Source organism: Mauremys mutica, chromosome 18, assembly GCF_020497125.1.
Source record: "Mauremys mutica isolate MM-2020 ecotype Southern chromosome 18, ASM2049712v1, whole genome shotgun sequence".
Lineage (NCBI taxonomy): Eukaryota > Metazoa > Chordata > Testudines > Geoemydidae > Mauremys > Mauremys mutica.
In genome coordinates, this window is record NC_059089.1 from 12,134,670 (window position 1) to 12,206,758 (window position 72,089).

Sequence of the window (72,089 nt, forward strand, 5' to 3'; positions counted from 1 at the left end):
TCAAGCTCAATGGGTTTGCTACAGGGTGAAATTCACTCCAGGCCGGCACAAAGACTATGTACCACTTAAGGCCCACTTCAGATGTAGGTTAGGATTTTCAAAAGTACCTGTGTGACATAGTGAACTGTTGCAAGGGGGAAAAATCAAAAAGAACCCCCGCCCCAAACAGCTGATTCCGATTGACCAATGCTCTTAGAGGCTGCTGGGAGTGGGCAGTGCCTGGGCCTATATTAGCCAGACCCAGCTCATTCCAAGGGTATGAGGAGATGGGACAAGGCTGAAGAAGACTGAAGGGCTTCTAAGGCAAAAACATCTCTAGGAAGGCGCCAGAGGAGCAGTAAATATTTTGGGGAAAAGGTACTGAGTGCGGGACATCCACTGGGCCCCTTTTCCTTGGGACACTCTGGAATTGCCTGAAAGGTTATAGAACTTATGGGGAAATAAGAGTAAAGCCTTCAGGTGTAGGGGGTGAACTGGAAATGAATAGACCCTGTAATAAGTACTCCTTGATTCTCTCTGGCCCCCTTTTTTTCTTCTCCCCCCTATTTTTTGTGGGGGTCAGGTCATCCTGGCCCACCAGGTAGTAGCTTAGTGACAGCCTAACTGTCTTCCAATGGGACTTGCTCTCTGAAGTCAATGATAGGCTTTGGAAAAGCCCACCCAGAGACTTAAGCAAAAGCAATATCAGGTGCCCTTAAACTGAGTTAGGAACATCCTCACAAGAGAGTTGCCCTGATTAAACCAGTTTAAAAAAGACAAAATGTGGCCATGTACTTCAGGAAATGTATTTACTGTTGTGAAGTGTTTCATTCATGGCAAGAGTTAACCTTCTGTTTTCAACAAAGTATGTTCTGTAAGGCTACCCTTGTGGGGGTTTTTTACTTGCAGCTCCAACCTTATCTATGGATGCTTCCTCCACACCAGCACAAAAGCTGTCCCAGGTTAGAAATCACATGTTCTGTGATTCCTCCGAGACTGACAGGGCCCAGCTGAATGCATGGAGGCTTACGCTGTTGGAGTGTATGCGCACCGACCAAGAGGGCAGGAAAGCATGCAGGAAACAACCACATAACACGCAAGAGGAGATGTTGCAGCCTATGCGGGAGCAAATAGACATGTCAAGGCATCTGGCTGAGGTGCAGGAAAGGCAGCTAGACCTTACAGTCCTGCTTGAACCAGCTGCCCTCCTCACCAAGTTCCAGATCCTTCTCTCCCAGACATCCTAGAATGTGTTGTGTGTGTGTGTGTGTGTTGGGGGGGCGGGAAGTTCCATTCTCCCTTGAACTCAACTCCAGGGGATGGTTCATGGAGCAGAAGACTCTCATTCCCACAGCTCTGATTGCTAGACAGTGCAATTGTAGTGAGCTACATGTCCTTGCCTCTCCCACCCTGTGTTATCAGGCGCTTAGACCTGGCTTATCTTTGCTATTCATTGCTGTCTCTGTTCAGTGTTTGTTAGCATAATACAAATGCATGGATTGAGGACAAGAGGCTCTTTATTCACTGTGCACGCTGCGTTTGGTGGAGGTTTAGTTGACAGGGCAGTACATGCAAAAAAGGGGGCAGCTTGGTATGGAACCACACACAGAACATCACATCAGTGTTGGGTCATTCATGAAACTGGTTTTCAAAGCCTCTTGGAGACGCAGTGCTCCTCGATATGCTCTTGTTGCCCTGGTGTCTGGCTGCTCATAATTGGCAGCCAGGTGATCTGCCTCAACCCCCCACTCTGCCAGAAACTTTTGCCCACTTACTTGCACAGACATTATGGCGCACACAGCAAGCAGCATCAACAATGGGAATATTGGTTTCGCTGAGGTCTAACCTAGTGAGTAAACTGCGCCAGCTCCCCTTTAAATGTCCAAAGGCACCTTCCACCACCATTCTGCACTTGCTCAGCCTATGGTTAAACTGCTCCTTACTGCTGTCCAGGCTGCCTCTGTATGGCTTCATGAGCCATGGGAGCAAGGGGTAGGCTGGGTCTCCAGGGACAACTATTGGCATTTCAGCATCACCAACAGTAATTTTCTGGTCTGGGAAGAAAGTTCCTTGCAGCTTTCTGAAGAGACTGGAGTTCCTAAAGATGCGCGCATCATGTACCTTTCCCGACCATCCCATATTGATGTCAGTGAAACAGTCCTTGTGATCCACTAGCGCTTGCACCACCATTGAGAAGTACCCCTTGTGGTTTATGTACTCTTTGGCAAGGTGGTCTGGTACCAAGATAGGTGTTGTGTATTTGGTTGTCATGAGTTTTGTTACTATGGCAACTGAGTTAGACTATTAAGGGATAGCTCAGCCGGTTTCAACCGGCTGAGTGAGCTCTCTGTTTCTGTAAATAAAATGGAGGTTTTGGTTAGCTGTCTGCTCTCTGGCCTCAAGTGATTGCTTCCTACACCGGCTGCCCCTAGGACATAACAATAGGGAGGTGTGTTCTGTCTTTCGCCCCACCACAGTTAGGGAACCCCATCGGCGAAAAGCCACCCACTATGTCTTGGACGTTTCCCAGAGTCACTACTCTTCTTAGCAGAAGTGAATTGATTGCCCTGGCTACTTGGATCACAGCAGCCCCCACAGTAGATTTACCCACTCCAAAGTGATTCCCGACTGACCGGTAGCAATCTGGCATTGCAAGCTTCCACAGGGCTATTGCCACTCACTTCTCAACTGTCAGAGCAGGTGTAATTTGGGTATTTCTGCGCTTCAGGGCTGGGGAAGGCAATTCACAACATTCCATGAAAGTGGTCTTACACATTTGAAAGTTATGCAGCCACTGCTCCTCATCCCATACCTGCATAACTATGCAGTCCCACCAGTCTGTGCTTGTTTGCCGAGCCCAGAAGTGGCGTTCCACCATGTTAACAAGCCCAGCTGCCGCCACCAGCATGTGCGAATTGCTCTATTTCATGGCTTCCAGCACAGCTTTTTGCGTGACATCACATTCCTCCATGCGGCGGCTCCTGGCTAGGTTCTGCAAATACCACAGGACAATGTGCGAGGTGTTTGCGATGCTCACAACAGTGTGCAGCTGAGCGGGGTCCATGCTTGCTGTGCTATGGTGTCTGCACAGGTAACCCAGGCTTAGGCACAAAAATGATTGTTTGCCGTGGCTTTTAGGGATGGAGGGAGGAGGCAAATGCATCATGGGAGGCTGACAACATGTACCCAAAACAACTCGCGAAAATGTTTTTGTCCCATTAGGCACTGGGAGCCTAACCCAGAATTCCAATCCGCAGCAGGAACTGTGGAATAGCGGCCCACAGTGCATCGCTCTGTGAGTCGATGCTAGCCATGGTAGTGAGGATGCATGCTGCCAATGGAATGTGCATAGTGGAGACATGCAGCATCAACTTCGTTAAATTGGAGGCTAAATGTTGACTTAAATAAATTCAACCTAATTTCATAGTGTAGACATACCCTTAGTTAAATCTGCCTTAAAAAGGGTGTGCAATGTCCTAAACTGCTGGGGTCAGGTCTGGTTCTAAAAGCACCAGGTCCCCAGTCATGCAGAGATGATCAATGGCATTTTGTGCCAGAGACATCACCTCAGATTCCAGAGGTGACAAAGATGTAGTTATTTGCACTTCTGGTTCCTTGCTAAAGGCAAGGAAGTCTGTTTTTACAAGATATTGTGCCTAATCAGAATCAGGAAGAGCAGGAAATGTAACAAAATCTCATTCTCATGACATTTCCAATTAGTTCTGATAACCCTTAGATACACATTTAAAATGTGTGGGAAGGGGGAGCTGAATCACCATTGTCCTGTGCTTTGCTTAATCATTTTGGCCTGACTACAAGAGATTTGGGTGCTTAACTCGGTTAGATGGATAGTGCCTAGGACACATCCCTCTCCTCAGCATCTCCTGTTGCATAGCTTAGGTATCTCCCTGCCTAGAGTGCTGAGTTTGTGGATCGCACTCGAAGGTGTTGATCTCTCCTAGTGCCTTGTACAAGGAGCCTGTCAGGTTTTGTGGATCCCATTTAGGTCTTGCAAGGCTGAGCATTGCAACGCTTAAGTCCCGTTGTGGATCTAGGCCTTTGACCTGTGTGAAATGAGTGCAACAGCCTGTCAGGTGGGAATGTTAACCAATTAGTCTGCACTAGTAGTGGTGACTACATAAGTTGCAAGGAAGCGGAGAATTGGGCCTTGGGTGCTTCTCTGAACCCAAATGCTTTGAGGACCACCCATTCCCCAAAGAGCTCCGGCTGCCACAACAGGCGAGGTTGAGTTGAAGTAAATGGGATGCTGTAGCGGGGCGGTCACCCTGCTGCGGCCCTGAAAGGGTTAAAAGGAAGCCCTTGGAGAGGGCTGAGGCTGAGAACCAATAAGAAAAGGCTGGGAGGCAGCCAATCAGGGCCAGGCTGGGCCCTATAAAAGAGCTGCAGGGCCAGAGGGCAGTCAGTCTCTCTCTAGCTTTGGAGAGAGATGGACCTAGCTGCCTGAGGGAGTACAGGGTACCAGAAGCAGAGCTGTGCTGGGGAAGGGCAAGAGGAGCTGGGGAGTTCTAGCCTGGCAAATCCTCAGGCTGAGGCCTTGTTTAAGGCCTAAGCAGGTCCTGGGGCTACAGAGGTGCTGGCTGGGGATAGGCAGAGGCAGCTGGTCCAACCCCTTTGCCAATGATGAGTGGCCATTACACACTGCAGTCTGCCCCAGGGAAAGGGGGCTAGATGATGACTGGCAGAGCCACTGAGGCAAGGGGGGCATAGAGGGTTGGGGGTTCCCCTGGGAGGGGAGACCAGAGTTGGGGGGTACTGTGGTGGGCAGAACACCAAGGAAAAGGGCACTGGGGTCTGGGGCCTGAGGCAGGCGAGACACCGGACAGCAGGAGGTGCTCTGGGGCTGGACAAGAGCTAATTCCTGGATGACCAGCAGGAGGTGCCGCACCAGTGAGTCTGTGGGCTGCCACAGATGCTGTGATCTTCATTAGGCAACCAGGTCAAGCGGATACTGCAAGGGGAGCAAACGAGGCTTAACTGAAATATAAAGGTACGTGTGTCCTCAGGGTATAGAAGAATATTTAGCCGCTATTATGTTGCTGAATAAAATCATGGGAAGGCGGCATATAAATCAAGAATGACAAAAGGCCAGGTTCTGAGCCCGGTGGGGGGGAGGGGTCCTGTCAGAATTGATTGTGGATTGATATGTGGCATGATGCCCTGCGGGGGTGGAGATCAGACATGGGTCCCGGTCTCTGAATACCAGGTTGCTGCCAGTGACCTGCAGTAACCTTCCTCTGTGGCCTCTCCAGGCAGGGAGGTGCATCCCCACTGGGGTCTGCTTTGGAGGGCAGCCTGGCTGGAGAGAATTGCATCCACCAGGTCAACCAATTGAATGTAATGGGCCCAGTTCACCCACAAGCATGGGGAGGGAGCTGGTGGTGGCCACCTTGCCTGGCCCCAAGTCCCTGTGGGCTTTCAGGCTCCTCCAGGAGACAGGAGGAGAGGAGGTGGCTGGACCCTCGTGATGCTACGGTCACCCCGTCCTGCCCCAGGGAGCCACAGGAGGGAACCAACCTCCATCGTGCACTGAGGGCATCTTTGCCGTCGTGCTGAAGAGGCCCCCTGGAGCAGAGCTGTTGGGGAAAGTCTTTGGTCAAGGGCTGACTTTCAATAGGTGGCAGCGCGGTAGCTGCTCTGCTACACACACAACCCTGCTCTAGAAGCAAGTCTCCGAAGGCCTTAGCACCAGCTTCCCCATGGACACGAAGTGTGTTCTGGGTGAGATGACTCCTTTCCAGCCACGCTCTGCTCCTGACACACAGGGCTCTCCCCACCAGGCCTGGCCCAATGCATGGCGGGCGCAGCACCCGCCCTTGCTCTGTGGCATTTTTAAACCTTATTGCAAAGGGGTGTGGAGCCAGACCCAAGCACTATTTTCTCCTGGCTTTAAATCTCCTGCAAAGTCAATCTTCCTTTGCCAGCTTCCCTGTTAAATACGCCCCTATTAAGAACTATAGTCTCAAAGTTTCTTCATTATTAGAGTTCATAGAAATCACTGTAGTTACCCAAACTTTTTTGGTTTCCCGCCTTTTGTTGTTTTTAGTGGATTCTTGCAAAGAAGGAATAACATTTTTTAAAATAGGATTTAAAAAAAGACAGCGCTAAAAAGAGAAATGGTCATTCTCGGTTTTTTTGCTCCCTTTGTATCAGGCCATTTGTAGTATGGAGAAGTTGCCATGTTAATCCAGAAAGCTTCAGAAATCTGTATCTCACAGTAACAAGAAGTTGCTATTACATGTGCAATAGGCAAATAAACCCTTCACTGTGGCTTCCCACAGTAGCAGTTCAATGCCGGGGGTGAGGGCAGAAGAGGGAGGCGAGGTTAGAGTCTGGTTTTGTCACTGGCTTCCTCTGGACTTGGACAAATCACTTAGTTGCCATGTCAAGGGTTTAGCCCCTACAACTGGGGCAGTGTCTTCAAAAGATCCCCTCACCCAATGTGCTGGACCCTTGTGACAATCCCACCATGTATTTTGGTGCTTAAATGGGAGCTGAGTGGTTTCTTTAGTGGACCTCTGACCCCAATTGTGGGTGCGGTGCTCCCTTGAAAATAGGGCCCATAACTTCTATGCCTCAGTTTTCCATCTGTGAAATGGGGATGAGGAATACTGCCTCCCCCCCCAATTTGTCTATTTGTAATATAAGCTCTTCAGGGGCGGGACTCCCTCTCTGACCACATGTCTGTACAGCACCTAGCACAATGGGGTCCTGGCCTCTGTTGTTGCAGCTGCAAGGTGCTACCACTGACCAAATACAAGCAGTGTTAATTGTGGTGTCTGCTGGTGCATGGGGCTACTTCTGGTGGGTCTCTTCCCCACTAGAAATCTTGCATGTTACACCCCGGGTGGGGTAGGGGTAGGGAGGTTCAGAGTAGAGTTTTAAATAAAAGCAACCAATTAAATAGCACAAATAAAGTCCTAATTCAAAGTGGAAGTTAATAGTTCAACCCTGTACTCTGCATTGCATTCCATTGCAATAAGATGTACTGTCTTAATCATCTAGGGACAAATTCCAGCCTGGTATAAGAACTCGACCAAGCCCCATGGGAATGCACACAGCATATCAAAGGGCAGGTTAGCCCCAGATAAGGCTATCAAAACTTAGAGAGAAAATTCTTCCTTCTTGTTTACATGTATCTGTTGCCAATGCTATAGATTCCTGTTTGCCACAGGAAGGCAGTGTAGTTTAGAGGATCCTGCAGCAAATCCTGAGTTCCATTCCCAGCTCTAGCTCTGACATGTGCAATGACTGTGAGCAAGTCATTGTGGATACAATTTTCAAAAGTGACTTAGATTCCGAGGTATCCACTTTTGAAAATTTTACCTGATCTCATGGAAAATCTTGTCAGCCTGGATTCCAAGCTCTCTCAAAGAAAGGCATTGTACATATACAAAATTCTATCACTAGAGGCTCCTGATCTTGGCTGGGGTCCTCCAGGATCTGCCGTAACATATGCTCCTCGTTGCTTTTGCTGCTAAAACTATAGTGTGCATGTGGAAACTTTACTAGTCATCAGAAGCTTTATATGCTGAATACATATAGATAAAAGGTGGGTGAGGCAATATCAGGGGGAGGGGTAGCTCAGTGGTTTGAGCATTGGCCTGCTAAACCCTAGGTGGCAAGTTCAATCCTTGAAGGGGCCATTAGGCATCTGGGGTAATAATCTGTCTGGGGCTTGGTCCTGGGGTGGACTAGGTGACCTCCTGAGGTCCCTTCCAACCCTGATATTCTATGAATATCTTTTATTGGAGCAACTTCTGTTGATGGAAGGGTTGCAAAGCTTCTTTCACCAGCAGAAGCTGGTCCAATAAAAGATCTTCTTTCTCATGTCCTGGAGCCAACACTGCTACCCCAATATGGCAAACAGTAAGTATAGATTAGGTGTAACCCCACTGTTGTGGATAAGAGACCCAGGAGAGGTTAATAAGGAGCAGAATTGAACTGAACGAAGAACACTAGCCCTTATTCCACCCAAGCGTGAGCGGATGAAGTGCTGGCTTCCCTAGGCTCCAGCCCGAAACAGTTGTGAGCTGCTCCACCCACCCAGCCTGATGACACATAAAGTCGGAAGTGTCCCGAGAGCCCTGTGAATTATGTGACTGCACTGCTCACTTAAATGGATGTATGCAGTTAATCTGCAACAATGGGTGGGGCTTGATTGGAGTGCCACTGTTTATGGACAAGTATCAGAGGGGCAGCCGTGCGTCTGACGAAGTGGGTATTCGCCCACGAAAACTCATGCTCCAATATATCTGTTAGTCTATAAGGTGCCCCAGGACTCTTTGTTGCTGTTTATGGACAGGGAATGACCAGTGTACCAGCACAACTTTTCCGCCAATCTAATCCATTGGTTTGGAGAACGTTGCCCTTAATATTTTGAGTTACTTGGGATGGCATGCGACAAACACTAATTTGATAGCCTGAGTGACAGTCTTTGACCCAAAATTGTGGGGCACCAATATTGGCAGGACACAACCCACCTCCGGCTGTCTCTGCAGTTTGGGGTCACATAGCCACACGAATGCCCGATTTGCAGGTGCCATCAGCTACGTAGATGGCTCTGCACCCTAACCTGTACCACAGTTATTTATATCGGCAGAACAGCCCCCAAGAAAAGCACAGTGGAAGCTGGGCTGAAAGTTTATCTTCACAACCTTACCCTTAGAAAATCTGTTCCCACAGAAGAGACACTCTCTCTCAGGGAGCTGCAAAACAACACACACCGGGCAAGTGCTGCCTTATGAAGAACAATAAGGGTGTGATGGGGTTCCCCTGGACTGTGGGAGCACTGACCCCTGCCAAACCCACCAACTTGGGTTGCCTCTCACACTATGATGCTGATGTCAAGCTATAACCCCCTGACAGGCACTGAACTTACTTCATCCACAGGCAGGGACACGGCCCAGTGTGTGACATGAATGATCTCCCAGTCACTCATGAGCCATCAATAGAGCGGCTCCAGCCACTTCCCCTCAGCTCACCAGCCTTGCACCCCAGAACTGTATCATCTGGCACTGGTCAGACGCCTGACCTGTGTAAGCGCATTACCTAGTTTGCCATTCCGACAAAAGGAAAGTGGACATGCCACAGCCCTTGTTACCCGGAGCTGAGATTCCCCCCCGGCACTTCAACCAAAACACAGTTTTAGGCAAAACATAAAACAGATTTATTAACGATGGAAAGATGGATTTTAAGCATAGAGATCAAAGTTGGTTACTTAAGAAATAAATAAATAAAAAATCCTCAGTCTAAATTCTACCAACTAAACAGGATTTGAATCAAGCAGCGTTTCATCCCAACAGAGGGCACAAGCCGGTTACAGTTCCTCAATACACGGACTGGGACTCTTTTCCAGCATGGGACCACACTTCCCCAGTTCAAAGTCTCCCCACCCAGGCCCCAGATGTGTTTCCAGGTGTTGAGATGGAGGTGGGGGGAGTGAGGTCAAGTGATGATGTCACTCCCCCCCCTTTTATATTTTCCTCCAGCTTGCTGGAAAAGATCTTTGTTGTGATGTGGGGATCAGGCAGGCCCCCTTGGTCAAGCAGTTTCCATTGCATCCGTGCTGTCTCTGAGAAGTCTCTGGGATTCCGTTTAATGGGCCATCAGTACGTGTCTGGCTGAGGTCCTTTGTTGCAACTGAAAGATTGGGAAATGCTCACAGCCGATCTCACAACATATTTCAGTAACACACACAGCAATGCTTCATGACTTCCCATATACCGATAGCACATACAATCCAACCAGTCATTATTGTTCAGCAGATCTAGACTTTTAAAATGATACCTCACACGGTACACTTTGTACAAAACCTATAATCCCAGTGGTGAATATGGGGGTTCCAGGGTGCTACTTTGAGGTACAGAGTGTCACACCTCCGCCTTTAGTTTACTGCAGGAGGGTTAGTCACTGACTGATGCGGAGGCAGTGTGCCTAAGATCCTCTCGGTTTTGACCATACAACTCCCAAGGGTTGCTAAACATTGTAGTGTTACCCCACATGTGCCTTCGCAACGTTCCGTGAACCTTTCAACACTCTGTGGATCAGTCTGGTGAGCTCAAAAGTTAGAAAGCATCTCTTTGGATCTCTGCAGCATTGTTAACTCTTCTGTTTTCACAGATCGTGTTAATGCAGATATGAATGTTTTCTAGCGTGTCCCCTTCTAACGTCCCACAGCTTTTGTGCTAAGGCACTTCTCTGGTGCGTTGTTCTTCCCCGCCCCGAGAGCTTTGCAGCATACTTGGCTCCAGATTGTAGTAATGCAGAAAGTAGTATTACAACTGCTTCACTTAAATGGAACTGATCCGGATTAGTTTCCCCTGCAAATTAACTACAACACAGAACACAACCTTTTAGCCGAAGCAACCACAAGCCACCACTGGGCCAAGCTCTCTTTCTGCATTGTACCTACCCCTTGGGGCAGGGCCGCCCGCGGGGGGAGGCAAGTGGGGCAATTTGCCCTAGGCCCCCACAAGAGTTTTTCAGGGCCCCTGGAGCGGAGTCCTTCACGCACTCCAGGGGCCCCGGAAAACTCTTGCGGGGCCCGGGCCCCCAGAGCTTCTTCCGCTCTGGGTCTTCGGCAGCAATTCGGTGGTGGGGGGTGTCCTTCTGCGCCGGGACCCGCCGCCGAAGTGCCAAGTCTTCGGCGGCAATTTGGTGGCGGGGGCCCCCTGCCACCGAAGACCCCAGGCCCCCTGAATCCTCTGGGTGGCCCTGCCTTGGGTTTGCTATTGCCACCAGTAGGGTTGCATAGAAGTAGCTCACAGCAGAATTTGGACCATTAGCTGAGTTACTCCAATGGGCTTTGTGCCTAGTTAGGAATGTGCAGATGTTGGTTATCACTTGATTAATCCTGACGTTCAGCTTGTGCTCTGCTTTATTTATCTCCAGTGCGTTGATTATGCTTCGGTTCTTTATATCAGCCAAGAGGTTGCCACACTGAAGATTAGTTTAATCTGCCTGTTCTATTTTTTCTGGCTGAGGCATTCACTTGCTCATATTGAACTTGTCTTCCTCCTTATGCCAGGAAGCAACAACAATCATTCTTCCTTTCTGTACAGCCTTGGTCCTGTCTCCCACCATAGGCAGGGATTGTTTGTTTGCACCCTGAAGCTGTCAAGGGTTGATTTCAATTTCATTGATTTAATGTGGTGATTCCAGCCCAGAGAGCTAATTATAAGACTTCAGTTTTACGGGGACTTTCATTTGAGGCTCTCAACCTGCTTTACCTGCATCACTTCTGGCCATTCACAACATCCCTGTGGCAAAGTTGAGGAGGACCCAGAGTTCCTTGGCAGTACTTGTGAGGATTTTTCCACACGGCAGGTGTTACAGTAGCAGAGCACCTCCTCCAGCGATGGAAAGGGTTTTTTTTCCCCCATTGCTGTAGTTAATCTGAGGTCGGGTGACCTAACCTCTAGTGTAGCTGCAACTAGATTAACAGAAGAATTCTTCCATTGACCCAACTGTGGTGTTCAGGGGTGTGAACCAGTCTCACCAGGGCTGGCTCTAGGGGTGGGCAATCAGGGTGGTCACCCTCCATGTCAAAGTGCCAGGGGGCCTGAACTGCAGTGATGCTTGGCCTCCCCCTGCTCCCGCTCCCGCTTGGCTGTCCAGCCTTTTATTTTTATTTTTGCTCAGCCACTTCAGCATGGGAGAGCCCAAAATGTTTTCTGTCCTGGCTGGCAAAATGGTGAGGGCCTCTCCTGGCTCTCATGAAGGGTTGCCAATTTTGGTTGGACTTATTCCTGGAGGTTTCATCACACAACATCATCTTTAATTCCTGGAGAATTCAGGACAAGCCCGGAGGGTTGGCAACAAAGTGGAACAGCATCAACAGGAAAGATTTGAGAGACCCACACTCCAGAATAGCCTATAGTCTGGTGGTTAGGATCCTCACTTGAGAGGGGTGAGATCTAGTTAAAATCCATGCTCCAGAGTGGAGCTTCAGATATGGCTCTCTGACAACCTGGGTAAGTGCCCCTACCCGTGGGTGTACAGTTATAAGGGCACACAGATAGTTTGCTGGTGCAAAACAAATTTTTCTGATTATCAACACATTCCAAATATTTCTGGAACCAAACCAACTGTCTTTGATGGTATGGGGTTTTCTCTTCTGGCTGAATTGACAAAACAATCACCCAACTCCACTCCTCTGAGTTGGATTCATGCCTTGCCACTAGCTGGAATGAAGGCCATAGGCAGAAGTTTGGAGTGTCAAGCTAAAACTGGCTTACTTTAATGAGTTGTTGGGCTCATACCACTTCTGTCTAAGATCTCCAGATGGGCCAGACAAGTTCTCCCACGATGCACTGCAAAAGTGTTTAGAGTAGTGAAGCTTATGCAGCACGAGGAACCATGGGATGTGCCCTTACAGAAGTTGTTGCAAAAATATGAGGTAGTGGCTGGGTGAGGTTCTGTGGCCTGCAATGTGCAGGTCAGACTAGATGATCATAGGTTCACTGAAGATTAGGGTTGGAAGAGACCTCAGGAGGTCATCTAGTCCAACCCCCCGCTCAAAGCAGAACTAACACCATCTAAATCATCCCAGCCAGGGCTTTGTCAAGCCTGACCTTAAAAACCTCTAAGGATGGAGATTCCATCACCTCCCTAGGTAACCCATTCCAATGCTTCACCACCCTCCTAGTGAAATAGTTTTTCCTAATATCCAATCTAAACCTCCCCCACACTGAGACCATTACTCCTTGTTCTGTCATCTGCCACCACTGAGAACAGCTGAGCTCCATCCTCTTTGGAACCCCCCTTCAGGTAGTTGAAGGCTGCTATCAAATCCCCCCTCACTCTTCTCTTCTGTAGACTAAACAAGCCCAGTTCCCTCAGCCTCTGCTTGTAAGTCATGTGCCCCAGCCCCCTAATCATTTTTGTTGCCTTCCGCGGGACTCTCTCCAATTTGTCCACATCCTTTCTGTAGTGGGGGACCCAAGCTGGACACAATACTTCAGATGTGGCCTCACCCGTGCCAAATAGAGGGAAATAATCACTTCCCTCGATCTGCTGGCAATGCTCCTACTAATGCAGCTCAAAATGCCGTTGGCCTTCTTGGCAACAAGGGCACACTACTGACTCATATCCAGCTTCTTGTCCACTGTCATCCCCAGGTTCCTTTCTGCAGAACTGCTGCTTGGCAAAATGGTTCCTTCTGACCTAAAAGTCTATGAGTCAAGTAGAGTGCCAGGGTAGATGCAGGGCTTTATAACTGCTGGCCACTTGCCCTCATGGTAGCCTAACAGGAATGAAGTAACTCAAAAGTAGATCACTTGACCTAACTCTATAGTCAAGACATTTGTAAAAAGGTTGTAAAGAATGGTAGTGCTGACCCACAACTCTCATCAACCAGGAAATAGGTCAGGAAAAGAGAATTCTTCCTCTGACTTGACATGAACTTTGGAGCTGGGTCCAAAGACCATTGAATGCAATAGGGGAATTTTCCCGTCTGCTTTGATAGTCATTGGATCATGCTATTGCTTTACCTTAATGCCACTCATCAGTTCTTCAGACCTTTTGGCATGGGCAAGAAAAAGTGTTTTGTAATATTATGATGAAGGCTAGATCAACAAGCCTTCAATGCCACCTAAATCAGTCCTTTAAGCTCTGCTAGCTTGTGCTGCCTTGTAGCCTCTTGGGTCAGGACAGCCATCCAAGCATGCTTCGTAATTCTTTTTCTTAAAAAAGAAAAGAAAAGAAATGCAGCAGAATAACTTGCAGCAGGTTGTCTTAATGTGCTTCCTATAAAAGGAGAGGCACTTGCATTTGCAGATCACTTGCATTAAGATAATTTACATCTTTATCTCATTGTATCACTGTTCAGCACTTATCTGGCTTTGCCAACAAAGAGAAGGCAGCATTTTAGAACAGTATATTTTATAAATACATCCCACTGGATGATCCTGTTTCTGGAGAGGGGTGATGTAAGTGGGATGGAAGAGTGACTTCTAGGTGAAAACCTTCCAGACTTCTCTGGGCCTCATTCTTTTTTTAAATAGCATTGCTCAGATATTCAAAAGTGGCTAGTGATTTAGGATGCCTCATTTGGGTGTGTGTGTCAAACTTGAGACACCTTTAAATGGTCTTATTTTCAGAAGGTAGGAGCTAAACTTTCTAAAAATCCGGTCCCTTTAAGGTGTCTCAAGCTGGGCACTGGAAAAATTACAATAGACTTCTCCAAAAAAACTTTCCAGATAAAATCTTTGTTGAAACAGATATGTCACCACAAAACCATTTCTAGCGTCTACAAAACAGCATATTTCAACCACCTCTAGTCTATGTACAGATTTAGTACTGTTATAACCAGTTCAGTTGTTTTTTCACCAAAATAGCTATGCTGATACCACCATTAGTGTGGGCACAGTTATACCAGTATAAGGCATCTTTACCTGTATAATTTATCCATTTATGGGAAGCGTAATAAGCTATGCCAGTATACTTTTGTGCTGGTATAACTGCATCCATATTAGGAGGCTTGTTAATTATAGTGGTATAGTTAAAGCAGCACAACCTTTGTGTCAACAAGACCTTAGGTTCATATCCTCAGCTGGTATGAACTGGTTCAACAGAGCTGTGCCTCTTTGGGCCAGATGTTTAGCTTGGGTAAAGATTTGGATTCTGGAGCACTAGATGGCCCCCACATGCCAGATCGGCCCCACAGAGAATGAAAGCTCAAGACAACGGTGTTGAACGCTGGGGTCATGGGAAAATCTGGCTGTGTTAAATGTAAAAATAGCCTGTGCTAAATAAAACTGGTGCTTCTTGGATCGAGGAACAGTTTGACCAAGGGCTTATTGTGAGCACACTCCTTCTGTTTGTACATCCTAAAACGGAAACCTGGGACGTGAGGCATATTGATTACTTTGGAAAATAATCAAAATTAATGTTCAAATTTAGTCTGACCTTTTAGAGAAAGTCCAAACTTAGCTCTTTAGATACCGGAAAGTGACAACACTATAATCATATTTCAAATATTTCCCATCTATTACCTGAATAGACTTCTTTGAAGAAACATTCAGGGCAGTTTAAAAACCTCTCTGACCTGGCTTTGATTGCGGATAAATGTTTGCTTTTCCTGATGTTGAATATTGAACAAACTTACATGACCTGAAAAAAGATTCAGCCATGTCTACCAGATCTTCTCTTTAGAGACAGAGGACCAGATTCAGGTGGAGTTACATTGGTGTAAATCCAAATTGAGTGAGAGCAGCGTTTGGCCCAGATATTGCAGTTTTCTTATGTTGGACCTTGTAGGAAGGCAGGGAATCGTGGAAGATGTTGTTATGGCCTAGCTTAGGCAGCTCCGCTTTCTCAGCGCCCGGTTACTGTAGGGCACGGCGCGCTAGCTTCAACCGGCCATGACCGGTTGGAACCGCTGTGTGGAAAGCCCCTGGCCCTGGGTCATGGGGGGCAGCCCCGGAGGGTGGAAAGCCCCTTTTTCATTATGCATGAGCTGTTTTGCCACTGTTGATATAAAGAGAGCTGTGCTTTGTGTGCGCTTTTGGACTCCGTACCAGGCCGAGCTCCAGGGCGCTGGGTTCCCCGCCTCTGTGACGGCAACGCTTGGAGTCCCCGTTGCGGGTGTGTCACTTTACCTTCATTAAAGCCAATTACTCACAGTGTGGGTGTCGGCCTCGTTCTTGCAGAGCACCTTGGGTAGGCCTGAGGCCTCCTTAGAACCTGATCCCAAGCCCATTTAAGTCAATGGGATGTTTTGAATCAGGCCCCATAGGCAGACCAGCTGGGCTCAGATCTGTTAAACAGGAACAGATTCTGATCTCAGCTACACTAGTAGAAATCCAGAATCTTGAACTGAATAATTCCAGGATTTATACCTATGCCACTGAGATGAGAATCTGGCACCCACACTGGTTAATGTAAGTCAGTGACTCTTCTCCGGCCAAGTTTCTTAAGGTTAAAACTGTTCATGTGAAGGGCAGTGTATTTAGTGTCACTTAATACGTTTGTTGTATGTGTCCCCCCCCTCTCTTTCCTCCTCACACAATAGCAAATAGACACTTTGCTGTAGTCTAGTAACTGAACAATCATTCAGCCTTGGAGGCTAATCCCGGATTCACAATATGCATCACTGTACGTTGTACACAGTGACAATCTTTTTGAACTCCGCAGTGGTGCGAGTGCCCTGCATTGGAAATGAGAAGCCTGCTGCTTAGAATTCTGAGAGCAAAACCATCTCTGGTAAAGTACTTTGAAAAAGCCGCATGGCCCTGGGGGATGAACTAAACAGAAAAGTAGCTCTGAGGAGAAGCAATGCTTCACCAGATGCACTGCTCAGGGATGCTTTGATCCAGTGAGGATGAAGCTTTATAAAGATCCCAAAGTGGCCATGAGGAGTCCCTCCGGAGGGGCTGATCCACGTCAGTGATGGTGAGTGATGAGCTGAGGACTCACAGCTGGCAAAGGCAGGATCTGTTGGGATCTATGGATTTACAAGGAAAGAAGTGGGTGAGAAGCGTTTAAAGGGAGAGGCAGGCAGGAAGAGCTACGCCATAGGCCTCCGCCTCACTGGAGAGACTGTATGGAATTGTGGCTAAGGCACTAGAGTGGGCCTCAGGAGATCTAGCCTGAATACCAGACTCTAGGGTTGCCAATTGTGGGCGGACATATTCCTGGAGGTTTCATCACATGACATAATCTCAAATGACAGATTAATCTTTAATCCCTGGAGACTCCAGGGCAATCCTGGAGGGCTGGTAACCCTACCGGACTCTACCACAGATTCGCTTAGGCCCAGATCCTCCAAGGTACATAGGGCCTAACTCCCATAGATTTCAATCGGATTCAGGTGCCTCAATGGTCTTGCGGATTTGGCTTCTCTGTGCCTCGGTTCCCCATTTGTAAAATTGCTAATAATCTAAACAGACAAGACGTCTCTTATTAGGCACCTGCCCGATGCCTAACGCACCGGGGAGCCCTTTCTCTGCTAGGTGCTTGTAAACAATAATACCGCAAACAACAATTGATAAGCTGCCCTATCAGGAAGCCTCAGAGACACAGACCACCTGGGCAATCTGCCTCAGAATCAGCAGAGTTTGAGGATGGATCCATCTGCTCATCTTGTTGGGGCCAAATACCTGCTGACAGAATGATCTGATGGGAAAGTCTGTGTATTTTTTCCTTCTGCGGACCCCCTTACTGCGTTGGGCTGGTTCAGTACTAAGGAAAGACTTCAGGACTTGGTCTGCATGAATGACAAGGGAATTGCAGCGTCCAATCCCAATGTACCTAAGGGATTTAGGTTTAGGAGCCCAAGTCCCATTGATTTGAGCTCCTAAATCCTGTATGCATTTTGGAAAATCCCCCTCAGTAGGATACAGTGGCCGGTGACTTAGTGGCCAAGGTTTTAGGGCACTTGCTGGCCAGGCATGTTACAAAGTGACTTTCCGGGCTTAAGGGTGGGCTGCAAAGGAGTGGGGGGATAGTGTGCTTGTGCCCGTTTTTGCATAAAAGAGGCCTGAAAGGGGGTCTTGCCGGTGCATTGACTGGAGCAGCAGTGAAATGATTTCCCAAGAGCTGGTGAGAGAAGGAAGGGATTTTTAGGTGAACTATTTAAAACGTCAGCACTGAGAGATCCCAAAGTCTCTCCAGGGAAACCAGAAAAAAACAGACTTGACATTTCCGCTATTTCTAGGGCTAAATCCCCTCTGCTCAAAAGCCTCTTTCTTGCCTTTCTTTATACACCAGAATGAAACGAAGGGCACAAGCCCAATTTGTAATAAGCCTTTGCCGGTAACAGTTAAGGGTGTTACCGAACATTATGGACCGGATTGTAGGGCTAGAGGGTTACAGATAAGAGCAGAGTTAAGAACCAGCGGCTCCACAGTGTGTGGGGGTTGGTGTAAATATCTCAGTTATCTGCTAACCACTCTCCAGTTGTGGGGCTTAGAGCAGTGTTTAATTTGGGCCAGGGATGAGCCCTAGCACCTCTGGGCTCGGCAGTACATAACCCTAGCACCTCTGGGTTTGCCGTGTCAGTTATGAAAGTAAAAAAAAAATTGCTTGAGCCCTGGTACCTCATTGCTTGAGTCCGGCACCTCTTTCGTTAGAAATTAAGCACTGGCTCAGAGTACGTGTCCTGTACTTGAATGAGCGTAGAGGTGCCAAGAAATAGCGTTTTCAAAGGGACCACTCGGTGCAATCAAAGCCCCAAGAGTGACCTGTTGCATCTTTACAATCCACTGGGGACAGTTTTCCAAGCCGGGAAATGGCTTTGGTTGTAAAGCCATGGCAGAGCAGCTATTTTTCAGATGTCCTGGCACTTCTCCAAGCACCAGTCAAGGCTGACTTGTGCTTTTTTGCTGCAGAGCCAGCCAGCAGAGGGGGCACAAGATAGCGTCCGATCTGGGATGTGTTAGCTGAAGCTGGCAGATGCACTGGTAGGCTCCTAGCAATTGCAAAGCACCCTGCACTAGAAGAGAGGTTCTGCAGTCTGCCCTCTGCTGGGCTATCTGCCAGGGCAGGGCAGCTTTACCACCCACCTTGTGATAGCTGCAGAGGGGGAACGGGCTCAAACAAATCTGCCCACAGCTTGGCTTGTGGTGGCCGGGAGGTTGCAGTTGCTTTTGGCCACTGTGAACTCCTCCCTGAGGGAACATTCTGCCTCTGGGAGCCTCCAGGTTTTGGGAGCGGAGCAGTGGAAACCCTGTGGATAACTTAGTCCCAAGCTGTGTATATATTTTATTAGCATCTAGAGTTCCCAGATCAGGGCCCCGTTGTGCTGGGTGCTCTACATACATGTATTAAGAGTCTGTGCCCCAAAGGTTTTATCTAAAGAAGATGCAGAGAAGCTGGGAGAAAGGCCAAGTCACTATCCCCATTTTACAGATGGGGAACTGAGGCATAAAATAAGTGATTTGCTCCAAGTCACACAGGTAAATCTGTAGCAAAGGCAGGATTTGTACCCAGATCTCCTGAGTCCCAGCCCAGTATATTAACCGCAAGACCATCCTTTCTCTCTATGTGAAAAGGCTAATGTACAGAAGGAGGCAAAGAAGCCATGGCTTTAGGTTGCCTTGTGTTCCATATAGAACAAGGGGGAAGCACTCCAGTATATAGAACTGGGAAAACATCAAAACTGATAGCAAAGGAACTGCAATTTTTTGTTTTCCTAAAACATCGCAAATAGCGGGCAGCAAAACCAAGCTACCCGGCTCTGATCTCCTCGAGGGCAAAACCAGAGCCCAAAACCTCTGCAGTGTTGTGCTTGCTGAGCGATGTCTCCCATTAGCATGTACGATGCATTGAATTTATATTAGCATCTAATTGGTGTTAACAAGGAAGTTATTTAGGAGAATTATTAGCATAATTCATCAGACTGCTGTCACCATTGTACATAATAAGCTTAGAATTATGTCAGCACACACTCATTATTCCACTTGTACATTGCTTATATACGGAGTTTTTATTATTTATCATCCAGCCAAATAGCTTAGTGCTAATATTCAGATATCAGTGAATTATGGAAAAGCCGGCAGCTTCTAAACTGGATAGGACACCTAAATCACTAAAAAAGCAGCAAACGTTCTAGCTCTTGAGCAATACAAAGCTCCGTAAAATAGGGGGAACCTTGAAATGAATGGAGCAGATTTGGGTCCCCTTGCACTAATACCACTGTCCCACCACCAGTGAACTCCACCAACGTCAATGGAGTCGCACCAGCACGTGTGAGACGAGCACGAGGCCAACAGCGTCTACGGCTACTGATCGGAACCAGGGGCCAGATTCTGTGCTGATGGTCATTCCAGTCAGCACCTCTGAAAGCCTTGCAATGGCACAGCAAGGGATTGCACTCAGGTCTAAGTCCCAGGTGGCCAGCTAACTTCTGGTGCAACCTTTCTCTCTTTTCCTAGCCACTGCTCAACAGGCAGCTAGTCAGGTTTACCCAGTCAGTGGGGACATCCTTGAGCTGATGAGACTGCACGGGGCATGGACAGCAGCTCCTGACAGGAGGTGGCCTGGCTAAGCCCTGCCCCCGCCCCTCAGGATGACTTTTTCCAATCAGCCATTACAGGGGTGGTGTGGGGATGTACATGGGAGCAGAGAACATACTCTTGTTAGGACACACAGAAGCATCCGAGCCTGGAGACACAGCCTTGTTACAACTGAGAATAAAGGCCGGAAAGCTGGAACCCAAAGGTCGTGGGTTGCCGGGAGTGTTTCATATAAATGTCCCCTTCTCCTGGGGTCTCTTGTTTAGGGATTATAACGAACAGTTTAAGTATCAAAAAGTCACCAGCAGGAACTGATGTGGTTGAAACGTTGCTGGGGAGAAGAAAGATGACGGCTGGCGGGACAAGCTTCCCAGAGAGCAGAACAGAGGAGTAAGAATCAAGTTCCCGAGAGAAGGGGATGGATCCTTCCCTGGGTGGTTTGCCATTGGAGTCAAGGGCGCGACATTCATGTACAGTAGATGAGGATCTGGAAGAGTTGCCACCTGGCCAGGTAGTCCCAGGATCATCGCTATTTTGAGGTAACTGTCCTGGGAAATCTGTCGAGGTGCTCAGCGCATACCTGCCAGCCGTGCAGTTCGATGGGTTCAGGATCATCCCACATGTCTCACCTTTTTTTCCTTTTGTACCTCAGATGTGGCACCCCTAGGGTCTGGCCCAGTGTATACTAAATAAGTGTCACGCACAAAGCTATGCTAAAAAGACTAAGGTTGGAAAGTCAAGTACTCAAATGCTAGGGGATGCCAGCATGAAGGCTGTTATCTGTAACCTGCCAGGCACAGTCAACTCATTACTAAGAGCTGTGAGAGGATGGAACATGTGCAGTTTGCTCAGCACTAGGTTCTGTGAAGGGATGGACCATGCACATGTGCAGTGTAGTCACGCCTAACTTGTGAAAGTCTGGAGCATGCTCACTGAGGATGGACTCTCTGGAGATTTTACTGAAGTCTCTACTGAGCAGTGCAAACTGCAGTTTTTCAAAGGCTCATAACTTGGCCAAATGTGGGTAGATTTTCATAGGATGGCAAAAATCCACATCCCTGATGCAAAGGTCTCTGCCCCGCCAAATTTCAACCCCCTGCTTTGCAGCAAAGAGGTGCAAAAGATTTTAAAGTCCATAATTTTTTAACATGGGCAAAACAACATATTTCCCCCCTGAGACTTACTCTTGGAAATGGTTGAACCATTTTGGCTGAAACGTTGCAGAGCAGTTCAGTCCAAGGGGGATGCCCAGCATGGAAAATGTCAGCCCAAGTGGTTGGTTTGGCAAAGTGAATAAACAACTGAAAACAGGCTTTTACAATGGAAAGTGTCAGGTGACTTATCTTTAATAGGTGGTGTTACCAGGCCGGCTCAGATCTGCTGCTTGGACCATTTTTTAAACGGATTCTCTCCCGCCCCCCCCCTTTCCCCTCAGGATACTCTGAATACTTCTTTTGGGCCAGATCCTCAGCTGGTGTAATTCAATATGGAAGGTAACTTCAGTAGAGCAAAACCAATTTACAATGGCTGGATCTGGCTCCTTGTTTTCAATTAGGAAATCTGAGTCTGCTTGAAAAGAAGTCGCTGTGGTGCATCCTCACATTGCAGTGAAAATGGGAATATATCAGGAATTTAAGTGCCTAAATATGGATTTTAGGTACCCAAATTTGAACCTATGGGCCTTAAAACCATAGGAACTGCTAGATCAGATCCAAGCAGGCATCCATATAGTTCATTATGTCTCCAGCCATGGTCAGCACCAGCTACTTCATTGGAAAGTGCAAAAGACCCAGCAATAGGTTGTTCTGGACTCACCTGCTCCTAGGGAAAGTCTCCTCTTAACCCTCAGTAGTCAGACTGGCTCATGCCGTGAAGCATAGGTCTCCTATACACTAGGAAACCGATGCAAAGATTGCTTTACCGATGCAGAGATTGCTTTTCTCCTTCATCTTGTTCTGCAGTGTGTCTGAAGGGTGCAACTTCTATGTCGTCAGATCAAAATCCAAACTTTCCTAAAGCCTGGGGATTTAGTTCAGTCTATAGAGACAAGGCTGCCATTGGCATTCATAGCAGGCACAGATCAGGATCTAAACTTGCCCTGCAATTGGGCTGTTCAGGTGCATGATTTTGAAATTTTGCTGCGGCTCCAGGGTTTGGCCTCATGGTTAAGGAACGAGACTGGGACTCAGGAGTTCTTGATTCAATTGCCTGTTCTACCATTGACTTCCTTGGGCAATCACTTAATCTCCCTGATCCTATTGCCTTTCTCTAACATGGGGAGAACCGTGTTTCACGGGGGAGTAGGGAGCGTAACTCCATGTTGGTGACACATGCAGTGATACAGTGAGCTGTCACCCTTACTTGAAAGCATGAGCAATAAGTGCTGTTGTGGACAGTAAGGAAAAGGAAACATCTTTGCAAAAATCCCCTGCCTGTGCAAACAAAAGGGGGAAAACAAGAAAATCTCCCTACACCTTGGCACAGCACTAGGATCTCATTCCTGACCAGGACCAAGGGACCTCAACTCTCGCTAAACTCAATGGGGCTTGAGGGAGCTGAACACCTGCCAGAATCAGACTGCCGATGGCGCTTCCAGTGTGACCATATTTACAGAACAAAAAAGAAGAGAAACCAGAACAATGTGATAACAAGTGACTAATTTGCCCAGGGAAATGGTGCCTGAGTAAGCAGTCAGTCATTTCAGGATTCAGAAGTATGAAAAGCCCTTTATCACGTGGTTACCTTGAAGGTCATGGTGCCCTGAAATGCTGGGAAGGAGTCCCAAGGCTCAGCTATTAATCTAACCTCAGCGGTGGTGGTGGTGGTGATGATGATGATGATGATGATGCTTTAATTTCCACCCTACCTATTTTTTCTTGTTGGTTTAGTTAGCTTAGTCGCCGTACCTGCTCTCCATGACGCTGACCGCAGTTGATGCCACCTGATAGCAGAGCGATGGGAGAGAGAAGGGACTTTACGGGGAAATCAGATGTGGCTGGCATCATTACTCATTTTTTGAATTTTAAAAGAAATGTAACTGACATGGAAAGATGGGGTGGAATTTTTTTGAGTAATATTTCCATGCACTTCCTGAAATTTAATGGGTGGTTACTGAAGTCATTTACGGTAACCGTGTAAGATGTTCCAATTCATTTAAACCACACTGTTATGGAGGGCTTTTGAGGGGCTCATTATCATTTCTGGGGTCCATGAAATATAAATCCAGTGGCCCTACACATTTAGGTCTAATGTGCCACGTAAGTTCTGAGCGCTTTGTATTGTAGTCAAGGCTTCATCAGTTGTGTGTGTATTCAGATGAAATGATCAGCTGTGAGATACACCGCTGCTCTATTGGACTGGGACTTGACAATCTCTGCTTTCTAATCTTCTGACATCATTCCCTCTATTGATTTGGGCCAATTGTTTAGGATTTAATTCTGCCAATGCTGAGATCAATGGTAAAATGTCCATTGAGTTCAGTGGTGTAGGAACTCTGTGACAGGTATAACACTTACTTGCCTCACAGGTGTGGTGTGAGGATGAACTCGTCAGTGTCTGTAAGACAAAAAGCTCTAGGTAAGATATATCATCACTCATTTCTGGGGCTCGGATTCTGTAAATGTTTCTCCCATATTGCTACACACAATAAGTTTCTTCCCCAGCTCTAAATTAGACTAAATAAATGTTTGAATGGCTGAGTTAGAGTGTCAATCAGTCCTGCCACCAGTCACTACACCTGTATGTCACGTTTCGGCGAAATCTACAACTTAACACGTGCCTGGCCTGTGATGCAATTAGATCATGCAGGGGGAATTTTTATGACCTCAAAATAACCTTTGTAATGATTCAACTTTATAACAGAAGTCAGGTGATCAGCTGCGTGATGACAGGGGTAGCATCATGTGATAGGTTGCATCATTACAGAAGTTATTACGGGGTCATAAAACATCCACCTTCTTGTGAAATCCAGCTAGAGAACCTGACCCTAATGACTACTGTGGCAGTGCATTCCAGTGCAGCTGACGACAAGCTCTGGGTAGTTATGTTTCCCTTAGTTTTAAATTTATTTGACACTTAGTCAAGTCACTTCTTGCTCTCCTTTTACAACATGCATAATAACTAACCCCCTCATAGTCAAACATAAGCCACTCGGCAGAGGCCAAGAACTTGATTCTTGTTTACTCTAATGCCTCTTTCATTGCTGTGGTAAAGTAAAGGAGGATGTAGAGTAGATATAAATATATTTACAGCCAATGCACGTAATGCACTTCAGTAATGCACAGGGGCCTTAAAACTAGCATTCGTGTAAGTGAGAATCAGGCTTCAATCGCTACACCTAAAAGAGATTTACAGTAATATCTTGTATCAGAGGGGGGAGCCGTGTTAGTCTGGATCTGTAAAAGCAGCAAAGAGTCCTGTGGCACCTTATAGACTAACAGACGTTTGGGAGCATGAGTTTCGTGGGTGAATACCCACTTCATCGGATGCATGACAAGTAATATCTTGCTAACACATTAAAATCTTTGAACTGTTGATTAGTTGGGCTGAGCCCAGTGCACCTAAAACCTTTGTGGTTGCCCCTCAAAGTAGGGTGACCAGATGTCCTGATTGTATAGGGACTGTCCTGATTTTTAGGTCTTTTTCTTATATAGGCTCCTATTACCCCCCCCACCCCCGTCCCAATTTTTCACACTTGCTGTCTGGTCACCCTACCTCAAAGTGGGCCGTAGGCTAAGTCCAGAGACAGTCTAAATTTAAACTGTCTGAGATCCCCAGCTGCTGGAACTCAGCTTAGCTCTAATGATTTCACTTTGCAACAGGTAAGGCTCTAGCCCGAAGTCACTAAACATCTTCCCATATCTGTAGTGTTCGCTGACCTGCTGATGGGCAGGTACAGGTGGAGGGAATTAGAAACAATCCAAACATACTGCATGCCATGGAACTGGTGTCTCCCCGTATGCCCCGTTCTAAGCCATATCATGTCATCCTGGAGTGGAACCGACCCCACAGGGAGGGTTGCTGCAAAGTTTCCATTTTGATGGGAGTGCTAAAGAGTAAGTCGAACAGCACTGGACACGTGACGGTGAACGTCTCCCAGGCACTAGAACTGACATGACATTTGGATGTTTCACGGGGGTTTGGTGCAGATTCGGCCTGAGACACACAGAATAATCAGACTTCAGAAAGGACTCCTTTTATACGGCTGTGGGAGCAAGGGGGCTGCGGTGAGGCTCATCAGAAAAGCGGAGATGGGAACGGGACTGAGAAAAGGGAGCTGTTTTTGGTGGAGAGGTTGCAGAGAGCCCAGGGTGGTAGCCCTGTCCCCGAACTCCTGTTCAGAGGCAGACAGGAGGACAGCAGCTGCTGCTGGAAGATTCAGCCATTCCTGGCACACATCCCACCTGGTGGGAGAAGAGCAGGAAAACTTATGGGGGCAAGAAGGTTGTGCCTCTAGCCTCAATCTCTGCTCCTAGCCTTACATAAGTGACACAACCTGGGTACTCTTGCTGTTGGTTTGTTCTTGGCTCCTACCACCAACTTCAACCTTCCCCTTTCAGCACATCTGCCCTGTCCCATCTGCCCCAGAAAGAAACAGGAAAACACCAAAAGTAAAAATGTAGTTACAGGGCAGTTAAGGTTGCCCAAGGGCATGGTTCCAATACCTTAAACCAGGAAATGCCCATTAAGGGGAAGGTTTACCTTATATCTTGTGACACCCATCTCAAACCATCCACTGTCAAGGGGACATTGTATCTCAACACAGAGAAGTACCTTCTGCTTCAGGTCAGAGAGCCTCTGTGCTCCCCACGTTCATTTGACTCATGCTGTAGCATGTGTGGACAGTAGAAAGTTGGGGGTGAGGTTGATAGAAAGCGGAAATGCTTTGGGGGGGAAAGAATGGTGGGGTGGGGGAATCCATTTGCATTACAGAGCAGGTCAGAAGAATGTGAGGAGTGGGTGATTCACTCTTTACAGCCTGCTCAGGCCTTGGCTTCTCTACAGACTGTCTAACAGACGTGTTGACCAGTGGCAGCTGAAGTGGTGGTAGACTTTGTGATGTGGACACCAACCACCAGGAATAAGAATGAGACCCCTCAACAAATTTAACATCGTCAGCTGTACAGTCTACCCATAATTTTTTCATTTCCTCATTCTGGCCATTCCTGGAAGCAGAATTGCTGAAATGCTAAATGGCCATGATCCCCTGGCGTAAGTCTGTTGACATCAGTCGTGTTACAGCAGGGATGACTGTGGCCCAAAGTATTACACTATTTTTAGCTTAACTGGAAATAGCAAGCACAAGAAATCTTGTAAGTAAGTTTGGAAGGATTAGATTTTTGTCAGTAAATGTTGATTTCGTTGACAGTACACACAGAAACCAATTAAAAAAATATTTCCATCGATAAGTGAAATTCACAGATAGGCAAAGTAAGAAAAATGCTACTTGAGAGACTCAATGTTAAAGGTTTGTAACTGTTAACACATGAATTGTCCACATCACTTGTCAAAATATACAGCTAAATATTCCTAAATCAAACTCTAACATTCTCAACACCTACTGTTATTAAATAATTGTCTAACTTCCCTGCAATTACCCACAACTATGAAAATGTTTATCAAGATAAAATTTAAAACTGCTTAAAACCTTAATTTTGCACAACTGTGAATTTAAATGGATGGAAATAAAAAAAATTGCTTAAAAATAAACAGTGATAGCTCTTGAAATTATTTTAGAAATTTTCATCCCAGTTTTGAAGACCTTAGAGGATCCTACATCTCAGATAAGCACCTAAACTTTTGACTGAACCACTTGAGGTTTTCTCTTCAGTGATGTCCAACCATGTCCACAACAAATGGAGAAGGATTTTCCAGTAGTTAGGGCATTAGCCTAGGACTTAGGAGACATAGGTTCAAATCTCTGCCTTGCCATACACTTCCTGGGATACCTTAGGCAAATCACTGCTCAGGAAGATTAGCAAGGTTATAAAAATAAAAAGCTCAGTAATAATGGGGGATTTCAAGTATCCCCATATTGACTGGGTACCTATCACCTCAGGGTGGGATTGCAGAGATAAAATTTCTTGGAATCTTAAATGACTGCTTCTTGGAGCACCTAGTCCTTGAACCCAGATGAGGAGACGCAATTCTCGATTTAGTCCTAAGCTGAGCACAGGATCTGGTCCAAGAGGTGAAGATAGCTGGCCCGCTTGGTAATAGTAACCATAATATAATTAAATTTAACATCCCTGTGGCGGGGAAAACACCACAGCGGCCCAACACTGTAGCATTTAATTTCAGAAAGGGGACCTACTGTATACAAAACTGAGGAAGTTAGTTAAACAAAAATTAAAGGGTACGGCGCCAAAAGTGAAATCCCTGCAAGCTGCGTGGAAACTTTTTAACCCAAATTAAAAAACATAGAAAACCAAAAAAAAGACCCACTGTGGCTAAACAACAAAGTAAAAGAAGCAGTGAGAGGCAAAAAGGCATCCTTTAAAAAGTGGAAGTTAAATCCTAGTGAGGAAAATAGAAAGGAGCATAAACTCTGTAAACTCTGGGAAATGAAGTGTAAAAATATAATGAGGAAGACCAAAAACGAATGGGAAGAACAACTAGCCAAAGACTCAAAAAGTAATACCAATTTTTTTTTAAGTAGTGCAGAAGCAGGAAGCCTGCTAAAGTGGGGCCACTGGACAATCATGATGCTAAAGGAGCACTCAAGGATGATAAGGCCATTGCGTAGAAACTAAATTAATTCTTTTAATCGGTTTTCACGGCTCACGATGTGAGGGAGATTCCCAAACCTGAGCCATTCTTTTTAGGTGACAAATCTGAGGAACTGTCCAAGATTAAGGTGTCATTAGAGGAGGTTTTGGAACAAATTGATAAACTAAACAGTAATAAGTCACCAGGACCAGATGGTATTCACCCAAGAGTTCTAAAGGAACTCAAATGTGAAATTGCAGAGCCAGTAACTGTAGTCTGTAACTTATCATTTAAATCAACTTCTGTACATATGACTGGAGGATAGCTAATGTGACGCCAATTTTTAAAAAGGGCTCCAGAGGTAATCCCAGCAGTTACAGGCCGGTAAGCCTGACTTCAGTACCAGGCAAGCTGGTTGACTATAGTAAAGAACAAAATTGTCAGACACATCGATGAACATAATTTGTTGAGGAAAAGTCAACATGGTTTTTGTAAAGGGAAATCATGCCTCACCAATCTACTAGAATTCTTTGAGGGGTCAACAAGCATGTGGACAAGGGGGATCCAGTGGGTATAGTGTATTTAGATTTTCAGAAAGCTTCTGACAAGGTCCCTCACCAAAGGCTCTTCAGCAAAGTAAGCTGTCATGGGATAAGAGGAAAGGTTCTCTCATGGATCGGTAACAGGTTAAAAGATAGACAACAAAGAGTAGGAATAAATTATCAGTTTTCAGAATGGAGGGAGGTAAATAGTGGTGTCCCCCAGGAGTCTGTACTGGGACCAGTTCTATTCCACATATTCATAAATGATTTGGAAAAGCAGGTAAACAGTGAAGAGGCAAAATTTGCAGATGATACAAACTACTCAAGATAGTTAAGTCCCAAGCAGATTGTGAAGACTACAAAAGGATCATTCAAAACTGGGTGACTGGGCAACAAAATGGCAGATGAAATTCAATGTTGATAAATGCAAAGTAATGCACATTGGAAAACATAATCCTAACTATACATATAAAATGATGGGGTCTAAATTAGCTGTTACCACTCAAGAAAGAGATCTCGGAGTCATTGTGGATAGTTCTCTGAAAACATCCACACAATGTGCAGCAGCAGTCAAAAAAGCAAACAGAATGTTGGGTGTCATTAAGAAAGGAATAGATAATAAGACAGAAAATGTCATATTACCACTCTATAAATCCATGGCATGCCCACATCTTGAATACTGTGTGCAGATGTGGTCGCCCCATCTCAAAAAAGATATATTGGAATTGGAAAAGGTTCAGAAAAGGGCAACAAAAATGATTAGGGGTATTGAACGGCTGCCATATGAGGAGAGATTAATAAGACTGGGACTTTTCAGCTTGGAAAAAAGATGACTAAGGGGGGATATGATAGAGATCTATAAAATCATGACTGGTGCGGACAAAGTAAATAAGACAGTGTTATTTACTCCTTCTCATAACATAAGAACTAGGGGTCACCAAATGAAATTAATAGCCAGCAGGTTTAAAAAAAACAAAAGGAAGTATTTTTTCACACAATGCGCAGTCAACCTGTGGAACTCTTTGCCAGAGGATGTTGTGAAGGCCAAGACTATAACAGGGTTCAAAAAAGAACTAGATAAGTTCATGGAGGATAGATCCACCCAATGGGTATTAGGCAGGATGGGCAGGGATGGTGTCCCTAGCCTCTGTTTCCCAGAAGGTGAGAATGAGCGACAGGGGATGGATCACTTGATGATTCCCTGTTCTGTTCATTCCCTCTGGGGCACCTGGCATTGGCCACTGTTGGAAGACAGGACACTGGGCTAGATGGGCCTTTGGTCTGACCCAGTATGGCCGTCCTTATGTTCTCTCTGTGTCTCAGTTCCCCATGTGTAAAAGAGGGATAATAGGGGTGATGTGAGGAATAATACATTAAAGATTTGGAGGTGCTCAAACCACAGTAGTAGGGGCTGCACCTGTACTTATCTATAAATAGACTAGACATAGCAGGCGTGAGATGGGTTTGAGGCTTTATGGTAAGCAAGTGGCTGCCTTTCTGAGAGTGGCTTGACAGTACAGCTGACATGTTGGGAAGTCTTTCTGCAACTCGGAAATTGTCACTGTTGGAGAAATATCAGCTGAACCCTGGACAAATTGCACCCTCCAGCTTGACTCAGCACTGCCAAATCTTAGCGATGGTAGCAAGTGCTTCTCAAGGAAGGTTTGGTTTTTTTGAAATCAAAGCCACTAGAGGTATTCAATAATAAAACTGAAAGGAAAGCTGCTGGCTTGCAGAGGCAAAGCTGTTGCACCCCAATGCTAACGTGCTTTTTCACCGAGTGCAGCAGTGACTGGCTGATCTTTCGTTGTCTCAGATAGGCTCACAGGCAGTACCAGGCAGTATTAATAGCTGCATCTGTTGCTAAGGCAATATATTTGGGACTACTTCATGCTGGAGAAAAATAATCTTAATATGACTGGAAGCATGCAAATGATTCCTGAACCTGTATCAAATGGGAAGCTCAGGACCTGGATCGGAACTCACTGGCAGCAGTTTTACCCACTGCTGACTTCCATGGAGCTACTCCTGATTTCTACCAACATCAGCAAATGCCGAGTCAGGTCCTCCGAGTTCTGGATTCCTCCCCCACACCTGCTCCTCTGGCTTTGCAGCACTGCTTGAGTCCTGAGGATCCCCCTCTGCCTTTTGAAGGAGATTGTCCTGAGCCATTGCACAAAGAAAATTCACCACCCCCATCCGGGTGTGCCCTGAGAAATGTCATGGAGCAGCTTGCTCCGTCTGTATATCCCTAAGGGTGCAAATTGCCTCAAAGAAGGTGGCAAGGAGGGTAGGCCCTGTCCCTGTCCCACTTCTCCACAAGCCCATGGAGAAGAAAGCATACTGCTCTACCCAAGAGCTTTCCAGTTGAGAATCTGGGGGATGGGTAAGGAGTTGTGCTCCTAGTGCACGATCCCTCTTGCAGATCGTGGTCCAGCTTCACTACTCATCACTGCGGCTGAATGGTCCTCATCTGTTCCCCTTTGTAGCCCTCCCTGCTGTAAGTTCTGTGCTGCAGGCATCTTCACTGCAGCCGAGGAGCGCCAGCTTACGAGTCTCAATCAGTGTAACCTCTCCAAAAGGTAATTGCTAAGTGGTATGTGCCTGCCACAAAAGAGAACGTGCTGTCTTTATTGTATCCTCCAGCCCTGCTAGCAAGACCCATGGCCTCTGATGGACTTGAGGTCTCCCATAGGCAGCATGGAAAATTCCTGCCTCAGGTGCAATGCAAATACAATGTCCTCTGTTTCGTTTGGCTCAGCCTCTCTGGTTTCGTTTCTCATGGGTTCTTTTCCTGGTGAAATCATTTTCTAAAAAAAGCTTCCAAGTCGCTCAGCCAATGAACCCGGCGGAACAAGCTAATTGGAAAATATTGCAGGAAATGCAATTTGTGACTCACCTTGGCGTAACTCGAGCAATTGAAAGTGAAGCTGTTAAAACAACGGTTTCTCTTACTCAGCCATTACAGATAAAGGAAGATAGTGGCATGGAGAAATATACCCAGTGCATCCCCCAAACTGCCTTGTCCTCAGGAGGAACCTTGCTTTAATTACATTTCCAACTGCATTCTTGCACCCCCGGAAGCTATTTCCCTCCCCAACCTCAACTGCACATCTCTGGTGAGCTTCTTGAATCTATTCAGGGGTGAAAAAAATCTCCTAGATAGCTACTGAATGTCCACTCCCAGAACAGACTCCACACTGACCAGAGTAGACTGATCTGATCAGAGGAGACTTGTGCACAAACAGTAGCATCAGAGGCATTCTGAGGACCAAGTTCATCCTTGGGGATCTGCTCCTCCATTGAACACAGTGGAGTTACAGGGATGGATTTGTCCACAGATGTCAGAGAGAGATTCTGGGTTGAAACCTCAGCCTATGCAAGTGAACATAATTCCACTGAGATCAACTGAATGACACACATTTTTGCCATCTGAAAATCTGGCCCTGAAAATTTCATAACTTTGAGAATCCAAATCCCTAGAAAATGTTCGTTGAATTCTGGGTCATAGACAAGAAATTTAAACTGACCTTTTTTTGCCTGTGCCAGCCATTGCCGTTAGGGAAGTAAGGGAATGGAAGAGATCTGTCTGTAGAAACTTATATGTGCACTAGGTGGGCCGGAGTCTGATGTTTGAATCTGGATCAGGATCCAATCTTTCCCAATATTCAGGGACTTGGGGGTGGGGGGAAGAGAGCCGATCAGAGAGAAGGATCAAGATCCTAATATTTTTTAAAACTGGATATAAGTCAACAGTGTGCCCTTGTTGCCAAAAAGGCTACAGCATTTTGGGCTGTATAAGTAGGAGAATTTCCAGCAGATCGAGGCACATGATCATTTCCCCTATTCGGCATTGGTGAGGCCTCATCTGGAGTACTGTGTCCAGTTTTGGGCCCCACACGACAAGAAGGATGTGGAAAAATTGGAAAGAGTCCAGCGGAGGGCAACAAAAATGATGAGGGTACTGGAGCACATGACTTATGAGGAGAGGCTGAGGGAACTGGCATTATTTAGTCTGCAGAAGAGAAGAATGAGGTGGGATTTGATAGTTGCTTTCAACTACCTGAAGGGGGGTTCCAAAGAGGATGGAGCTCGGCTGTTCTCAGTGGTACCAGATGACAGACCAAGGAGCAGTGGTCTCAAGTTGCAGTGGGGAAGGTTTAGGTTGGATATTAGGAAAAACTTTTTCACTAGGAGGGTGGTGAATCACTGGAATGGGTTACCTAGGGAGGTGGTGGAATCTCCATCCTTAGAGGTTTTTAAGGTCAGGCTTGACAAAGCCCTGGCTGGGATGATTTAGTTGGTGTTGGTCCTGCTTTGAGCAGGGGCTTGGACTAGATACCTCCTGAGGTCTCTTCCAACCCTGAGATTCTATGATTCTATGACGCTTGAATTTGGAGCTTTGGGCCACATGTGAAAACGAGATCCAGGCCTGAGTTCCACAAAGCCTGGGTGTCTTCAGTTCTCTCTCGAACTTACACAGTAAACACTTCTCAGATATTGGCCATGAGCAAACAATTTATTAATGTCATTTGCGATCTAATCAACATTTCTGGAATATGTGATGTTATTAGCCCTCTGGTGGCCATTATTTTCCTATGACAAAAATTCCATTTCGTACATCTCTACTCTCTCATTTACCGGATTGCAGTTTTCAATCTTGTCACACTTGTCACAGTTGCCAAGATGAATGAATGAAGAGCATTTAGGAGAGGTCACAGCATTTTCAGTTTGGAAAACCCCAAGATTTCTGATCTGTGCAAGCACAACTGCCACTTATTTGATCACTAAACAAGCACCTTTTCTTTGACAGCATCCACTGGCCTCTCATTAAATATCTCTGTAGGGACCACAGAGGCAATTCCTTGAAAATGAATGTGAAGTACGGAGGTGGTTGAAAACTATTTTGCAAATATTTTCAGATGAATTGTTGTTTTGTGCAGAGAGCCAGTGCAAAGTTTATGAGCCTCTTAAATCCCATTTAAGTCCTAATCTGAGGGCTTAAAAGGGTCTGAAGTGGCACATAGACCTTGGGTTGGCCCTCTCTAGAGGTTTGCAAGACAAACCCAAGAAAGAAACCAACAGGACTCCACTGGCCATCACATACAGTCCCCAGCTAAAACCCCTCCAGCGCATCATAAGGGATCTACAACCCATCCTGGACAATGATCCCACACTTTCACAGGCCTTGGGTGGCAGGCCAGTCCTCGCCCACAGACAACCTGCCAACCTGAAGCATATTCTCACCAGTAACTGCACCCAGCACCATAGTAACTCTAGCTCAGGAACCAATCCATGCAACAAGCCTTGATGCCAACTCTGCCCACATATCTACACCAGCGACACCATCACAGGACCTAACCAGATCAGCCACACCATCACCGGTTCATTCACCTGCACGTCCACCAATGTAATATATGCCATCATATGCCAGCAATGCCCCTCTGCTATGTACATCGGCCAAACTGGACAGTCTCTAAGGAAAAGGATAAATGGACACAAATCAGATATTAGGAATGGCAATATACAAAAACCTGTAGGAGAACACTTCAACCTCCCTGGCCACACTATAGCAGATCTTAAGGTGGCCATCCTGCAGCAAAAAAACTTCAGGACCAGACTTCAAAGAGAAATTGCTGAGCTCCAGTTCATCTGCAAATTTGACACCATCAGCTCAGGATTAAACAAAGACTGTGAATGGCTTGCCAACTACAGAACCAGTTTCTCCTCCCTTGGTTTTCACTCAACTGCTAGAACAGGGCCTCATCCTCCCTGATTGAACTAACCTCGTTATCTCTAGCTTGCTTCTTGCTTGCATATATAAACCTGCCCCTGGAAATTTCCACTACTTGCATCCGAAGAAGTGGGTATTCACCCACGAAAGCTCATGCTGCAAAACGTCTGTTAGTCTATAAGGTGCCACAGGATTCTTTGCTGCCTCTCTAGAGGATGAATTTCACCCTTTATGAATAAAAACAACAAGTCCCTACGATTTCATGGGATCATAGCATCTGTTATTCACAAGTATATGGATATCTGCTGGATCCTTGTTACGTTATTTGCAAATTTTGAACATTTTACAGATGTTAGCCCAAGTGTTCCTTCCTCCAGCAAGTGCATTATTCATCATTGTTTGGAGAACAGAACATTTTTAATTAGGGAGCAAAAATAATACTGTGTGACCATGAGTAATATATATTTGAAGAGGAGAAAGTGTCACATAGATAGTTAAATAATTTGGACAAATATTTTTCAAATAGACCTATGGATAAAGAGTACATTGGCAGACATCAGGACAGGTTTGCAGGTGACTTACTAACAACAAACAAACAAAACAAAACAAAAAACCAGTAAAATTTCAGTGAATATAAGACCTGATTCTCCAGTGCCTTATCCCTTGTGTAGGTAACTACACTTGAGCAACGTGAGCATAAGATGCTACTAGTGACATGATTGGACACTTTGGATTGGTAGCATCTGACACTCACTTTGCACAGGTGCCATGGATGGTACGAGGTACAAATCAGTGGAGAATTTGCTCATTTTTTTATAACTCACAGTTCAGCCAGCATGGCTTCCATATGACTAATGAAAGAAATAAGAACATGAATAATTGCTAGAATATTCCTTACACGGTTTGCACGGGTGCTGAGGAGACGGCACTGTGAAGATCCCCAGGGTCAGCTCTTATTTCAGTGTAACTCTTTCATGCCTGGACTGTTCGCCTTTATGAGGATATTTCTTCCATCAATATTTCCACCTCTCATTTCTGGTGTCTGGCTAATGGACAAGCTGGACCCTCTTCTCATCACATTGATCCCCATGTTATTTCACCAGACATGATTCCTTCTTCTTGCCCAAATGCTGGGGGACGAAAGGCTAACATGAACCCCAGCATCTCTTTTAGCAGGGTGTGGTGAATTCTTTGCACAGCAGTTTCTGTTTTTTTGGTGTGGCTAAGACGGATGGAAAGATGGAGCTTGCTCATGAAGCAGCAGCCGCTGAGTAATAAGTTATTAAGGTCACACCAAAGATCAATACAGTTGAAATGTTTTCTTTTTCTCACCCGCAGCAACGAATGTGAGTGCTGATTGTTTCACTTTTATACTTGGTGACTAGATATGTTAGCTGTAGCATGCAGGACACCAAGATTTTCTAAAGATCTTGTGGTTAGATTACTAAGTGCTTGGCATCCATAACCAGGGGTCAGATTTTCAAAAGAGTTCAGCAGCTAGTGTGAACACAAAATGCTGGGCACATCTGAAAATCTGGCCACCTTTTTCAGGGCCTACATGGGAGCTGAATGTATATTTCTGCTTGTTGTGATATGTCTCAGCAAATAATTCAGAGTCACTTTTTTAGTGACGATTAAATATTAGCGTGAAGACTAGCAATCTGTCATTCATGATTGTTGCACAGAATCTCTTAAGCAAGCAAGGATAAATCAGATTTGATTTCACAAAAAATTGGAGCTGGGAAGGATTTGAACGGGCAATGCAAGGGTGTTTTCTCTATGGGACAATGCTCTGGTGTTTTGTCCAGTCTTGTCGGTTGCTCTAACAACTGGGCAGCTATCATTTCTCTGAGACACAATCATAGAAGATCAGGGTTGGAAGAGACCTCAGGAGGCCATCTAGTCCAACCCCCTGCTCAAAGCAGGACTAATCCCTAGATAGATTTTTCCACTCCAGATCCCTAAATGGCCCCCTCAAGGATTGAATGCACATCCCTGGGTTTAGCAGACCAATGCCCAACCCCTGACCCAGTCTGACCCCTGTCGTGTTCCATTCTAATTGTTATGATCTCTCTGATAAGGCGACGTGGCAGGACAAAGTTTTGCTTCTGAAATCCGTGTATCTTCTGTTTAGAGTGCTGATGACAAGCCACAGCTGCAGCTGGGGTATAAATTGTCATCATTCCATTGGTTATGGAGTTGAACTGGTTTACCCCAGCTGAGGATGTGGTCCATATGTTTGGATCAGCAGTTAAAAGGACTTGAGCATTTAAATGGAGAATCGAAATACAGAGCCTGATTTCCCACTCACTCACAGCATCAGTGGAATTGCTTCTTCTTTTCACCAGTGTAAATGGGGTGAGGATGAGGCCTGCAGTATTGTTTTGCTGGGTTTCTTTTTCTGTTTCTGATTTAATACCAATTTAAAGCCAGGCTAGCAAAAAACTGAACTACGTAAACAGAGCTAAAGAACCTTCACTCCTTTCACCATAGGGTTACCATATTTGAACTTTCAAAAAAGAGGACACTCTGGGGGGGGGGGGGGGGGGAGAGGGGCGTAGCCTTGCCCCCTATCCACTCCCTCCCACTTCCCTCCCCCTGACTGCCCCCCACAGAACCCCCAACCCATCCAACCCCCCTGCTCCTTGTCCCCTGATCGCCCCCTCCAGGACCCCTCCCCCTAATCGCCCCCTGGGACCCCACCCCTGTCTAAGCCTCCCTTCTCCTTGTCCCTGACTGTCCCCTCCTGAGACCCCCCCCACCCTAACTGACCCCTAGGACTCCACCCCCACCTGTCCCCTGACTGCCCCAACCCCTCTCCACACCCCTGCCTCCTGACAGCCCCCCCCAGTCCCCAACCCATCCAACCTGCTCCCTGTCCCCTGACTGCCCCCCGGGACCCCCTGCCCCTTCTCCAACCCCCCAGCCCCCTTGCTGTGCCGCTCAGACCAGCATGTCTGGCTCCACATGGAGCCAGACACGCTGCCACAGACACGGAGCACACTCCCAGAGTGCTGCTGGCACGGCATGCTGAGGCTGCAGGGGAGGGGCTCTGGCTGCTGGAGGCCCCTATGCGAGCAGCTCAATCTGGCCTGGCCGCTCTGTCAGCCGCGCCGCGCTCTGCTTTGGGAGGGGGATCCTGGACCTTTTTAGATTTTTACAAAGTCCTCCCAGACGCCTATTTAAAACCCCCAAATCCGGACACGTCCGGGATACTCCAGACGTATGGTAAGGTAACCCTACCCCCTGCCTTCCAAAGACTCCACACTGACCACAAAGGGAGAGGACTAAGTGAATTGCCCAGCTACAGTCAAATGCCCATCCCCCTATGCTGACTGTTGGCAGAAATAATTAAAGTCTCTGATGCAAATATAAATCTTGGCTTCCACATCATTTACCTGCAGGTTTGAACTCCGTTCCTATCGTTGCTCCTGTTCCCTCAGCTTTCCCCTGTCTGAAATGCAGCCCCGAGGAGTGCTGGGTTCATACATTTCCTGGCATCAAATGGGTTAACCCAAACCGGTCCCCTGAGCAGCAGTAGCTTTCAGAGTATTTGCCCCTCCCGCGTCCCCATTCATGAAGAAGATGTGGCTTGGTTCAGTGGCTCTCTACAAATGTGTGAGGGCTTCTCTAACCTTCACCTTCTAGAGAAGCTGAGGGAAGGCTTGGCAGCTGCTTGGCTCGTGGGTGCAGGGGACTTTATTAGCCTACGGAGAGGTGGGAAATTGGAGAGACCTCTCCTCCCTCCCTTTGGGAATAGACGCTGAAATGCAAGTGCCCTAAAAGCACAGGGACCTGTGTAGCTGGTTACTCTTCACATACCTAGGGCTGGCCCCGAAGCCTAGTATTTGCCGTCTTTACAGAAGCAATATTTTGTTTCCCGAAGGCGCCCTGGAATAACGATCTTCAACCTGAGGCTTTGGCTACGTGCAGAAGCTGCATCAGTTTAACGTCAATCAGTATGCAAACCAACGTCGTTAAACCTCTGCAAATCCCTTTGTGGAGACTCTGAGTGAAATCCTGGCTCAGTTGAAATCAAGAGCCTCCACGTGGTCTTTTGCACCTGCTCGATTAAACTGATTTAAAATCGCAACTTCTTAAAGCAGTACAACGGTCCCATTTAGGGAACACCCTGTGCTTGCTGGCTCCTCCTGTTTGCTGCATGTTGCTCCCACCCTGATCCTGAAAAAAAATATCTCTGGTTACCGTAGCAGCTGCTCCTAGATATAAGGCAATTTAAAACCAGAACACAAAGACCCTCGCCTACATAGAAGTATTGAATCTATACCAGAGCAGTAGCCAATTAAGGTGAGAGGCAATGTTGCCTTTGTTTCTGCTCATGCTGTCTCCTTTATTTAGCTTTTCAGTGAAATGCCTGCACTATAATAAGTGATAACAACAAATGTCTGAAACAAGTTAAAGTCTGTATTGTTCTTTGGTGGCTCTCTGACTTTGTCAGCAGTTCTTTGGATGTTGAAGCAACTTATAAAGGAGGGGAAAAAAGGCACAAACCCACATTAATTCTTCTTTATGATAAAGACCTGAATTTTTTTTTTAAATTCTCCTTTGTCTTTTTTTTTCATTTGAGAGATTGATATTTTCTACCCTAGGAATCTAGAGAGAACAGGATATCAGGACATCATCAGAGACAAGAGGTAAGAGATTGAAAGAGGAGGGGAGTGTTATTGGACTGAGTAAAACTCTTTTTGTTTTTAACAGCTATTTCACTCCAATGCCTCTGAAACACTTTGGAGAAAAGAAGTCTCTGTTAAAAATCAAAGCCCACAGTCCCTTCAGTGAAGTGGGAATGCTCACAGTATATATCGGAGACCTCCAGCAGTCTTCCAATTAAAAAAGGGAAGGCCATATTTGATGGTTGAAATTTTCAAAAGGGGCTGATGTTTTGGGGTGCCTCAAATTTGGGTGTCCAACCTTAAATGAGCTTGATTTGAAGAAGATGGGTGTGCAGCACTTTCTCCAAATCAGGCTCCTTTAAAGTGTCTCAAGTTGGGCACTCTGAATCACTCGACACTTTTGAAAATCTTGATGGTCATTCCTGATATTTCCAGTGTAAAAAAACCCAACAACTGATCTCACATGCCCAATGCAGGCCCCCCACCTCCCGCCCCAAAAACATTTCAGGCCTTCGCTATCCATCATAAAGATGCAAATAGGCACAAACCCAGTATCCTCTGCCCCCGGTTTTCGGTCATCTTTCAAGGCCCAGTGCTACTGATCTAGATGTCTACTTCATTAGAAACAAACAACCCTCCCCTTTAACCACATTATTTGAATACTGCACATGGGGCTACTGCATTCCACAAAGCATCAAACCACACTGCCCTCACCCCTTCTGCTTTTCTTGTAAGCCGGAGCGTGGCTACTGGAATCTCAACCGTATGCGTTGTGTGGGTTTGCAAAGAGGCACGAGGCCTTGCATCACCCTGTTGCTGTCTGACCTGAGCTGAGAGCAACAGCAGGACTAGGTGCAGCTGCGAGGTGCTGGGCACTTTACCGCAGAGGCACATCTTTCCGGCCATGCGGCCCTTCGGAACTCGAGCCGGCCCATGGATTGGAATTCACAGGAGTAAGGATTCTGTGGCTAGGATTGGGCCCTGCCAGGAAGATGCTCTTGAGGAAGTTGCCAGAAGCTGTGTTCATAACAAAACATTTGATTCGCAGAGATGAATCAGGCTTAGTCATGAGTCCGCTTGCCAGCTGTTTGTTTTTCCAGCCCTCCAATCGTTGCTGAGCAAGGGGTTCTGCTATGAATGTTGCCTAAGCTGTAACATACTCATGTTGTATTTAGGGACCTGTGGAATGTTGCTTGGGAAATTGGCATTCTCTTTTATCAGAAGGCCTCAAAGGGAAGAAGGCAAAAGATTTCCTCCCCTCCCCTTCATCTCTCCACTCTCTCCTTCCCATGTCTGCACAGAGCTCTTGCAGCCTGCTGGCGGAGGGTGGACAGAGCCAGAAGAGTCACCTACTACAGGACAGGCCCAACAAGGAAATTAACAAAACACCACTAGCCTCCAACTAAAACCTCTCCAGCGCATCGTCAAGGATCTACATCCTAACCTGAAAGACCATCCCTCACTCTCACAGATCTTGGGAGACAGGCCAGTCCTCGCTTACGGACAGCCCCCCAACCTCAAGCAAATACTCACCAGCAACCACACAACAAAAACACTAACCCAGGAACCTATCCTTGCAACAAAGCCCGTTGCCAACTCTGTCCACATATCTATTCAGGGGACACCATCATAGGACCTAATCACATCAGCCACACCATCAGAGGCTCGTTCACCTGCACATCTACCAATATGATGTATGCCATCATGTGCCAGCAATGCCCCTCTGCCATGTACATTGGCCATACTGGACAGTCTCTACGCAAAAGAATAAATGGACACAAATCAGACGGCAAGAATTATAATGTTCAAAAATCAATCTGGAAAAAAACTTCAACCTCCCTGGTCACTCAATTACAGACCTTGAAGTCACAATACTCCAACAAAAAAACTTCAGAAACAGACTCCAATGAGAAACTGCTGAATTGGAATTAATTTGCAAACTGGACACCATTAAATTAGGCTTGACCGCTCCTTTCCAGAGCAACGGTAACAACCAGTACGGCGCATACTCACGCCTAACTGCTCAGAAATGGTATCGTCACTGGTCAATGCGCAGCAGCAGAGCCTGCCAGCCCTGGGGCCTGACATTGCTTTCCATGACACCAGTGTAAATGGAACCTTTCTGCCAGACCGTGTCCATGGCAACAAGGACCGGGTTTAATATCTAACATTAAAAAATGCACGTGGCTCGAGCACCCACCCAGAAATCTGGGAAAACTAACTAGGCCTGGGCACCTCTGAGAGGCAATACTTCCCCACTGCTTGCAATCACGGAGTCCGTGCTTAACAGCAGAACTTTTATTAAAGGGAGCAGGAACTCCACATTAATTTGGGAGAATACCACAATGATTCAAAAGCATGCAAACCGTAAACCCCCACCCCACAGTATTGTGGGCAGTGTCCCTTGCCTCAGTTTCCCAGCTTGTGGTGTGAAAGTCAGGTTGACAATGGTCACTTTCACATGCCACTCCCCTTTCCCTCTGCTGCACCTCACTCATGGTTGGTTGGCTGAAGTCAGCAAAGCCCCAGAATCCAGGGGTGCGTTCATGGGGGTTTACCTCTGACCCCCGACGGGGGAGGGGGGGCATGCCTCTGCTGTTGTCACTATTGTCTTGGCCGCTGTTGCCTTTGCTGCTTCTCATGGCTGTTGCCGTGACCTCCGGCTGCAATGCTGTGTTCTGAAGTTCTGCCACTTAGCCCAGTTCTTAGTGATTTCACCAGGTCACGGGGAACCTCACCGCTTCTGCATCCTTGGTGTTGTCTTTCACCACGACAGGATCACCTCCCAGGGCCGGCTTTACGCTGATTTCACCGATTCCCCGGAATTGGGCTCCTCCATTGTAATTATCCCCTAAACTTATCCTAAGATATCAATCACCTTTGTACTGCAATGCTCAATTGCGTGACTTAATGTCAATCACCTATTAGCTCCTTTTAGCAAGCTACTCACATCAAGCTGGGCTTTCGTTCTGCTAAGCACCCCATCGGACGGGCTTTGGGCTTGTCACTTACATCACGGCACTGATAAACTTTTCTTACCCCATCTCTATATGCGTGCAAGTGTGACCCTAAAAACCCCTTTATGGCAAAGGGCGCTCCCACCATACTATTGTCAGAATGTTTAGCCAAACAGTGTCATGTAAGGTGTCATCTGAAAAACTAGCAACACGCGGGTGATGAATATCATTGCGTCATGTGCGTACGGGTTGTGTATCAAGAGCTACAGGTGTGTGCTGCAAATATAGGTATTGGAGGCGGCTGATACACAAGCCTACCCTAGCCAAAGGCAAGTGTATTTACCTGTCGGCATGGGTCAAAGCTAGCAGGCGGATGAGAAAACAGCACGGCTTGATTGCAAGCAAAGGATATTTGCATCTAAAGTAAACAAAGTGATGGAGCCAATCGTAAAAGTGAACGGACCAGTGGCTGAAGAAGAGGCTCTGCACCTGCACCCCAGAGAACAAGCAGCAGGAGAGAGGAACTTGGCCAGGACTTGCTTTTCAAAGAATACAGTCCCAAGGTTTTCTGGGCTAGGCAAGGGAAGAAAGGGGACTCCTTGGTTATCCCGCACTTAAGGAACAAAAGAGGCCAGCGCTCTTGAGACACAGATCCCATAACCATGTGGGTTGAAGACTGTAGGTGAGAAATTGCCTGAGACCAAGATTGTCATCTGTTAAATGTGAGACAACAGAACCAGTTTTATTTTATTTGGAACCGTTTTCTGTTATCTCTGCTCAGCATCAATTAAATCTCTGTTCTGTTATTAATAAACGTGGGTTTGTTTTCTTCCAACGTCCTCTCCACGCTGCTATGCCTCAGCGAGGTGTAGCCTCAGCTGAGCCAGCAGGCTGCTATGGATTCTGTCTCTTTGGAGACAGCGAACTCGGTAATTGCTGAGAGCGTCCAGTGATAGGGGTTGGATATCGCAGAATGCTCCTCCAGAAACTGAGGTTCACCATATGTTACCTGCCGGGCAATGTTAAGACTGGCGGAGTCCCAGGGAGTTTACTGGGGAGGCGGACAGAGTAGTGTGGCAGGGAGCTGACACACAATTTAAGGCCCAGCAAAGCTCTCCGGCTGAGGCAGAGGGGTAACAATTGCACTGTTCTGGGTGCCCGGAGAAAGCATCACAGCAGTGCTGAGCTTGCACCTGTCTGCTGACCCCAAGGATCACTATGCAGGCGGTGCACACCTTGCGGATTGGCTAGCATTACCTAGCGGTTAAGGGGGGGACTGGGAACAGAGATTCCCGGGCTCCGTTTTCAGCTCTGCCATGGATTCATGGCAAAACTGGGCAAGCCAGAATTTAGAGTCCTGGTTTTTCCCATCAGTAAGGAGGGGGATATTACTTCCCTGCTGCCTTGCAGGGGCATTGGAAGGTTTAATTAAAAGCACCAGATCAGTGCAGAGTCTGAGTCATGCCGAACCCCTGGGCTGGGCTGCCTCCATCAGGGCAAGGCCGCTAGGAACATGCTTTTGGGAAGGACGCAGTCAAAGTGCCACTCGCGCCCCAATCTCACTTCCAGTGCAGGGGTCAGGTTAAGGGAATGGGATCCTGACGACATTGGCGTCAGCCAGAGTTCGAGCTTCCCCATTGAAAAGGGGTAGCTGCCATCTAGTGGGGTGGGAATCATGATGCCTGGCTTCCTTTCCTAGCTCTCCCACTGATGCACACGGTGGCCATGGACAAGTCTCTTTCTCTCCCCATGCCTTAGTTTCCCTCCTCCATAAGACAGAGACACACCTCCCTCCCTTTGTGACGCACTGCCACAGTATAAATAGCAATATTTCAGCAGTAGCCTGGAGCCTCTCCCAACAGTCCAGCCTGGAGCCTGTTGAGGGATGGATGGAAGGCGACCCCTGTCCCCTGAGACTGAAGGGATCTGATTTTGCATTGCTTGCCCAGCTCTGCTCTGTGGCTGTCTTGCTGATCTATGGCCTGTGCAGTCTCTAATGGAACAGCGGGGGTGCAGGTGTGTTTTTAAATAAAAAAAAATCAGACCTTTTAACTTTATATCCCCCCTCAGAGAATGGAAGCTGGATTATTTATCCCTCAACCCAACAGCTTAAATCCCAAATTACTGCAAATCTCTGCCAGGCCAGATACTGGGAATAAATTATTATTCCCAGAGGTGCCTGCTCCATTACCAGAATATGGGGAGGCTGGTGCCACGCTGACCCCTTGACTTCTTCAGGGATAGACTGAACCCAGCAGTCCGTGTCACTGCATCCTGGACCAACGAACCGTCCCGAGAGGGAGGGCTGGCTTCTCCCAGCCCCACAGGCCTTTGAAAGAGCAAATGCCAATTTCCAGCTAACTAGAGAACATGTCACCACACTGAAAGGAAGGGGTGGAGGAAGGGAAGAAGAGACTTTTTCCCTTGTTTCTTACACTAAGAGGAGCCTTCAGAATGATTGCACTCTGCTTGGAGAGGTAATAGCGGGAGTGAGCTCATAGGGTACCAACAGATGGAGCTTTCCAGCAACTAAGTAATCAAAAAACTTTTCTGCAGAAAAGGATCTGGGAATTACAGTGGATGAGAAGCTGGTTATGAGTCAGCAGTGTGCCATCGTTGCCAAGAAGGCCAATGGTATTTTGGGCTGTATTAGTAGGAGCATTGCCAGCAGATCAAGGGAAGTGATTATTCACCTCCATTTGGCACTGGTGAGGCCACACCTGGAGTACTGCGTCCAGTTTTGATCCTCTCACTACAGAAGGGATGTGGACAAACTGGAGAGAGTCCAACGGAGGGCAATGAAAATGATTAGGGGGCTGGAGCACATGACTTACGAGGAGAGGCTGAGGGAACTGGGATTATTTAGTCTGCAGAAGAGAAGAGTGAGGGGAGATTTGATAGCAGCCTTCAATTACCTGAAGGGGGGTTCCAAAGAGGATGGAGCGCGGCTGTTCTCAGTGGTGGCAGATGACAGAACAAGGAGCAATGGTCTCAAGTTGCAATGGAGGAGGTCTAGGTTGGATAATAGGAAACAGTATTTCATTAGGAGGGTGGTCAAGCACTGGAATGGGTTACCTAGGGAAGTGGTGGAATCTCCATTCTTAGAGGTTTTTAAGGCCCAGCTTGACAAAGCCCTGGCTGGGATGATTTAGCTGGTGTTGGTCCTGCTTTAAGCAGGGGGTTGACTAGATGACCTCCTGAGGTTTCTTCCAACCCTGATCTTCTATGGTTCTGTGATGAAGCCTATGTATCTGGGGCTCCCAGAAAAAAGGTTTGTTCTGATTGATTTTAAGGGCAGAAGAGACCGTTCTGATCATCTATTCTGACCTCCCACATTACCCAGGCAACAAAACTTCACCCTCTGATGGGTGCCTTATTTCTAGCCTGAATTTGTCTAACCTCAGCTCCCAGCCGTAGGATCTTATCCCTTTATCTGCTAGATTAGAGCGTTCTCAAAGCATCTGGTCAGATTTGGGTTCCGCTCCAAACAAAGGAGGTTCTGCTCATTGAAAAGCTATTTTCCCACAAGCTTTCCAAACAGGGCTGGGCCATAGGAACTTTACTTCCACGGGGAGTGCTTGAAATGCAGCCAAGAAAAGAGACTCCAAGCATGGGTCTAGTCTGAACAAAAAACTCAGCTGTGCCGAGTACCATTCCAGGGAAGGAGAAGAGAACAATCTGCCAAAAAGGACAGCAAAAGTCATTTGCTCCAGACAGGTGATAGGGATCTAGAAAAGCCCCATAACTTCAGAGACACCAATAATGATGGGACAAAAAGAGGATTTTCTTGAGCCCCCGACCTATCCAACTGTATAAAGCCACAACCGCTCTTCTGTCTAGCAGACAGCAGGATAACAAGATTTCACTGCTGGAAGCTGAAGCTAGACAAATTCAGACTGGAAATAACAGTGAGGGTTGTTCCAGTGATTAACTATTACCAAGGGCTGTGATGGATTCTCCATCAAGGACTATTTTTAAATCGAGATTAAGATATGCTCTAGTTCAAACAGGAATTCTTTTTGGGGAAATTCTATGGCCAGTATTTTCCAGGTGGTCAGACTAGATCACAGTGGTCTGTTCCGGCCTTCGAATCTAGGCACATATGGGGAAAGACAAGATATGTAACGGAAGATTTTCAGAGGCATCTAAAGAATTCAGGATAAGTCCTATTTACTTAGGGGATTTCGCTGCACAAGTCTCATTAACATGCTTTTGAGAACTCTCTCTCTCTCAACGTCTAGAAGTTACAAAAGCCAATGCATCACTTGCTACAGACCTAGGCTTTTTGCGCTTAGTTGTCTAGCCGACTCTGTAATGTTTCAAAATACCCAAAGTCACCCCCCCATGGCCAACAGATCCAACTTTGAGGCAATTTTTTGTATTGCTTCATGTTTGATAGGTGCTGTCCTATCATATCAAGCTACCATACAGGAGACAAATGGGATCTTCATTACGTCAGAGTGGGAAGTTTAGATCACTTGGGCATTAGCTCTTCTGATCACTCCACTTCCCAATCCTCACGCATATCTGAAAATCTCCCCCTCCATTATTGGCCTAGGCCACATCCCCTTCCATATGTGTTTTGAAATAGGAGGAAGACAGGCAGGGATATGCAGCGTATTTGTCATAAACAGCAGCTGCTTTTCCCAAAAGCCATAAAGTCAAGAAAACGGTGCTTTTCCAAAACAGAGGGGGAAAAAAAAATCTATACATAGAAATGTAGCGGAGGGAGATCCTGGGAATTACCAACCCAAGAGCCCAGCTGCAGTGGAGCGAAAACCAATGCAGAGTCTAATTAAGGGTCAGACTAGTACAGAACTCCGATAAGTATAATCTGATCAAGTCAAGCCTGCACAGTTTCAATAAGGGGAAAAAATTATGCCTCTAACCTGTTAGAGTTATTTGAAAAAGTTAATAAAAATAAAGGTGACCCAGTGGGAATAATTTAGGTGGATTTTCAGAGAATTTATGACAAAGGTGCCTCATAAGGGATTAAGGAAAATAAATACTCAACGGGTGACGGACAAAGTCAAGTCAAGGATTAATATTTGCTAAGCAAAAGGAAACAACGAATGCTCCCGAAATTAGAGAGCGAGGTTAACAGGTGCTGCCTGAATCAGTGATTTGCTTGAAGACATGGACAGTGAGCTGCAGGAGACCGGGTCATCCTGGTTAGCAAAGACTATAAAGAGTTTGAGATTTACAACAGAATGGGGGAAACAGGATGTGAAATTCAGTTTGAATAAGTAAGGCTAATAATACACCCTGGCAAAGCAAATAAACTTCTCACGATGGATCTGGAACTCATGGCCTTATCAAGCTTCATTTAGGAGCCATCAGCGTTCCATGAAGATGAATGTTCTGTGGGTCTCATTACTTTAGAAGCAGGTAGGATATTTTTGGTATATTTTCAACAATAAGGGAGATACTGAACAGTGATGATGCTCTTCCATAGACCTAACATTTAGTCATTTCACCTTTGACAATGCTGATATGGGAAAGGATGGATGGATATGGAGATACTTAGTTAAAATGAGAGATATTAGTAACTCAGAATATTCAGCCAGCAGAGAAGAGCCAGATGAATCAATGGAAGAGTTCAGGACAGTGAAAACTGATCAAGGAGCACATTCTGACTACAGCTGAGATATGAGCACAAGGATGACTGGAGAAGAGTAGTGCCTGAGGCACTCAGAAGGAATTGAAAAAGACACTACAGAGTTTATGGCATCTAACCTGGAGAATTCACTGCCAGAGGAACTCAGAGCCAGCTATTGTGGCTGGGTTGTAAACAGCACTAGATCATTGACCATAAACATCAGTTATAATGCCCGCTAAGGTAAGGAATTCTATTCCTAGCTCTAACATGGGAGGTGAGACGAGTCACTTCACCTCTTCTGTACCAAAACGTTTCCCCCGTTGCACAGTGCAGAGAATGCTGACCAGGGTTTGGAGTTCATGCAAGTTACATGTGTTCACTGAGATCACCAGACGGAAGGCTCTCTGGAAGCAGGAAGGAAAGCTACTTGATTTCAAGCTTGAAGGTGTACTCAAAACCCTGCAAAACAGAGGTGGTGTATCAAGAAGGGCTTCTCACCCTCCTCCTATGCGGCTTTGCAAGCTTTAGTTAGGTGCGTTATAGAACAGGAAGCAGATCCCCTCAGACAGCAGGTACTGGCCATTGCCAGAGGCACAATACTGCACAAAGTCTGATCGGGTGCAAGTAGACTGTATCCTGTGGCATGGCAACATCATTTATGTGACATTGCACTCTATACAGTTTTATGAAAGTATGGTGATGAGTGTGAATATAATGTAACTAAAATATACTTCATGCAAAAGGTCTCTTGTAAGGTATCGTTACAAAGCTTATAATCTACTGAGTATGATCATCCTATTTGTATAAATGTCTCTCTCTTGTATCTGAAACTAGAAATATAAAATATAACTGAGGGCCTATTGTAATTATGCAAAGTGTGGGCCATTAATGATGGTTTGGAATCTTGATGGCTCCCATCAAGCAGAACAATTGACTGTGGATGGCTCTGCTTGCAGGCAAGCCTTCCTGTGAGTCAGCCTGAAAAGAATGAAGGCTTGGGGGTCTCACAGGACACGTGGCCATGTCACCTGGTACTGAAATCCATCTTAAACCTCGTGCTTTTCCATTTAGAAGGGGGAGGGGGGGCAGAGAGACAAAAGATTCCTGCTTTGCGCCAAAGCCATATAGGGGGGTAGAACGGCATAGGTTGCCTACCCCTGATCTGGCTCGATGGAATTTTACCACCCTCAGGCTCTGACTTTCTTGTGCACAAGGCCAGTCCTATATGCAAGAAGAGTGAAATTCTGTCTTAAGGCAGTTGCAATGCTTAGCCCTGGATATCATGTATTAGGGGGAGTGCCCCATGACAATATATGATACAATACCAGTTTTGAGGGGTTATTCAGTAGAAACAGGCTGAAATCACAGAGCTCAGATCTGATTCCCAACTTTCCCCCAGTTCATGGAGGATTCAGAATCAGGATTCAGATACACCCCAGTTATATAGATGAGTTCGAGCTGAGACGTTCATGTCCCAAAATTCCTCAAAGACCCGAGTCTGGTGTTCTGGTACAGGCCCAACTCTCGAGCCAGCCTTTTCTAATATGGGTGCCTAAATTTAGGCAATTGACTCCATATATAGGCAGCTGAATAAGTAACATGATTTTCAGAGGTGCTGATCACCAGTAGCTTCCATTCACGGCATCAGCCTCTCCCAGCACTCTCTGTTCTTTCTCTAAATCCTTGTAATTTTATTTGTGCTCCTGTTCCAGTTTCTGCCCAACCCTGTTCTCCCTACCCCACATGACTCCCAGGTATTTCTTTGCTTGAATGAGCATTACAACCTAACCTCTATTGAAATGAATGGTCTCAGGTTCTTTTTTTCTCAGGCCTGGAACTTTGCCTTTTAACCAGGAAATTAATCTTCATTGGGGCTATCGACAGGTTGGGTGTTTCATCCAGCTGTCTCTGATAGTTGCTTTTTCCTCTTTGCTCAGTGCGGGCAACGGCCTTCTTTCTCGCACAGACTGTATCAAGATCAATGGCAAAGCAACATTTTCATTTTTTATTATTCAGCTATTATTGCGAACCATTTACAAGTTGGGGTGTGCTGTGGGGCCTTGGGAGAGGCACAGGGAGTCAAGTGCTGAGCAGCACAAGTTCACTTTAGGATTTCTGTGGTTACTGGAGATGTTAGAAAAGCTGGGCCTGTTCCCTGGCTGGTGTGTATCAGGATAGCGCCACTGACTTTAATGAAGCCATGCTAAGGATCTGACCCCAAGTCCCTACGTTGTGCAATGCAAAGTGCAAGTGATTCTGGGAGTGAAGCCAACAAACTGTGTTTACACCTACTTCATTGTGGTCCCCCACTAATGCCTCATTAGGAAACCATGAGTCAAATCCTCATATGGTGCAAACCATGCATGGCTCCATTGAAGCAGCGGCAGTTTATACTAGCTGAGTATAGGGTGACCAGACGTCCCGATTTTATCGGGACTGTCCCGATATTTGCTTGTTTGTCCCGCGTCCCGACCAATGTTAGGTCGGGACACTGGACAAACAAGCAAAGGCTCCGGAGCCTGAAGGGCTCGCGCCCTCCCCTGCCCCGACTCCGCCCCCTCCTTCCCCCATTGGATCCTTCCCCAAATCCTCGCCCCCATCCCCGCCCCCTCACTGCCCCATTGTCTCCCTCCCCAAATCCCCGCCTCTTTCCAAGCATGCCATGCCCAGGAGACTCAGGGGAGTGCGGGGCCGGGGTGAGTGTGAGTCTGGCCTGGCCCCGAGCAGGCAGGACTCGGGCGCGGTACCTGGAGGGAGAGTAGGGGGCGGCCCGTGGGGCTAGGTGGCGGCTGTTCTCCCCACCTGGGCAGGGGACTCGGGAGCAGCCGCTGCTGCAGCTCCCACTGCTGCGGGGGGAGGAAGTGGCCAAGCACGTGGCGCTCGGCGGCTGCGGCTTTGGTGCCCGGGCCCGAACCCCCCGAGCCCGGGCCTGCTGCGGGGCAGCGCGCACACTGCGCTCAGCCCCTGGCCAGTCGCGTCTGGGCTGGCTGCCCAGCTGGTGCAATCCCGTGGCGGAGGCATCGGCAGCCCAGTCCCGTTCGTTCCCCTGCAGGACCCGAGCGGGATGCGGTGGGCTGGGGCCTGCTGCCCCCACTCCGAGGCCGCCCGCGGGATTGCACCAGCTGGGCAGCCAGCCCAGACGCGACTGGCCAGGGGCTGGGTATACGCAGCGTGCGCGCTGAGTCCCCGCAGCAGGCCCGGGCTCAGGGGGTTCGTGGGTGCCAGAGCCGCAGCTGCCGAGCTTGGCCAGCGGCCGCTTCCTCCCCCCGCGGCAGTGGGAGCTGCAGCAGCGGCTGCTCCCGAGTCCTGCTGCCCAGGTGGGGAGAACAGCCGCTGCCTGGCCCCGCAGGCCACCCCGTACTCTCCCTCCAGATACCGCGCCTGAGTCCTGCCTGCTCGGGGCCAGGCTGGACTCACACTCACCCCGGCCCCGTGCTCCCCTGAGTCTCCCGGGCCTCCCTCCAGCGCTTGCGGAGGGAGGAGGAATCGGGGGTGGGGGATTTTTTTTTTTTTTGCTCTGCCGCCATTTTTCCCCCCTCTGCCCCCGCCTTGCCCCCCCGCGTCCCGATATTTGACCTGGGTGATCTGGTCACCCTAGCTGAGTATCTGGCCCTGAGTTCTTTATTCAGGTAAAACTCCCACTGCGCTGAGTATCAGAGGGGTAGCCATGTTAGTCTGGTTCTGTAGAAGCAGCAAAGAATCCTGTGGCACTTTATAGACTAACAGACGTTTTGCAGCATGAGCTTTCGTGGGTGAATACCCACTTCTTTGGATGCAAGCAGTGGAAATTTCCAGGGGCAGGTTTATATATGCAAGCAAGAAGCAAGCTAGAGATAACGAGGTTAGATCAATCATGGAGGATGAGGCCCTGTTCTGATTTGTGTCCATTTATCCTTTTCCTTAGAGACTGTCCAGTTTGGCCGATGTACATAGCAGAGGGGCATTGCTGGCATATGATGTGCACGTCCACCAATGTAATATATGCCATCATATGCCAGCAATGCCCCTCTGCTATGTACATCGGCCAAACTGGACAGTCTCTAAGGAAAAGGATAAATGGACACAAATCAGACATTAGGAATGGCAATATACAAAAACCTGTAGGAGAACACTTCAACCTCCCTGGCCACACTATAGCAGATCTTAAGGTGGCCATCCTGCAGCAAAAAAACTTCAGGACCAGACTTCAAAGAGAAACTGCTGAGCTCCAGTTCATCTGCAAATTTGACACCATCAGCTCAGGATTAAACACAGACTGTGAATGGCTTGCCAACTACAGAACCAGTTTCTCCTCCCTTGGTTTTCACACCTCAACTGCTAGAACAGGGCCTCATCCTCCCTGATTGATCTAACCTCGTTATCTCTAGCTTGCTTCTTGCTTGCTTATATATACCTGCCCCTGGAAATTTCCACTACTTGCATCCGAAGAAGTGGGTATTCACCCACGAAAGCTCATGCTGCAAAACGTCTGTTAGTCTATAAGGTGCCACAGGATTCTTTGCCACTGCGCTGAATCCTCCCAAAGTAGCTGGGCTCATTGTTGAGGATCTCCAGAGAGCAAGGGATGGAATAAACTGTCCCCCTCATGTCACCCTGCTGAGATGGGATGGAATAGAGGAGCCACGTGATGGCTGATCCTGAGGCCCTCTGCTAGCCCAGCTCCCCCTACATGACAATGCAGAGAGAGGCTTTGTGGAGCTCGGCTCTGTGTCCTACATGGTGAAGCACTCACTGTGTGTTCCCTCCCACCCCTGATCTCGCCCCACATGGTAGAATGGCACCAGGCCTCCTGCGCCCTCAGAGGCCTGGGTTAGATTTGCGCCATTGACCTCAGTGGGCGTTTTGCCTGAGTGAAATCTGAGGTAGGACTTCAGGATACATCTGCCCCTTGCGAGCCTTCTGTAATGCTCTGCTCCATCAGGCTCCTGTCTGCAGAAGCGGGGCTTCTGAGGAACAGCACGCCAGTAGTTGTGTCTGCGGCTGACAGAGAGAGAGAGATCATATGATACTATGCGTTCCTTCATTTCATTCAGAAATGCTGACTCGATGCCCACCTCGTTTGGACTTCCCATTAGAAAAGAGAGGAGTCAGCTCAAGCCACTTTCAGTATTGAAACTGCTGCAACGGGGTCATTCATGTTCCACAGCTGCTTCTCAGGCATCTGATTACGTGTGAGGAAGAGGAAGGTTCCCATGAGCCACTAATAATGTGGTAAATGCCTATTCATCTACAAAAGTCCCTTGAGCCTGTGCACTTGGCGGAACGAGCCAGTCCAAGGCTTGTTGGGCAAGATTTTCCACTTCTTTTAAATAAATGCAATAAAATGGATCTTGGCAAGATCAGTCCTCAGATTCGCAAGAAGGTCTTGAAGGTCAAGTATGATCTTGATTTCATGATGACTTGGCTATTTTTTAACATGTCTAACTTGAATGGGGTCCTCTGCTAGTGTGTGTGTATTGTGACGGACTCAGGCCAAAAGGATATAAGAGGGTAGTCCTGTTGGTATCCAGGACGTGGGCGGTATAAGAGGGTAGTGGAAGGCAGGTATATCAGCCTCAGAATGAGCAGGTCCCTGTTCCCTGGATAGCAGAACAAGGGCTTCTCCAGGCCAGTCAAGACACCTGAGGTCAATTTAACCAGTTAAGGTCATTAGGCTAATGCCGGCACCTGACCTCAGTTAACCGACAAAGGGTCAGTTAAGACTGTTAGGCTAATGGAGACAGTTAAGGTCCCACTTATACTGCTTTAAAAGCTCTCCTTGCCAGTTCTCTCGAGAGGAGCCCAGGTGAAAGGAGCTGGAGGAGAGGAAGCATTACTGAGCCCTGAGGTAAGGGTGAAGCTTGGAAGCCCGGGGAATCAAAGCAGCGTCAGTGGAGGAGGGAAGCCGCGAACAGCTGCTATCATTAGGGTCCCTGGGCTGGAACCCGGAGTAGAGGGTCGGCCTTCCTCCCCGCATGATCTACAGAGATACCTTTGAGAGCGGAAACAGACTTTGGTGCAGGCAGGAGACCAAACGGTGCCTATGGAGCTCTAAGGGGCAACAGAGACTGTGGGTATTCCACCTTCCAACCTCCTGTACTGGCCCGTGATGAAAATAGCTCAATAAGCTGTAACCTTTGCCGCCATACTGGGAAAGGGAGGTCATACTGAGGGCCTTAGCGAGCTTCTGAGGCCACTGAATCCGCCAGGAAGCGTGGGACCCACCAATACAGACTGGGAGCTTTGTCACAGTATAAACAGAGCTGGTGGAAATTTTTCACATTTTGACATTTTGATGAGGTTTTGAATTTCAAATATGAAATGAAGGAGGAAAGCTGTGTTGAAATGTTCACAAAATGTACTTACTTGACAACCTAAAAAGCCGGTCACATTTTAGTTTTTGAATTTTGACAAAATCTCAGTGAAATTCTGAAAACAAAAACAACCAACCCAAAGGGGAAAAAAATCTTTTAAATTGTGACCTACCCCCTCTTTTTTCTGACCTGCTCTGTTTCTGAACAAATCAGAAGCGTAATAAATGTAAAACATTGTAAGGCTAACATTTCTGCAATCAGCCAACAATTTAGTGTGTCCAGTTTTCACTGTGATGAAATCTGAAACATCCAAGTTATAAACTTCTTAAAAAAAAACAGCTTTATAAGAGAACTGCAGTTAGGCACTTAGCCAAAATACCATTATTATAACACATCCTTATGTTAGGATTTGAGGGGACTATCTTGGTTTTCTGTTTTTATGTCAGAGTCAAGGCATTCCATTCTGATCTTTCTTATGTATAATTCTTCTAGGGTTTAAGACATGGGAAAATGTTCCGAGATTTGTTTGTCTAACAATCCACCTACTTGTGCATAGCAGATAGCAATCAAATATCTTTTGTGGATGCCTGACCAAGTTAAACACCAGTTACAACACCTGGGAATATTGGTATGCACAAATTAGCCAAGTTCTAGCATTTCTTTTCCAAGTGTTGGCTTTTCTCCCAAGCTACTAGGACCCTGCTATTCTGTGTGATTTATCTGCCATTAGCACTAAAACAATTTTAGGAATATAGGGATTAATCCTTGACGTTTTGTGACCTGACCAGTTTGGGAGCCTAGTTGTAGGGCCTTACTATCTTGTGGGACAGTTTATTCTCCTGGAGTGATGTTTTTGCTTGTGGGCTTTATGATCATAGAGTTGGAAGGGACCTCAAAAGATCATCTAGTCCAACCCCCTGCTCAAAGCAAGGCTAATCCCCAGACAGATTTTTACCCCAGTTCCCTAAATGGCCCCATCAAGGATTGAACTCACAACTGTGGGTTTAACAGGCTAATGCACAAACCACTGAGCTATTCCTCCCTCCCCTGATCACTGTAGGTGTTGAGCTGCAGCTGTTAAAAATAATATATCTGGCATTTTAAAAGGAGATTAAGGGAGTTAGGCGTCCAACTTCCTTAGGTGCCTTTTGAAAATCTCAGCTGGAGAGGCTGTTTTTCTCAGACACTGGACATGTGCAGCCCAGGCTTAGCGTTAAAATGACATGCCCTTCTTTTCCTTAGCAGGGTTTTCTGGGTGTAGAATAAGAGCTCGTTGTGTGATGTCAGCACTGGAGGAATGGACCCCAAACAATCCGTGAATTTTTTCACCCACACAAACCAAGATGTTAACTTTATTTGTTTAGTTCTGGCCTTGTGGTCTGTGCTGCAGTTGAACTCCACTGAATAGCTCTTAATGTCACCAGCAAATGGCTCAGCAGGGTCTCCAGTTCATTTGGAGCTGTGTAAGCAAAGCCCCAGGGAACATATGTGAACAAATGGCAAGGGAAAGGGCGCTACATGAAGCTAATCATGGGGCGGGGACGGGGACGTCAAAATCTCAGGGACAAACATGCAAACAAAGCAGAACAATTCCACAAACAATGGGGGCTGATGGTGACTAAGCTGAATTTAAGGAGAACTCCAAAGTTCACTTAGTGGGATGTGGGGGAGAAATCAGCTACCAATAAGTTTTTGATATAGAAAACCAACAATTTTTGATATAGAAAACCTTCCCCTGCCTCCTCCTTTCCTCTTCTTTCTTTCTTTCTTTCTTTCTTTCTTTCATTCAAATAAATGGTTATAACCTATTTAGGAAGGATCAAATGGGGAAAAAGGGAGTGGAGTAGCATGGGGACAAAAATGGCATTTCCAAGTCACGGATAATGTGGAAGAAAAGGATTTTGAAGGCTTGTGGATCACTGTCCTAACAGATAAAGCACAAGATGGGGGCATTAGCTATTGTCAGCTACAGACCAAACCCCACTAGGGAACAGCATGACCACCTTCTTACGTTCCTATCTCTAATGTGTAGGGAAAAAAACTGTATGATCATGGGAGACATTTGATGGAGATCTTATGCTGCCAGTACTGAAACATCCTTGGACTTTCTAAATATTATAGATTACAATTCCTAACTCAAAAGTTGTTGCACCCAGCTGGGGAGAATTATACACTAAACCTTGACAGATAAAGAGGAACTAATCACAGAACTAAAACTGAACAGTAACTTAACTACAAGTGATTATGACTTGATCACATTGGTAACGTGCAAACAGAATAAAAAGTCCAGACCAATGTTATATATAGATATTTGGTGCTTTAAAAGGGCCAGTTTTACAAAGCTGAAAATAATTATGAGCCAAATCAACTGGGAGGAAGAATTAAAACAGAAAAATGTGAATTATAATAGGGAATAATTTAAGAACACTTTGTTAGATGCACCAAAAGCCACAATCCCATGATGGAGGAAGAAGGCTGCATTGGTTAAAAAAAGGCTTGGTTTAGAGGGTAAGTAAAGGCAGCTATAAAATTAAGAAAATGATAATACATGGAAGAAAGGGAAGTTGAGAGCCAGGAATATAAATCAGAGCTAGAAACTGAAGAAAATTGACAAGGGAAGCAAAGGGATAAAATCCATGGCCAGTAGAGATAAAGACAATAAGGGGGAATTTTTTAAGCATGTAGGAACAAAAAGAATTCTAACAATGGTATTTGTCCATTACTAGATGGAACTGGTAGAATCATCTGTAATAATGCGGAACAGGCAGAAGTGTTCAGTAAAGAAATGGGCCTGATTTCCTGCCAGCTGGGGAGCTGCTGGGGACAGGAGCCTGGAAGCCCCAGTTCTAGTCAGGTCTCAGTTCCAAGCTCGACGGCAGGGAGGCTGGAAGCCTGGAGGATTCCTGTTTAAGTCAGGGCTTTCAGGGCTTAGAGCCTTCCAGCTCTCTGTCAGTCCACTAGAGAGAGGCATTGCCTGAAGCAGAAGGAAACAAGCTAGTCTTTGTATTGTGTTTGCCTTAAGAACATTCTGTTGAATCTCTTACACATGCTTTTTATTTTATATCCTGCACTTGCTGATCTCACAGTTCCTGGCATGAGTGAATCCCCTCTTTCTTTTTTCTCTGTTCTTTGTTTTCTTGCACTTTCCTTGTCTTATGTTCACTCGAGCCCACACACAACACTACACTTGTCCAAGTGTGAATAACAACACATCAGACTTGATGATAAAGCCAGATCCTGAGCCACAAAGTTTATAGCCAAACTTTCCCCAAATCCTGGTGGTGCATGGATCCAAAGTTTTGATTTAGTCCGTAGTTTCGCGGTGAGATCCAAACTTGGCGCTCGTTCAAGTCCAGATTCAGTCTCTGATACAAGCATTTATGAGGGACTCCTCCTATAACCCCTGGCTGGTAGGCATTGTTATTACTGCTGTAGTACCTCCCTATTGCTATTACTGGTCCAGAAGCTCCAGGGCCCATTGTGCTGAGCACCATACAACACCCAGGAAAACACAGTCCCTGCCCTGAAGAACTATTACCCTCCTCTTACAGTGGCTTCGCAGGAAGTCAGTGGCTGTATCAGGATTAGAACTCGTGAGTGCCTGGCTCTTAGCCTGGAGAACCCTGTTGGATATCACAGCTAGAACCAGTGGCAACTGGACAAAAGCCCAGAAATGTGTGGCCTGAAACCACTGCAATAGTGTTCCTGTTTCATAGGCACCTGCCAGTTGCCATTTCAACACCACTGGGTCCATGCATCAGACAGTAGCTGATTGTGGTGTCTGTGTTTGGATGGCGAAAGCACCCACAGGGATCCATTTCCTTCCTGGAGACACGCTGGCTATGGAGTTTACACACTGTTGGGCTGGATTATGCCGCTGTTTGGAAGCAAAGCTAAAAGTTGGTATTGTTGAAGAGATCCACTTATAAGTCTTTTTCGCTGGTGGGGCTGAGCTTGTGTTTGCACAGGAGTATACTTCAACCCAATCCCTGCTTCCATCAAGTTTTGCTTATGGGAACGGACTCAGGTTCGTAGTGTATCCAGATATCAAGGCCCAAATTCTTGAGTTTCTTGCCTCATGCCTTTCTAAGTGACCTTTCTTCTCCCCTAATCCGGGGATCAGCTGGCAGAGAGTTTAGCCCCTGCCATAAATTAGAGCAACCTCCTGTCAGCACTGATTTAGATTGGCTTGGAACAATTGCTGGTGCAGGATCACAAGGGTGCAATAGGATCTGACTATGCGCACCTCTCCCTATTGGCCACACACCTGAGTGCGAGTCAGCTCTGTGCCCCTTGGGACTTCCCTCATGCAAGCCCAGGTGTCTACTCCAGCCAGTTTTCCAATGGCTTCACTCTGCCTTCACAGCTCAAAGCAGCCAGAAAGAGGACCATGGATCTGCCCCCGAGAATTTGCTTTTCAGACATAGGGACGAGTCATCTCATTCTGATCCAACAGGAACAGCATCATGAACCTTTCCACTAACTTTCACACACCTCCCTTGACATTTCTCATGTGTGTGGGTGAGGGCACTTCCGGGGCCAGAGGCAATGGTGTTACAGCGTGGTGGAAAAAAATAGTTCCTGTGCTATATCTAGCATGAACTCATGCATGAGGACACAGAAATCTCTTTAGGCCTGTTCCTGTACTGGCAAGATTTCCGAAAGATTTCACAGACTTAGAAATTATTATTTTTTAAAGAAGCTGTGGCTAGCAGATCAGCAGCATTGGGCCACTTATTCCAACCAGACACAAGCGCTGAGCCCTTTGAGATCCACCCATCTTTACGGAGTGTATTTACCTTCTTCAAGAGAGTAGCCTTGCTTTTTTCCTTCTGCCATTCATTCTGCAGGCAGCTTGACTCATAAGCCTTGTTTCTTTTAGGGTCTGTCTATGCTGAAATCAGAGGTGGATATCACAGCTAGAGCTAGTGGCAACTGGACAAAGGCCCAGAAACGCGTTGCCTGAGACCACCGCAAAGGTGTTCGTGGCAACACACTAGCTTTAATTTAGCTAACACAGCAAATATTATAGGAGCAAAGATGTGACGACATGGACCCTGGGCAGGGTAGGAATGTGAGTAGGACTTGTACAGCCATGGGTGCTGCATCTTCACTGATATTTTTAGCTGTGCTAGCTAGATAAAAAATAGTGCTGGTTTGCCTACCCAAGCTGCGGTGTAGACGGACCTGTAGAAGCAATCTCCATGAGCCAAATGCTGCAGCCCTAGATCTGCTCTTATTCAGGGAAAACTCTCTTCCCCCCGCCCCCGGACGCACAAGTTGGAGGGGCGAGGGGGGGCAATTCTCTTGCTGCAAGAGCAGAACTCATTGACATCAACAGATGTTGCTTGCATGCTACAGTGAGAGGATGGGGGTTTCTGGCGTTTTACTTGAAACAGGGCTGAGTGAGAACCGCAGCAGTTAATCCAGGATAAATGAGCTGCTCTTTAAACAGAAAAGGGACGGCGCCAACAGCAAAAGCCTAATTGTGCCTTTAAAAATGACCCTGACCCCACTTTAGAACATTTTAAAGCGAAACCAAAGGATTTGATCAGGCAAGTCCTCAGCGGCAAGGGAAAAACCAACTAACGAATGACCCAGACTGTTCTGCCAGGGGAATAACTAACCAAGCCATGGGAGACAGTGTTTGCATTCTAAGAATCAGACTCCCACACTCCAATAGCTCTCTTGTATCCTTTTGTTTGGAGCTTGTGTATACTAGAAATTGACCGAATCCCTGGAGCTGTTCGGCTCCAGAGTCTGGCAGGGGTCCATTCAATTAAACTAAAAGGCATCCAGCTCAAAACTGATACAAGTATATGCAGGGGCGGCTCTAGCAATTTCGCCGCCCCAAGCACGGCGGCACGCCGCAGGGGGCGCTCTGCCGGTCGCCGGTCCCGCGGCTCCGGTGGACCTCCCGCAGATGTGCGGGAGGTCCACCGGAGCCGCCTGCCGCCCTCCCGGCGACCGGCAGAGCGCGTCCCGTGGCATGCCGCCCCAAGCACGCGCTTGGCGTGCTGGGGCCTGGATCTGCCCCTGAGTATATGAATATTTATTTACACGCTGCACGAAGCGCTGGGCTCTGATTCAGATCCAGCCCACCTCTAATTGTTATATGTAGGAATGCGGCATCAGATTAATCACAACTTTATCAGTGCTGCCGCAGTCTCTGATTGTCTCCAAGAGGGTACCCTGTTTCCACTATGCATATTCTGTGAGATGGAGGCAACCAGTGCGGGAATCTATGACTTGCCATATTGTATCAGGCCAGTGGTCCATCTCATTCCGTATCCTATCTCAGAACAAGAAGCTGCAACGGACTTGCAAGAAACCCTCCAGCAGATAGTTCTGGAGACGCCATGGTTGTAAGCGCTTTGGGGAAGGGACTGTCTTTTGGATGATGTATGTGTACAGTACAATGAGGCCTTGATCCCCGATTTGGACCTCTGGGAACTACCTGGGAGGCAGGCCAGTCCTTGCCCACAGATAACCTGCTAATCTTAAGCATATTCTCACCAGCAACCAGACACCGCACTGTAGTAACTCTAACTCAGGAATCAATCCATGCAAGAAACCTCGATGCCAACTCTGCCCACATATCTACACCAGCGACACCATCACAGGACCTAACCAGATCAGCCACACCATCACCGGTTCATTCACCTGCACGTCCACCCATGTAATATACGCCATCATGTGCCAGCAATGCCCCTCTGCTATGTATATCGGCCAAACTGGACACTCTCTACAGAAAAGGATAAATGGACACAAGTCAGATATTAGAAATGGCAATATACAAAAACCTGTAGGAGAACACTTCAATCTCCCTGGACACACAATAGCAGATTTTAAGGTAGCCATCCTGCAGCAAAAAAACTTTAGGACCAGACTTCAAAGAGAAACTGCTTAGCTTCAGTTCATCTGCAAATTTGACACCATCAGCTCAGGATTAAACAAAGACTGTAAATGGCTTGCCAACTACAGAACCAGTTTCTCCTCCCTTGGTGTTCACACCTCAACTGCTAGAAGAGGGCCTCATTCTCCCTGATTGAACTAACCTTGTTATCTCTAGACTGATTCTTGCCTGCATATTTATACCTGCCTCTGGAAATTTCCACTACATGCGTCTGACGAAGTGGGGATTCACCCACGAAAGCTTATGCTCCAATACGTCTGTTAGTCTATAAGGTGCCACAGGACTCTTTGTCACTTTTTACAGATCCAGACTAACACGGCTACCCTCTGATACTTGACACCCACATGCAGCCGAACATCTAACCACAAAACTCACTATAGTTATAACTGTAGCCTATATCCATAACTCTTAATATCCACTGCGTACATACATCACTCAAGAATATTAATGATCAGGGAGTTATTAGCTCACCACGCATATTTTATATAAAACACTATTACAATAGTGTGTGGGGTATGAATACAGGGGTGCTTAATGTCACATATATGAACCTTCTTTCAGGAAACAAAGCCACCTCTAATTGACCGGGGTATGAAGAAACTTCCTGTATGTGCAGGCTATTACTATTATTTAGTTCTATTATGGTAGTGCCCAGAGGTCCAAATCGGGGATCAAGGCCTCATTGTACTGTACACATACATCATCCAAAAGACAGTCCCTTCCCCAAAGAGCTTACAACCATGGCGTCTCCAGAACTATCTGCTGGAGGGTTTCTTGCAAGTCCGTTGCAGCTTCTTGTTCTGAGACAGGATACGGAATGAGATGGACCACTGGCCTGATACAATATGGCAAGTCATAGATTCCCGCACTGGTTGCCTCCATCTCACAGAATATGCATAGTGGAGACAGGGTACCCTCTTGGAGACAATCAGAGACTGCGGCAGCACTGATAAAGTTGTGATTAATCTGATGCCGCATTCCTAAATATAACAATTAGAGGTGGGCTGGATCTGAATCAGAGCCCAGCGCTTCGTGCAGCATGTAAATAAATATTCATATACTTGTATCAGTTTTGAGCTGGATGCCTTTTAGTTTAATTGAATGGACCCCTGCCAGACTTTGGAGCCGAACAGCTCCAGGGATTCGGTCAATTTCTAGTATAAACAAGCTCCAAACAAAAGGCACCAAGGATACAAGAGAGCTATTGGAGTGTGGGAGTCTGATTCTTAGAATGCAAACACTGTCTCCCATGGCTTGGTTAGTTATTCCCCTGGCAGAACAGTCTGGGTCATTCATTAGTTGGTTTTTCCTTGCCGCTGAGAACTTGCCTGATCAAATACTTTGGTTTCTTGGTTTTACAGGACTCTTTGTCACTTTTTGCATGTGGGTGTTCTCCCTGTGTGCTGTCCCAGCTCTGCGCAAACAGACAGCACAGTAGACCATGAGCAAACCACCCAATGACCACAAGATCCGTTAAGGTATGAAGGCGCCAGAACAGGTTTTTGTTGACAAAGCATGGTAATAGCACCTGGCAAACTCCACGAGGATACTAAGACATGTATGCCTGTGACAATGGATGCAGCTCAGTGAATGGCGGGACTTTTTATTCCCCCCCTTGGCTGAACAAAGACACTCCCTCTGAGATACATCTTTATACCCTGATACAAACAAGTTAATACTCCCCCTTTGACATAATTAGTTACTGCCCCCTGATGTGGCTAGTTATTATTCATTACCTCGTACATGTTGGTTTGATTAAAACATTTTTATTATGTACTGTTATTCTGACCTTATCTTTTAGGAGGGGGCAGTGTGTTCCTGTTATTCTTGGGGAATGCTTAATATTGGGATGTTCTGGTACCACTTTGTATCAGGATGTGTTTGCATGAGCACTTTGTGATTAGCACTTCTGAGGAATATGTATTTTTGCAATATTAGCCCTGTTCTTGCCCCATTAAGTGAGCAGGTCCTGCCTCATACCAGACCTCTGATACATGGGCTTGTGTTTTAGGCTCTCTTCCTACTACAAGTTTCAGCTAGTCGTGCCAAGAGAGCTGGTATACAGGTCTGCCTAAGACAAAGAAATGCATATTTGGTTCTCTGAACAGCCTGATTTTCAGGCAAAGACAATGAAGCTTAATTTTTACCTATTAGGTAAACACAGCTATTAAGTTAACAAATAGAGGAAGAAAAAACATGGAGCTTCCTTCACTACCAGAGTCCATGTCACCTGCCTCATAACTTGAATAAACTTAACTTTGAGGAGTAACCCTCTGAAGAATCCATTTCAAAGGTTTATTGGTCTCTCCAGGCAGGAGAGGCTGAACTTTAAGTGATGAACTATTGAAACAACTTCTTTTTGTATACAAGATTATAGTTTTATAAGAGTGCATAGAGTGAGGTCTTTTCTGAAAGAAAATCACAGTGGTGATTAATATAATTGTGAAATGTCTGTATTAAAACTAGGTGAGGAAATATGTTGCTTCTGGTCTGTGATGAAAGAAAGGAAGAAATAGGATTGTCTCTATGCACGAGGGGAGGCAGCTATCTACCTGTTTCTAGTGAAATTAAGCAAGGTGCAGCCAGAAACAACGGAAGCCTCATTTACATAGGAGTCAACAGGAAGGTGGGAAGCTCACAGGAAGGAAAAAAACAGCCTGACGTCATCCTGCCTTTTGAATAGGGTGACCAGATGTCACAATTTTATAGGGACAGTCCCAATATTTGGGGCTTTGTCTTATACAGGTGCCTATTATCCCCCATCCCCTGCCCCGATTTTTCACTTTTGCTGTCTGGTCACCCTTCTCTTGAAATAAGTTCCATAAACTTTGGAAGATATAAGCAAGGACAGATGCTACCTTTGGCACCCATCACTAGCCAGACAGAAGAGGGAACAGAGCTCTTGCCAGCTGAGAAAGATCGGTCCTTCAACCAAGGAGCTGCTTGATGGTTTTGGAAACTCAATATAGGCGAGAAACCATCTTGAACAAAGCCTGTCGCTTATTAGATTATGTTTTAGAATTTCAGAGGGGTGCTTTCACTTGCTTTGTAACCCTTTCTAATGTTACTCCTTTTACATGGCACCACTTAACCTGTGTCCTAGTGTTAATACATTTGCTTTCTTTTTACTATAAACCAGCTCAGTGCTGGAAGGGTGTATTTATCTTAGTTAAGTTAATAAGCTGTGATGTGCTTTTTTGTGTTTTTTAGAGCAACAAGCAAACCTTATTATTTCTGAGCTGCCCTGGAGAGGACTGGGCATTGTAAAACACGTGGTTTGGGGGAAATTTAGGACAGGGATTGGTTGTAACCAAGGTTGTAACCACCCCAGACACTCAGGATGTGATCTGTATGCTGGTAGCTGGTTGTGAGCATCCCAGGCTGGGAGTCACAGAAGCAAAGCATTGTAAGACAACCATTGTTGCAGGTCAAGTGGTGACATAACCCCTCACTGGTCTGGATTACATCCCAAGCCTCATAACAATATCCCTCCTATATTTATTTTTATTCCTTGCCAATGTAACTGAGAATGATCTAATTTCCCACGCACCACTTCATTCATGTCCAGCTGAGGATATATTTTTTTTTAAATTGCACCAACTTCTTGGTCTCAGTGGGGGAAAAAAAAGTCCTTGTATCAGAGCTGGACACTGCGGCACAGCAGAGGGGATTTCCACCTCTTGCATAGTGCCTTAAAGGGCAAATTTAAAAAAAATTAGGGTTAGGGAAGTGCGCTTGATTGAAGAACCCAAGGACCTGAATGCGGAGGATGGTTGGAGTTAGTTTTTGAAACTTTGACTTAAAGTAGCTGAAGCCTGCATCCCAAGCAAGGGGAAAAATATGATCAGGAAGTGTCGAAGACTAAGCTGGATGAGCAAGCATCGCAAACAGGTTATTAAGAGAAAGCAGAAAGCCTACAAGGAATGGAAGATGGAAGGGATGAGCAAGGAAGGCTACCTCTTGGAGGTCAGAAAGTGTAGGGAAAAAATGAGAACTGCCAAAGCCAAGCAGAGTTGGGCCTTGCAAAGGGAATTAAAATCAACCGCAAAAGGTTGTTTAGCCATATAAATAAAAAGAAAACAAGGAAAGAAGAAGTGGGACCACTAAGCACTGAGGATGGGTTGAAGATTAAAGATAATTTAGGCATGACCCAACACCTGAATGAACACTTTGCCTCAGTTTTTAATAAGGGTAGTGAGGAGCTTAGGGGTAGTGGCAGGGTGGCCAATGAAAATGAGGATATGGAAGTAGAAATGACCACATCAGAGGTGGAAGTCAAACTCAAATAGTTTAAATGGGACTAAAAGCAAGTGGCCTGGATAGTCTCTCTCTAAGAATAATAAAGGAACTGGCACATGAAATTGCAAGCCCAATAGCAAGGATTTGGAATGAATCTGTAAACTTGGGGTTCATATCTCATGACTGGAGAATTGCTAACATAGTCCCTATTTTTAAAAAAGTGGGGAAAGTGATCTGGGAAACTACAGACCAGTTCGTCTGACTGTATTGTATGTAAGGTCTTAGAACAAATTTTGAAAGACAAAGGAGTTAAGGACATAGAGGTAAATGGTAATTCGGAAAAATACAATATGGTTTTACAAAAGGTAGATCATGCCAGTCCAATCTGATCTCTTTCTTTGAGAAGACAACTGATTTTTTTAGACAAAGGAAATGCAGTAGATCTAATCTACCTGGGTTTCAGGAAGGCATTTGATACAGTTCCACATGGGACATTATTAGTTAAATTGGAGAAGATGTGGATTAATGACAGCTGAAAGGTGGATAAGGAACCAGTTAAAGGGGAGACTACAATGGGTCAGGCTAAAAGGTGAACTGTAAGAGTGGAGGGAGGTTATTGGTGGAGTTCCTTGGGGATTGGTCTTGGGACCAATCTTATTTACTATTTTTATTAATGGCCTTGCCTTGAAAAGTAGGAGTGTGCTAAGGAAGTTGCAGATGACACAAAGACGGGAGGTATTGCCAATACGGAAGAAGACTGGAATATCATGTAAGAGTATCTGGATGAGCTTGAAAACGGAAGTAATAAAAGTGGGATGAAATCTAATATTACAAAGTGCGAGGTCATGCACTTAGGGACTTACAACAAGAATTTTTCTATAAGCTGGGGACATATCAGTTGCAAGCGACAGAGGAGGAGAAAGACGGGTGTACTGGTTGATCACAGGATGACTATGAGCTGCCAATGTGATGTTGCTATGAAAAAGCTAATGAGTTCCTAGGATGCATCAGGTGAGGTAGTGTTGGTACCATTATGCAAGGCACTGGTGAGATCTCATCTGGAATATTGTGTGCAGTTCTGGTCTCTCATGTTTAAGAAGGATGGATTTAAACTGGAACAGGTGCAGAGAAGGGCTTCTAGGTGATCCGAGGAATGGAAAACCTGTCTTATGAGAGGAGACTCAAGGAGCTTGGCTTGTTTAGGCTAACCAAATTAAGGCTGAGGGGGGATATGATTGCTCTCTGTAAATACATCAGAGGAATAAATACCAGGGAGGGAGAGGAGTTATTTAAGTTAAGCACCAATACTGACACAAGATCAAATGGATATAAACTGGCCATCAAATTTAGGCTTCAAATTAGATGAAGGTTTGTAACGATCAGGGGAATGAAGTTGTGGAACAGCCTTCCAAGAGGAGCAGGGTGAGCAAAAAACCTAAGTGGCTTCAAGACCGAGCTTGTTAAGTTTATGGAGGGGATGGTATGATGAGCCTGCCTACAATGGCATGTAGCCGATCTGCAACTGCTAGCAGCAAATATCTCCAATGGCTGGTGATGGGACACTAGATGGGAAGGACTCTGAGTTACTACAGAGAATTCTTTCCCATGTGTTTGGCTGGTGGGTCTTGCCTACAAGCTCAGGGTCTAACTAATCACCATATTTGGGGTCAGGAAGGAATTTTCCTCCCGGGTCAGATTGGCAGAGAGCCTGGGTTTTTTTTTTTTCACCTTCCTCGACAGCATGGGGCATGGTCACTTGCAGATTTAAACAAACGTAAATGGTGAATTATCTAACATGAAATTTTAAACTCATGATTAAAGGACATCAGTAACTCAGCCAGAGGTTAGGGGTCTATTTCAGAAGTGGGTGAGTGAGGTTCTGTGGCTTGCAATGTGGAGAAAATCAGACTAGATGATCATGATGGTCCCTTCTGGCCTTAAAGTCTCAGAGTCTATGAAGCTATATTTAGACCTCCCTTATATAGAATAATCATCACACTAGGTTTACCTGCTAATGCCCCTATACTGCATTGTTTAGGGTTTTCTCTGGGCCCAAGGGCTTTAAAAGAGGTCCCCTCTATTCAGTAACACAGTTCCTAACTGCCTCTGAATGACAGAACATGGGCTTCTGAAGCACCCTCTTTCCCAAACTTCCTTTCTGAGAAGTCAAGCCACTTAAAGACCCAGTTCCCAATAACACACTTACAACTAAGAAAAGTATTAGATTTCTTCCTAAAATGTTTTTTAAAGGGTGCTGCATTTTAAAATGACATCCGAAGGGTCATGGTGATCTGGAGAAAGAGCTTTTCAGTGAGATCCTTGGTACTTAAAACACAATCATTTTGTTTTTTACTAGAATGAGGCTAAATGAAGATCATTTGGTTTCCTTGTTATGATCTGGTCCAAAACAGCATAGCTCGATAAATGCCAAGTGCCAAGCTGTGATGCCCAGCACTCCCATGTTCATCCTTGTAAAATGATTGTGTGGTATCCAATGCAAGGTTTGTCATGTCGGGTGTCTTCGGAAGGCTCGTGATGCACTGAGCATTGATGTTATAGTAATGTTATGTTGTAGGTTATAATTTTATGTATGTAGTTATGAGGCTGAAAATGTATCCTGATGGCTTAAAATAAGCCCTGGCAAAAACTCTCCAACAGCAGAGGGGCAGTTCACACCTCATCAGGGCAGGTATGGGACAAACCCAGCCCAGCCTCACAGGAAGAAAGGACACTGGCCTAGGCAGCAACAAAAGAATCTGTTAGACTCTCAAGTGAGTCACCCCCCTTCCTTTGGTCAGTCTGGGACTATGATGAGGTAATGCTCACCTGACGCTGAAGGAGGGGCAAAGCCAAGAGGGAAGAAAGGACATGATAAAAGAGAGAGACGTTTGCCATGCTCTCCTCTCTCTCTCTTCCACCTCCATCTACAGACACCACCACCAAGTGACTGAAGCGCTGATCAAAGGGGAGAGCCTGGCTGAAGAGCAACCAGCCAGCCTGGGGTGAGAAGCATCTAAGTTTGTTAGGGCATTGAAAGTGTTAAGATCAGCTTAGAATACGTTTTGCTTTTATTTCATTTGACCAAATCTGACTTGAGGTACTTTGACTTATAATCACTTACAATTTATCTTTGTAGTTAATAAATCTGTTTTGTTTATTCTACCTGAAGCAGTGTGTTTGGTTTGAAGTGTGTCAGAGACTCCCCTTGGGATAACAAGCCTGGTATGTATCAATGATGAACTCATATAAGCTTGCAGCGTCCAGCGGGCATAACTGGACACTGCAAGACGGAGGTTCCTAGGGTTGTGTCTGGGACCAGAGGTATTGGCTAGTGTCATTCGGCTGCACAATCCAAGGAGCAGCTTACATGCCAGAAGCTGTGCGTGAACAGCTGAGGAGTGGGGTTCTCACAGCAGAGCAGGGTAAGGCTGGCTCCTAGAGTCAAGGATTGGAGTGACCGAGCAGATCACCGGTCCGGATAACACCAGAGGGGAACATCACACAAGGTTGTTTGGTGCATGATGAATTCTTGGCTATTTGGCCTTCTCTTTTATTATAGTACGGGTGTATTCCCTGCGCATTTCTAACAGCTTCACATTCAATCCTTGCAATGGACGAAAACTGAACGCAGCCTCACATTCAACAGAACCAAGTGGTTGCCTTTAAAAAAAAAAAAAAAGCCCTAAAGAATTGAATAGAGAATGTTAACCTCACTATATTGTTTTAAACCAGCCCATAGTACAGTGTTTCTCAAACTGGGGCTGCCTGGCGGGCCGGGCCGGTTTGTTTACCTGCCCCATCCACAGGTCCGGCCAATCGCAGCTCCCACTGCCGCGGTTTGCTGCTGCAGGCCAATAGGAGCTGCTGGAAGTGGCGCGGGCCGAGGGACGTACTGGCTGCCGCTTCCAGCGGCAAACTGCGGCCAGTGGGAGCCGCGATCGGCTTGACCTGCAGACGGGGCAGGTAAACAAACCAGCCCGGCCCGCCAGGGGCTTTCCCTACACAAGCGGCGACCCCAGTTTGAGAAACACTGCCATACAACTATATGCCTCTTACATGCTATAGGGATTTTAGGACTTATTTCTACTGAACGTCATTCCATTTCTATAGAAACTCATTGTTTTCATCCCTTATGAGATTCCATAGGTTAGTTAAAAATCTCTACTGAATGAATCCCACTCGCTCTCAACTCCTATAGAGTTTTTTAAAACGCGATCTCTACGGAACCTTATGCGAGCAGCCTGATTCTGAAGGTGATTTGGAAGGGTGACCCTGCAGGACCTCAGTCCCAAGGCAAAGCTGGGACTGAAAGGGTTAAGTTGCTCCCAAGTGCGGGTGTATCGAAATAGTCCTTAACCATTTTGCCTTTTTGCCTGCAATGCTTGGAGAGTTCTTATTTTCTCACCTACCTGCCCCATGTAGCTGTTTCTATTTACCTGTGAGACTTCCTTTTTGTATGCAGAAAAGCAAACCATTGAGAACAGGCTCAATCCTGCAACATGCTCTCTGTTCCCACTAAAGTCATTCTTTTCTCACGTACACCGTTTTAACAGCAGGATCGCTCCGTTTGCCTTCCATGGAATTAATCCCGATTTACATTGGGATAAGTGAGATCAGAATCAGGCCCGACGGGAGCTGAAGTCTGTCATGCTGAGATTTTCAGGAGTGCTCCAGAGAGGTGAGAGCCCAAATCCCATTGAAAATGGAGGCGATTTGGGTGCCTAGCACCCTTAGATTCCATTAAAAATCCCAAGAAGTGCTCAGCACCACATATAAGAACAGCCATACTGGGTCAGACCAAAAGTCCATCTAGCCCAGTATCCTGTCTTCTGACAGCAGCCAATGCCAGGTGCCCCAGAGGGAATGAACAGAAGAGGGAATCATCAAGTGATCCACCCCCAGTCGCCCATTCCCAGCTTCTGACAACCGGAGGCTAGGGACACCATCCCTGCCCATCCTGGCCAATAGCCATTGATGGACCTATCCTCCATGAACTTATCTAGTTCTTTTTTGGGCCCTGAGTGAAAGAGGAAAACATTTACTGTAAGTGGTTGCATGAGGAAAGACAAGTTGGACTGGAAATAAGATCACATTTTAATTCAACCAAGAATCATTCAGCAATTCCTTTTTGGCCCCTGTTTTGTTTCTTCTAGCTTATTAGGATGTAATCAGAGCTGTTATATCCGCTCCCGTCTCTTGATTTCTTGGAAGTGGTTGGCTGAATGGATGGGTAGATTTGACTGCATTAGGGGAAACCTATCTGACAGATTCAGAGCCCATCGGGATGTAGATTAAGGCATTGTCTTACAGCAATACTAGCAAGACACTCCTAGAGACAGATAAGAGGAATGGCTTATTGAAAATGACTGAGCACAGGGGACAGGGATTTGGCGTATAAGCCCAGTCTAAAGGCACATTGACCACACCTAAGTGAGAGAATGTAGCATGTAAAATTACAACATCATCAGATGGCAATTAGGGAAGGATGAACCTCAGAGGGATGAAGTTTGGCTTGAAGGAGCATCGTAGATTTTAAATAGCGATGGGGAGAAGCTATATTAGGGTCTTGATTTGGCTTCTGAGTTCTGTGGGTCAGTGGTTTTGATTCAGCTCATTTTAAAGAAAGGGACTGCTGACAAAATGGAGATTGGCATCTGGGTTCCGATATTTATTTCCTCCCTGCTTACACGTTATGGATGATTTGAAGGTATGTGCCCTTTATGTGACCCTCGTGTGAACTTTCTGAGTGTTTTGTTTCAGCAGAATTCGGCTGGAAGATTTATGAGAATAGATGTGTGTGTTAGAAGAAGTTGTTGATGGAAGCATCCCCTTTTTTCATGACAATCCTGCACTTTTTTCTTCTGCTTCAAATCCCAGTTGAAGCCAAAAGAACAAGAGTACTGTGGCACCTTAGAGACTAACAAATTTATTTTATGTGACCCTCGTGTGAACTTTCTGAGTGTTTTGTTTCAGCAGAATTCGGCTGGAAGATTTATGAGAATAGATGTGTGTGTTAGAAGAAGTTGTTGATGGAAGCATCCCCTTTTTTCATGACAATCCTGCACTTTTTTCTTCTGTTTCAAATCCCAGTTGAAGCCAAAAGAACAAGAGTACTGTGGCACCTTAGAGACTAACAAATTTATTTCAGCATGAGCTTTCGTGAGCTACAGTTCACTTCTTCATATGCATAGAATGGAACACAGAGACAGGAGATATTTATACATATAGAGAACATGAAAAGGTGGAAGTATGCATACCAACTGGAAGAGTCTAATCAACTGAGATGAGCTATCATCAGCAGGAGAAAAAAAACTTTTGAAGTGATAATTAAGATGACCCATAGAAGGTGTGAGGAGAACTTAACATAGGGAAATAGATTCAATTAGTGTAATGACCCAACCATTCCCAGTCTCTGTTTAGGCCTGAGTTAATTGTGTCTAATTTGCATATTAATTCAAGTTCAGCAGTCTCTCTTTGGAGTCTGTTTTTGAAGTTTTTTTGTTGCAAAATTGCCACCTTCAAGTCTGAATTTCAGGGTGTGAGAGAGAGAGGATGAGTAATGACTTTTCTGAGCCTTAGAAAATTTGTGCTTCAGGTTGTTTTTGAGTTTTACCCAAAGGGCACATGTGGACACTGGAGATTATTTGATCCCAAATGGTTCACCAAGATGGATCCAAGCCTCATAACGTGGATATAGATCTGGATTTCAAACCTCAACATTTGTGTTCCTATTTAGCCCATTATAAAAATAGGGACCGTTTGTAAAATTTGAACTCATATTACAGGTTGACTTGTCTGTCCAGCCATCTGTGATGCGGTGTATACCCCACACTAGCAAAGAAAGAGTTAACTGGAGCCAGGGAGCAATTAATGCTCCTGATTGCTCCTGGATGGTGGGGCCAGGCCTAGTGTGAATTTAGGCACAGCTGGGGAGGGGCTGGGTGACTGAATGAAGGATGAGTTGAAAGGAGCAAGGAAACTAACAAAGGAAAGTTATCGGGCGGTAGAGGGATACCAGCCCTTGGGATTCTCGTTCAAGAAGAGAGCTCTGTCAAAAGACCAGCAAAGATCCTAGGAAGCAAGAGGCGTGAAGTAAAGTTAGCTCCTGTGGTGAGCCTGGACAAAAGGGCAAAGCCTCAGGCAGACATCCCAGGATTTGGGTCTCTGGCAGAAATCATTGGGAGAGGCAGACAGGAGCTGTGCCTCCAGGGAGCGAAAGCCTTGGGAGATACTGCTTGGTACAGGAGCTGGAAAGAACTCTGCAGAGCTTGGTAAAGGGTGTGGAGTCTGGAGGAGGGAGTATGGAAGGGACTGGGGAAAATGGCCTAAAGACAGGCTGATTTGGGAAGTAGTCCAGGGAGGCTGCACTGATTCCGAGGGACAGACCGTAGCTGCTTGCTACAGGGTTCTTGGGCTGGAACCCAGTCTAGAGGGAGGGCCTAGGTTCCCTTACTGGCAACTGAGGGAAGTGGCATGAAAGCTCCCTGATATAAAAGGTGTAAGGACCATTGTG

At 46.4% G+C, this 72,089-nt stretch overlaps 1 long non-coding RNA gene across 1 annotated transcript; it reads left to right on the top strand.

Moving 5' to 3' along the window:
* The first annotated feature begins 23,915 nt into the window (after positions 1 to 23,915).
* Positions 23,916 to 52,294, top strand: LOC123352376. Its single transcript, XR_006574152.1, has 3 exons — positions 23,916 to 23,991; positions 38,549 to 38,593; positions 52,162 to 52,294. It is a non-coding gene; the product is annotated as an uncharacterized LOC123352376 (long non-coding RNA).
* The last annotated feature ends 19,795 nt before the right edge of the window (positions 52,295 to 72,089 follow it).